This window comes from Leptosomus discolor, chromosome 17, assembly GCF_034619465.1.
Source record: "Leptosomus discolor isolate bLepDis1 chromosome 17, bLepDis1.hap2, whole genome shotgun sequence".
Classification (NCBI taxonomy): Eukaryota; Metazoa; Chordata; class Aves; order Leptosomiformes; family Leptosomidae; genus Leptosomus; species Leptosomus discolor.
In genome coordinates, this window is record NC_141407.1 from 2,312,693 (window position 1) to 2,367,706 (window position 55,014).

Here is a 55,014-nt window from a genome sequence, read left to right on the forward strand (position 1 = left end):
GACATTCAATTTCAACATCTGAGCTAGGGATAAAATGAATATTTTTACAACCTGACTGAATTCAAACCAAAATGCTTAGAAATGATGAAACTGTCATCCGTGGAGCAAAGCAGAGGTGGGCAGGCATCTACAGCCGCGTTTATGGCTGTGGAGTTGTACTTGCCCAGTTCAAACTGGAGGAACCTTTCCTAACCCAGCTGCTGGCTGCCTGGTAGCCAGCTGCAGCCCACCCCTGCCCAGCCAGGGGCTGCCCAGAGGAGACTGGCTCTGGGCACCAGTCTCAGCGCACACCCTGGGGCAGGGGCCTTTGCTATTTTGGGGATGTTTTACCACAGCGAATAGGCCTTGGTACCAGGCTAATCTTTTCCATCATGTTGCCTGCCTCCCTTCATGCTAGATTCAGCTGATCTCACTAGACATTTGATTGGCAGGTCATACCTAACACATTTTCTTTTAACTTTCCCTGTTACTTTGTGAAAGACATTCTTACAAAAAGGACTTTGAAACCTTATTTTCCTCCAATGGACTATGCAGCCCAGAGATGGGGGGCAGTGTGAGATGTTTCTTTGCACAGATACACCCAGAATACACTTCTTTTGTTTTCCTGAGAGGATGAAGGGTCTTGCATCACGTATACCATAAAATCATCCTCTAACTAGTGAGGCAAACTTGTTCAGTGATTAAGTGGGACCCTTCTTTCTTTCATGTGCATAATGGTCAAACCGAATTAGTTACTACAGAATAATTAAAACGCCTTTTCCTGGTTCACACACACGACTGCGTTATAAATAATGATGCATATCAGCAGAAATCTCCTTCATTGGCTCCATTTCCTCAGCAAGTGGTGGCCCAAGAGGTGAGGGTATGGCAGGTGGTGACCAGGACATGTGTGCTTCCATCCAAGCTGGGCTGCTGACGTGAACGCCCGCCGCCGGCCGTGCCGCCGCTGCGCAGCCCCGAGGCCAGCCAGACGTGCTGTCACCGCTGCGTCGCGCTGTGCTGGCCGGGCAGGGCCGTGACTGGTGGGCAGAGCTCAGAACCTGGCAGGTGTAGCTGCTTCGTGCCTCCAAGGATATTCATGTAGCCACGTCCTGGGTTTGCTCCACTCTCATCCTTCAGCACCTTGTCACCTTTCTAAAATCTCCAGATCCCACCAGGTACTGTGTCCAGATCCCATCTCCAGCCACCTTTCCTGGCCAAAGCAAAGACAAAAAAAATCAGGTTTTGCTTCCTTTTTTGCAGGGTACTTCTTCAGGAAAAGGCAGCTGGGGAACGCATCAGCTTTTAGCTGGAGACAAGAGAAATGAAGCTTCCAGGTCAGCATCAGGTTTGATTTCCCTCAAGAAAAGTAGGATTTCCAGGGTCTGAGAAGCAGCAAACACAACATGTGGGATCACTGAGCTATCGCAGAGCAATTAGCTTAATACTAGTGTGGAGGAAAATCTAGAAACATTATAAGGTATTTTGTTAAATGGATGGAGGTGTGTCCCCTGACTAGAGGTGCTTGGTGAGGGGTGGGAGAGTATGGCTGCTTTGAAGGTGCATCATCAGCATCCCATAGGCTAGGGCCTACAGTTAATTAAAAAAGCCAACTATAAGCTTCATAAAAGCCTATAAAAGCTTTATAAAAGACTAATATAAATAGAAATAGCTGTGCTTTGGTTTTAAAATCAGTTACAACACAGATCACTATTAGTCTTATTTATCTCCCCGCAGTGTGGAGATACCACGTTCTTATTTTGTTTTGTTTTTCAGACACCAAAAGCACCCAAGGCACATTTTAGAGATGAAAGAGAAAGGCCATTGTAAAATGCAGGGAAGGCAGTGACGTCTCAGGAGCTGAAGGCCTCCCAGCTCCTTCAGATGACACGTGGCCTGGGTGCATAGCTCACTGCTGCCTTTCTGACTTCAGCATCCTGGGCACTGAAGCAGCTTTGGGTGTTCATGCTCTGGAGCTAGGTTGAGCTGTAACTGCTCCCAACGGCTGTGGTGCAGCTCGGTCTCACCCCCAGTGGAGCGTGAAGCCCGAGCTGGCCATGCAGCTGGGGAAGCTGTGCCCTTTCCAGCATCACAACTGAGCCCCTGCAATACAAGCAGAAGAAAGGAGATGGCGGAGCTACCATGCAAGTTGAAAACCACCTCTTGAACACTGACTGCAGTTCTGGTCCCATTGGATTTAGGAATTAGACCTGGGAAAAGCTCTTTGTGTCTTGCTCCAAATGAAGCTGACAGCAATGAGGTTCAAACCAAAGCAAAGTGCTGTGATGGCGTGAAGGCAGAGCTGTGGTACTCCTTGCCACAGGGCGCTATAGATGCCAAGGGTGTACGGGAATAGATGGAGACCACAAAACTGCTTGAAATTCGTGAGGGTTCAATAATAACAAGTGTGAAAAATAAATAGGAATGGAATGGAAATGGAAATAAAGGGTAATGGAAAGGAATTAAATGTACCAGTGTGGATAGGGGTTGACCTGCTGGAGAGCAGCTCTGCAGAGAAGGACCTGGGAGCTGTGGTAGACAACAAGTTGACCCTGAGCCAGCAATGTGCCCTTGTGGCTAAGAAGGCCAGTGGTATCCTGGGGTGCATTAAGAAGAGTGTGGCCACATCGGGGGAGGTTATTCTTCCCCTCTACTCTGCCCTGGTGAGCCCACACCTGGAGTACTGTGTCCAGTTCTGGGCCCCTCAGTTCAAGAGGGACAGGGAGCTACTGGAGAGAGTCCAGAGGAGGGCTATGAAGATGATGAGGGGACTGGAGCATCTCTCCTACGAGGAAAGGCTGAGAGACCTGGGGCTCTTTAGCCTGGAGAAGAGAAGGCTGAGAGGGGACCTTATCAACACTTACAAACATCTAAAGGGTGGGTGTCAAGAGGCTGAGGCCAGGCTCTTCTCAGTGGTGCCCAGCGACAGGACAAGGGGCAACAGGCGCAAACTGGAGCACAGGAAGTTCCACCTGAACACGAGGAAAAACTTCTTTACTCTGAGGGTGACAGAGCCCTGGAACAGGCTGCCCAGGGAGGCTGTGGAGTCTCCTTCTCTGGAGACATTCAAAACCTGCCTGGACGTGTTCCTGTGTGACCTGCTCTGGGTGAAACTGCTTTAGCAGGGGGGTGGACCAAATGATCTCCAGAGGGCCCTTCCAGCCCCTGCCATTCTGTGATTCTGTGAAATCCACAGGCAGGTTATTAAATATCCAGAGACCAGAAGTGAAATCCCTGAGCTGAAAATGCTGATCCAGGAACCATGAGTCTGATGACTGACTCTCTGGAGCAGCTTGGGGAGGAGAAGTTAGTGAGTCTCCAGCATGCCTGGTGGGTACCTGAGGCAAGTGGGAACCTACATGGTCAGCAGTGAGCAGTTGCATGGGAGCAGCTCAGGCGGCTCCCAATCCTGCCTGGGCCACCACCAGAGTAGCCCAGGGACATTGCCTTGTTCTGAAATGCAGGTGGACAGCCCTGCCTGTGGCAAGGGACATGTGGGATAGACCAGTTCAGGCATACACTATGAGACTTGTGCTCCCCTTTATACCAAATCCATTATTTTGAATCTTCAAATCACACAGAAACCCGTAAATCCAGTCTGCGTTCAAGGCATTGACACCAATGACAAACTAAAGCCAAAGGAAGAAAAGCAGGTTTTTCTAAATTGTCTTGCCATTTTTAGTGACATATACTTTTTTTTCACTGACAGACATTTTTTCTCCTTTACTGACAATCTGCACATTTCTTGATGGCTGCTGCTACCTGTGCAGGATTGGGTGCACTAAAGGCAGCAGCTCCAGCAGAGCCCAGCATCCCTCCTGAGCCTCTTGTGGACAAACAGCACCTGGTCCAAAGCCCATGCAAGATTGTAGAGGTGCCATTGGGGTGGGAGGAGGTCCCTAGTGAGCAGCAAGGCAGGAGTGACTTGGAGACCAGCTGAGACAAATAGTACTTTGCACTGAGGCACCCAAGCAGGCACCATCCTGGTGCTTCAAGCACAGCCTGCAGTCTTGTCGATCCTCCAAGGACACCAAGGTGACTATGCAGGACTTCCCTGGAGCTGAGGCCACCGAGCTGGGATGCAGTCCCTCTGGCTGGACAGTGTAGCTGGAGCTTGTCTGCTGCAGTCCTTCTGTGCTGCTGCAGGTGGAGTCAGGAATGATCCTGCAGGCGGTCTTTCATGGGCACAGAAATCGTCCCTGCCTTTCACGGGGGCAAGGACCTGCACGTCGTGACAGTGGATCCCGCAGAAGCTCTCACCAGGATGGAAAACGGTCCCTTCGTTATTTTAGCACCATTTCGGATGCAGCGAGTAGAAGTGGCTGTGCAGAGCGCCCCCGCTGCCCAGCAGCCCTGTCAGCCCTGCTGAGGCTTCGCACTGCTGTGCTCAGCTGCCTCTTTGGGAGCTCCCCCACTCGTGCCTGGTGGAGGTGGGTTGTGGAGGCTGGGTGCTCTGCTCTGACACCTCTGCGGGGTCTGTCTGCTGGGTGCAACTGCCTGGCTGGTGTCCGTGGGAGAAAGGAGGAGGCAGAGGTAGTGCACTCAGCCTGTCTGTCCACCCTGCTGAGGCCAGAGTGCCTGAGAGGTAAAAGGGGCTGGCTGGGCACGTGTCCCAGAAATGCAGCGCTGCCTACCCGTGTGGATAATCGGGACATGGGTGCTGTCCCCCTTTTGTAGCATCTCGGCACTTTCCCAACTCCAGGTACCACCAGCAAGTTGTGGCACAACCCTGCAAAACAGGAGAAAGAAAGGGATGGATCCCCAGCCACATTAAGATGAATGGGTTATGTCTCTCGGCCAGGATTACCTGCTTAGCACATATATGAAAAACCCAGTGGAACAGAAAATGCCAGCCTTGCCCCCTAGCCAGAGAAGCTGGGCAGCAGGACACCCTTGCTGCCACAAGGAGCTCACTGAGGACAGCTCGGTGCAAAGCCCACCAGCCATTCTGTCTTGATGGTGCTGCAGGAGATTAGATGGGAGCCAGTGGCCACAGCATTGCTCAGGATGGGAAGAGCAATGGAGCTGCTGCTTCGAGTGGGGAGGAAACAAGTGGGCAGTGATGCTGTGATGTCGCAGTGTGGCAAGGAGGGTCTCTGGATCTTCATGAGCCACCAGAGCAGCCAGAACTGAATTAGTTCACCCCTGGTGCCTGCTGCTCCTCCACAGTGCATGGAGTGGGAAACGGGTCCTCTAACCAACAGCGTGAGGAGTGATGGACCGCACAGTTCAGTTCTGCTCCGGGTGCGCTCGGGATAACACTGCAGCCTCCCCGTGGAGCTGGGCCTGGTGTCTGTGAACAAGGAACAGAATTAGGGCCCAAAGGGAAAAACAGAGGTTGATTGTGACTCCCTTAGGTGCTGTTTTCTGTAATGATGCCATCGGTCCGTGGAGAATCCCAGCACTCCCAACAGACTCCAGCTGCAGGAACCTGCTCCCGCACTGGGACAGGAGCCTGGGGAGGGATGCCAGCAGCACCTGCTCCAGCCCCGTGTGCCTGCCACCCTTGCAAAGAGCATCAGCCTCAAGGGGGAGGAGGAAGCCCCGATTTTCAGCCCCTCTGGAATGGTTGAGGGTGAGGTGGTGGCAGCCCAGGCACAATCCCTGGGCTTTGGGAGCACAAAGGGGAAGCGCTGCGCTGGGAGCCCAGAGCCCGGTGTGCATGGTGCAGGCAGGAAGGTCTCTGCCTGCCTCCTCCAGCCATGGGCTGGCGAGGGACGGCAAGACAGGTGGCAACGAGCCGAACCTACCAGTGGCTGAAACTCGGAAACTGCCTTTAATAAGAAACTGTCACATCTTGAAACCCGCATTAATTCTAGTTCAGGGAAAAAACTGTCCTATAAAATGAGCAATTCTGGAACAAATATAGTTTGGAAAACAAAAGTGCAAATTGTGTTTTAAAATAAAATACACAAATAAAATTTAAAATAAAATATTCATTTCATCATTTTCACAGGGATACAAATTTCATTTCTTTACATTTCTATCACTCAAGATGTGTCAGCAGCATTACCGTGAAACATGCATCAGGCACACACTGGGGCAGAGAATTCCAGCTCTTCCATTATTTTATTCACATTATGGTATTTGTTTTAGATCATTCTGAACAGCTTTTGCTTAGCATTGATGGAAACATCTTATTTTCTAGATCAAAGTGTTTCTTTGTGTTTTGATGAAATACTTTGACACAATAACTTTGTGTTAGTTTAAAATCATTATTTAATATATTGAAAACTGCTGATCCTCTGATTAGTACGCTGTGTGCTTTTCTCCCTGTCTTGTTCAAAGTGTCAAAACATTTCACTACGAAACAATTCTATTAGGATATATCCACAGTGGTTGTACACACCGTGATGGGACTTTTGACATGATGTGTACACTGGACTCCTATGTCAAAATAATAACAACATGGATGCAAACCTGAAAATTAGAGTCTTGAAATTAAAATTAGTTTTGAGTGTAATTGTTGTTTTCCCAAGTGAAATGTTGAAAAAAGAAAACAATGTCAGAACTGCCCAGGACTGGGTGGTGGGCGGGTTTGAGCACTGCCTGCCTCCTGCCCACCTCTGAACTTAGATTAAGAGCATTTTAGGCAAAGTGTTTGTGCAGCCCCAGTGCACTGGGGCAAGAGGCTGAGCGCTCTTGCACGCTGCAAGACCTTCAGACGAATGACACGGTGGCCTCAAGTCCTTCAGCCCCGCACCGATTCCAAGACTGTTGCATCAGCTCTAGACCAGCTGCTGCCCTGTTTGGTGACCTTGGTCAGCTCTGCTGGGACAGCTGGTGCCCCGTGCAGGACAGTGTGGCTCCTTGCCCGCTTTGGGGTAAATCCTGCAACATATAACCCACTGCTTCTCTTAGAGGTGTCTGATGTCGGGGTAGTTGGGCGCTGCAGGAGGACTGTGATCTCCTGTGGAAGGAACAAGATGACGTCCTCAGGTGCAAGGAAGATGGTCATCGAATAGGACTTCGTCCTGTGCTCAATTTGCCACCCTCCATGTATTTTTCTATCCAGGTTCACCACTGTTTTTACACACACTTTGCCCAAATTCCACCCTATTTCTCCCCTTCCTGTCCTTCGCCTGTCCATTCAAAGTGCTGCTTTCCTATAGATTTATTTCTCTGCTTGCCTTTACATCTGTATATATCTCTTTTTCCCACTCAAAGAGTGAGTAATACATGCAATGAAACAGGGAAACAGTCTCCTCACTCTTCATTATAAATGCAAGAATCATCCTGTTTTCACAACAGATTTGCAAAATGTTGCAAATATTTTAATTAAAAATGGCCTGTTTATCTAATTACTGGGGAAAGTATAAAAAAAAAAAAAATTTAAGTGTGATTTGGATTGTTCTCAGCATGGAAATATCCATTTTGTGAATCTCAGAGAAAAGGCTCAATTTTAAGAACAAAAATCTCAGAAGCGGAAAAACAGTGTACCAGAAATTTTGGCTCTGCAGAGCTGAGATCCTCCCTTTTTCTGCACATCTCAGCTCACAGTTTAGTATGACCTGCTTTTGAAGCGTAGGAGACAAAAGTCTTTGGCTTTATTAATCAGGGACCATATCGTCCCTCCATATAGATTGTGCCAAAAGAACATCACTCACACTCCTGCAGACCGCAGAGGGATGTGCTCCTCGCTCTTGGTGAGAGTCTTATTTATTGCACTACAGATGAACCATGAAAGGATCTTTAATGGTTTTCCACCTACTGATCAGCTCCTGTACCTCTGTTTATCCAGCCATGTGCTCGCCTGGCAGTTGTCTGCCTGAATCTGTCTAGCTAGTGATTCACCTTCTTGTCAACACACCCGGAGATTTGCTGGTGTTGCAGCCTCTTGCCTATCAAGTAACACGCGATTGTTGTGCTCTGCATACGAGCATGTGCCTGAGCGACAAAGTTAATGGATACAAACAATGCTATTATTCATCACTTTTTGAGCTACTACCCCATTGCAGGACAGGAAGACATCTGTAAATGGCTTTGGCTATCTAGAAATTAGCTGCTGGGGAGGACAGAGCCATTTCGCGCTCAGTCCAGGCTCCTTGTCTCACATACAGCTTACTTAATTTCAGCTGATTCAGGAAGGTTTGTCTAGCCAGCTGCCGTACAGTCCAGGAGCCGAAGTGAGAGCAGACCAGGAGAGAAGGGGTTGGCCAGCACAGGGATGTGGGCAGGGAAGGGCAGGGAACCTCCCAGCATCTGCTCTGGCACAGCCCTTGGCACCTTCTCTGGAAAGCTGTTGTGCTGCTTGCCTGGTGTGAGCGTTAACCAGACCTAAGACTGTCCTGCGCTCTTGTTTATCTTCACAGATTCAGCAACACAAAAGGTTTTGTTCTGGGAAAAAAAATAACTGAAGGGAACGATCCGATCAGAGAAGTCAAACACTGTCCAGTGGCTGGGACCTGCTCCTGCAGGGTCCTTGGGGCACAGATGTGGAGATGAGGAGGACAGGAACACGAGTCAGCAATAGTTATTCACTCTTGCACAATGCAGGAGCTAAGCCAGCAAAGAAGCTGTCACACAGAAGATTTAAAGCATGCAAAAGAATGGATCTGTCTACAAATGTGTGTGGAAATTGCGGACCTCCTTGCCACAGGGCATCGTGTTGGCAAAGCGAATAAAGGGATTCAAGATGGAATAAGTCCAACATCTGAGATGACGGTCTGCGCACACTCTCAGAAGTCTCTGAGCAAGCAGCGACACCTCAGTGAGGCATCTGGAGAAGGTGTTTGGGGCTTGTCATGTTTCTTATGCTTCTCCGCAAGCATCCTGCACTGGCCACAGACTCTTCTGGCAGCAAGGCCTTGAGCTTTTAAGTTCCTTTCCTCCATACCTCTAACAGAGGGATTTCTACCTCCACTCTGCAGGGTGGTACCTGCTCTTTTCATAGCAAACGTACAGCGCCTGGTACCCAGCCTACAGCGTCTGAAGGTATCGGGTGCTGTGCAGTGCATGCAAGAGGTCACTGTGTGACTCTGTCCCCAGCTGCAAGGGAAAGCCATGTTTGCCCAAGCGAGCCTTCCCCCGGCTGCAAAAACCAGCCAGAAGCTGCACAGGAATTCCTAGCCGGATGCACAAAGACATATTTTATTCACCTGGTGTATTTTGTAAAGCAAAGTTTTGACTCATTTGTATATTCGTTTTGCATCACAAGTCAAAGGAAGATAATCCTCTCAGTGTTGCACTATAGGGCAATGCCTGCCAGGGCACAGCAAGGGCAGGGTAACATGGCTGGTGGGGCAGGGGTTTCAGCAGCAGGGGTCTGTCCCACGGTACCCAGCAAGGCAGCAGGGCAGGCATGGCAGCCAGGTTCAGCCAAGAGCCACGATCATCAGGCAAGTTGCTGGTGATGAGACAGGTCCAACGCCAAGCCAGCGAGTCAGCGAGCCAGGGTCAGGATCAGGTGTGGCGACAGTAACTGGGGTCAGACCCAGCCCAGTGACCCCCCAGCAAACCCACGGCAGTGAAGCAGGTCAGGGTCCAGGGGACTGGGGTCCTGCTGGGTGCAGGCATGGCCCCGATGGGGCAGGGGGTCAGTCCTCGTCAAGCCTCCCTGCAGCACTCTCTGGGATCAAGAGTCCCAAAAGACAGGGGCCACCCTCAGCTGGCCTTGAGTCTTACCAGCCAAGCCTCCTTGCGGGGGAACGCTCTCAGGACCCACCAGGGTGGATGCTGGGATGGCAAAACACAGCTCACAAGCCTGGCAGTCGGTGGCGCTGGCACTTTCAGCTGTGCGTGACAAGCACCCAGGCAGCAATGACCCTCTGCTTAGGGGCCAGACCACTGCTTTTGGCAGCCTTGGTGTGACAGGGCGAAGCTGCCCACCCCCAACGTGTCAACACAGGTACACATATCAAGAAATACTCCTCCAAAGAGCCTGGCTGCCCTTGTGTGAGAGACCAAGAAATGTCAGTCTGGCCCACACAGGTAACCTCCAGTGGCTGACATAGAACAAGGATCCTTCAGGGGGACCGAGGAATTGCTAACGGCAGGGAGGACACCTCCTTCTCACCTCTAGCCTGTCAGTTCAAGGCTGGTTTGGACTTTTACCAGGCAGGAATGGGACTCTGCAGCCCACTCAGGCTTAACAGCCAGCAGCAACCTTCCTAAGGAAGAGAAATATTGCCCCAATGTTTGTTAGCTAATAGTCATTTTGCTTCCAAATATCTGTTGCCCGGGAAGCGTGCTGGTGATAAAAGCAATACTGGAGGAACACACGTGGAAGGAGCACTGGCAGCAGAGGGGGAGGCAGCTGGGCCAGGTTGGCCGTGGTGCAAGTTGCAGCTCGTCCCCCAAACACCAGAAGGGGGTTGAACTTGGGGTAGGCACCAGCGTCCTCAAAGTCCATCCAACACTGTCCATTGGGGTAGGGTGCCCTTGCTGTTACACCCCTGCCCCGCAACAGACTGATTCTCACACCTCCTTGTTACAAGTACGCCATGCATGAGTCTGAGGAATCTCTGACTCTTCCAGGACAGGACTTGTCCTGGTCTTCCTCAGAGCATGAGAAGAAGTGAAATTGGGGGGTTTGTCTTCCTTTGGAGTTTTCAGGAAACTTAACGTCAATCTGTGCTGGTAGCGTTTGTGCCCCTGGGAGACTAAAGTTTGGATATAAAGGACAGAAAGACCCAAATGAAATGAGCAAGGGATCACAAACCTCATCTGAGACATCTGAGGGTGCCAGCACTGAAGCGGTGGAGCAATAGGATCCTGCACAAGGCCGTAGGGAGCAGTGCTGCGTCCAGGCCTGCGCCAGGCAGCGGGCGATGAGCTGGAGGGGGCGAGCAGAAACCCTTCCCAGCCTGGGAGGGGAGGACGGGAGCTGCTCCAGCACTGAGCCCCAGCAGCAGCCGTGCAGAGGAGGGAGATGGGCATTGCAAAGACAACGACAGAAATGTGCCACTGCCCACGCAGACCCAAGCCTTGCCTCCCCCCCTCTCTTGCCCACTGTGTTTTTGAGGCAGTTACATTTCCCATTCTCCCCTTTCTGATAGCAGCAGCTTCTGGCAGAGCACATGGCCACCCTGCTGCCAGGTGGCCTTGGAAGCTGACAGATACTTCATCTGAAACTGCCTCAGCAAACTGACAGCCCCTTGGTAACAGCAGGGACTAATCTCAGCTCTGGTACCTGGAAAGGGTGCTTGTAAGGATGCCTCGTGGTGCAGACCAGCACCTCAGGCAGTGGGTGACACGTTGGCCACGCACAGACCCCAGGACTGGTGGCCCTGGCTCCACCCTGGCCTCTCCAACTCCTTCGCTGCAGCTTGATTCATCCCTTAGTCGAGCACCAGCCAGGAGAGGTGCAGGAAATGCAGCTTCTTCTGCCAGGTCCCCCAGCCTCGCAGCCCCAAGGTGAGCCTGCCCTGCTCTGATCCCAGGAAACCCTTTGTCCTAGGTTACAGTGTAAAATGTGCCCAAAAGAAAAAAAGTATTCTATTACCATCTTCAGGAGCTGTTGAGACCAGGTGGGGCGGTGCTCCCTGCCTCCCCCCTCTGGACTATCTTCTGTTACTGGGCACAACAATGCCTTATCGCCTGATCCATCGATAACTCCCTCCTGGACTATCTCCTGTTAATGGCCCATCAAGGAACTGCCTCACGACTCCCCATCCCATGGTGAGATGCTCCGCCTGGGGGGGGGGGGTGGGGGGGGGGGGGGGGGTGGGGGGGAAGGAGCCAAGCAGTCCATGCCAAATAAAAATTGAGATCTCCAGCACCCTAGCAGCCTTCTTCCACTGGATTCCCAGAGGAGTTTTTTCCCCCCACTGGAGTTCCAGAGGACAAGAGCTACCTGCCGACCACTGGACCTTCGGAGGAAGACCAGACCCTTTTACCTGATCGCTGCTTCCACAGAACGACACCCATCGCTTCAGGAGGGCTGCAGCCAGCATCTTATCAGACTGCTACTGCCACCCTAACAGGGGGTCAGGTTGTATTTCTGACTCTGTCCGTGTAAACCAGGGGGTTGTTTGTTTTTTTTCCCTGCCTTGTGTTATATATATACATATATATATTAGTAAAGAACTGTTATTCCTATTCCCCATATCTTCGCCTGAAGGCCCGTTAATTTCAAAATTATAATAATTTGGAGGGAAGGGGGTTGCACTTTCCATTGCAAGGGAGGCTCCTGCCTTCCTCAGCAGACACCTGTCTTTCAAACCAAGACACCCTTCAGCAGCAGCAGCAGAGAGCACAGCCCCCACTGCTCAGCACAATTTGGGGCTTCTGATGGTCTGGGTGATGTTAGGCCACTTCCCACAGCTGCTAATTGGGCTGGATCTCCCTCATGCTGGTATAGTTGGTGTTTTCCAGTGATTGCTCAGAGCCAAGGCTGGCACCTCACTGTGTCCATCACCATCCCAGACATGTTATTTACCGGATAACCTTTTCATTACTTTAGCTCATCAGTCCTGACTCTTCCCAAGACTTCTTACAGGCTGGTCATGGTCTTTGGCGGTTTCTCTTAGATCAAAAGGTCATCAACAGAGAACCTGGGCCCTGCCATACTCTCCTGAATGGACCATTTTCTGTGAAGCACCTCAGAGCTGAATACAATGTCAGTGGACTCCAAAGAAACCACCTCTTGGAGATACTGAATGCTCAAAAACACGTGCTCACTTTCCCTAAGGGCCTCACAGACACTGCAGATACAACCAGGGCAGGAATTTATTTGCAGGGGGTGGGCAGAGCTGGCAGAGACAGAAGAACATGTTTTCTTGCAGACAGAGTTATGGTATTCCTTCAGCTCTCCTTGACCTCAACAGTGACCAGGGAAGGGAGATTGGCTTTACCTCATCCCTTGGTTTGCAAAAATGTTGCTCACACTTCCCTGCTGCTGCCACGGTGCACGTTGCCCCTCCAGAGTACTCCTCCTGCAAGCGAAGGCTGAGCCAGCATCTTCCTCCCCAGCCTGGGCACCTCCTCGCAGAGGGACATCACCTGTCACCCTTCACAGCCATTTCCCATCCATCGCTCTGACTCAAGAGTCTGCAGTCTTGTGCACTGCTGTTTGTAAACTCTGAGCTCTATCAGGTCAAGAATGTCAGGGCAACTCAGGCTCCACGAGCCAGCTTGCATGTCTTCCTTTGGTGAGTGAATCCTAACTGGTTTGGGGTTAATTCTGTGTCCTTCTGGTGTTTTTCTTCTGAGCTTTTTTCCCCATCTCTTAATTGCTAAAAGATCTCATCTCATATCAGGGATCCATTAGCCCTGGCAATATTGCCTCTTTAGATTTGCAAGAGCCACAAACTCTTCTGTGCTTGCCGTTGATTTCTGCACTTCATTCAAAGGCACCACTCAGCTGCTCAGGTTTTGTGCAGAGTGCGGAACTCCTTAATTTTCCATAATACCCCGTGATAGTCAGCTTCCTCTGCCTGACTTAATTGAAAGTATTAAAAAACATCATGTGCTTCAGAGTAGGCTATTGCAAGAAATGAAGCTGCCTTCTCAGTCTTCCCTCTCCAGTTCATCTACTACTTGCAGAGAAATGGGAAAGCACCATTTAAGCCACCTTTCCCACCCTGTCACCTTCCCAAGAAGCTGTGCCTTGCATAGGGCTTTGAGCAGCTCCTTGCTTGCCTTCAGGGTCTCTCTCCAGTCTGCAAATCAGCTGTGGTTGCATGAGATCAACCTCCTAACCCATCCTTGGTCACAACACCACAACCTGTCTTCTGTGAGGACCCCTGAAGTCTTCATCTTGCTCAGCAGAGGGGAAGAGATGCTTCCTCCTTTGCCTAGAGACGGTGTCATCCCACTCTGTTTTGGTCATATGGGACAGCCCCATGGCGAGGGGCTCTGTGCTCTGGATGCCCTGGAGGGCTGCCTGCTGCAGGAGTGGCAGTGCCATACAGCCAGCAGGTACCACCTGCAGGAGGGTTTAGGATGGGTTGAGACAAGGCAACCTGGGGCATGGTGCACCAGAAGGACGCCTTTCCAGAGCCTCTGAAGACCTGAATCCCTTCTTGCCAGCCAGATTCTGGCCTCACTGGATGGGGGTCACAGACCAGAAAAGCCTTTGCCACCAGACGTAAACGGCAGCACAGGTGGGACCATCACCTGCAGCCTTAGTCAGGGGCTCCTCTGAGCACTACATCTAACACCCTCCATCACCCATCTTGCTCAAAACAGCCAATCACCTCATCTTGTGTGGCCATGGGGGGCTCTGAGGACCAGGCTACCCACACTGTGGACAGAATAAGGACACAAATGCCCCGTAACACAGGACTCAAATGACTGAGGTGATGAGGTGACTGCCTTCTCTTGGGATTGATGGAGCCTGTCCCAAAGCCTTCATATCCTCCACCAGCCTGGGGCTGCAAGACTTAGGGATGCTTGTCCTCTCAGAGCCAGCTGAGGCAGAGAGCGGTACAGAACCATGGCACAACGCGTGACTGGAGGTGGTGATCAGAGACCTGCTCTGTCACCATCTCACGTCCTCCCCTGGTGCCCTGGTGAGAGGGGCTCAAAGCAGGCTGATGCCAGGGTGGGCTGGGCACACAGCAGCCATTGCGCTGTGACAAATTATGGACGGGTGAAGCACTCAGAGCTACCACCGCTGCAGCCATTGCAGACCTCCAGCCTTGCCTAGCACTGGCTCCCCCAGTCCTACCCGTGGTGAGGGCATCACGGCACGAGAGCTGACACCAACTCCAAGCTGCCACAGGTGAGGCTGAACTTGTCAACCCTCCTCTGCCCATGGGTTGGTAGTGGAGGATCCCAGACCCTCCCAGTTTGTAGCAAGAGGCATGCCCCACCTTTTGCTTATGTAAGGTCATAAAAATCATTAAAATTCACTAACCGTTGAGAATTGTTGTAACTGGCTGCCCCACGCTGCATCAAACACCCAAGTGTTACCACCAGCATGCCACAATCTCCCTTCCACTCTTCCTCGCCCCCAGAAGAGCAAGGGATGATGCACAGCCATGTGCACAGCCATCTCCTCCTCCTCTTTCTTCTCCTCTTACTCTGCCTCCTCCTCCTTGTCCTCTCAGCACTGCTGGGAGAGGAAGATGAGGTCCTGCAAGGCACGGCACTTGCCTCATTCTGCCATTAAAAATCAAGTCACCCCAGCGATTAGCTGGTATTAGCGCTGAATGGTGGCATGCTGGGACGGTGTGCGAGAGGAGAGCTTGCTGCACAGGGCACTGCATGTGCGTCCACACGGAGGAAGCATGAGATAAGGGAAAGTACAGTGCCCTGTAAGAGGTGTAAAGGTCCCAGGTGACCTGAGGTTTTGGAGCTGTGCTGCTTTCCCATACCTTGTTCGCTAAAGAAGAGAATCGCGGGTCCCAGTTCTGTCAGCCGTGTTTTCAGGCTTCACTGGAGAGAGACGGGAGCACCACTGGCAGGAGGATCATCACCATTTCGCAGGTGGAGTAGAGGGGAGTGGTGGTCTCCAGAGGGGCAGCAGTGTTAGACTTGATCGCCCAGCTCAAAGCATAAACCCTCAGAGCAGCCTCTTTCTCAACGTGTTTTAGTGACTTTAGTTTAAGCCTGGAAATAAAAGTAAGTCTAACGCTCACCTCTGCTGCATCCCTTTCTGCAACTGATGCTGAGGAGCAGCTAAGCATGAGGTGCTACACTTGTGGCTGGGCCTGGATATGAGCAGTGTCAGACATATATTGGGAGGAGGAGAGTTCTCAGGACATGGCCAGAAATTATTGCCCTTCTGACTTTTGCCTTCACAGTAAGAAAAAGCTGATCATGATCTAAATTGGAGCCTTGAGGAGTTGAGCAACCTTTAACCTGTTGCTGAAATCTTTGGGGGTTTTCTTTTCTTTAAAAAACACCCAAGAAAGTGGCTGTCCTGGTAGAACACATATCCAATCTCACTTGATTCCAGCAAGCAATTTGCTCTTGCCTAGCAAGCAGCTTGGGAAATCAAAAAGCCAGCACCAGCTGCAGACAAGAATTGATAGGAAGAAGCCCAGTAATCAGAAAGGCTGGGGAGCTGTAAAGCTGGTTGCAGGAGGTCAAGTGTGTCTCTGGTGTCCCTCCAGCAGGGACTGCACGCCTTGCAGTGCTGCTGGTCACAGACACAGCCTGTCCTTGGCAAGCAACAGGCAGAAAATTAATCTGCTCATTTCTGCTGAGGCACCCTCTTGCTCCCTGACCAAACGCTGCTGGGGTGAGATGGGACTTCAGAGCTAGACTGCCCTCCATCCCCATTTTTCTTGGGAGGGAGAATGCTTTGATTTGCATTTACTTTTTTACATAAGTAGGGAGTTCTGTCCAGGGTAATTTGTCTCAGTCTTGGCTTTGGAACAGTGTTGCTTCTGCCCTGTACCTGGAGCCAGGATGGTAGGGTTGCTCTGTGGTCACACCACCATGCTTCGCCAGGGCCCTGCGAGCTAATGGCTTGCAGGGACGTTGCACCACGCTATGCTCCGTTGATGCCTCTGGAGGGGTCTCAGCCTGAGATCTCCGGCCCAAACCGAGCCCTTGCCCACCTGCCCTTCATCACATCTTTCTTTACCTGGGAGAGGCAGGTGAGCCATGTGAAGTCCTGGCAGGGCTGGATGTTTGTGCTCCGGGGGTGGGAGCTGCTGTCTCTGGTGCAAGCAGGCAGAGCCTTGCACACGGGCTGGGAGCATTAGTGGTTGTGCTACACTGCCAGCCCAGTGGCATGAAGGATTTGAGAGGCAGAGGCAGCCCCACTCAGAACAAACGAAGGACAGACACACGAGCCGCATTACATACCAGTGTCTCCAGCCACCTTCCAGTGGCCATGACCCTGCTCATCCCTTCCTCCTCCCCTGTCCTACTGCACCTGCAGTAATAGTTGCCCCTGCAGCACTCCCAGCTCCTGCCTTTTAAGTCTTGTCAGTCTGGACAAGGCTGCAGGGAAGGGAATGAATCAGTCTGGGGACTCATCCTGCTGCTCCCCTTGCGGGAACACCCAAAGGGAGATGGGAGGTGATGTGGGTCTGCAAGGGAGATGGGATAAGGTGCGTTTTACCGTGCCCAGCAGCCCAGGACTGGTGGGGTTGTGGCACACCATGGTTTGCTCCCAATAGCTTGGCAGTGGATGGCATCAAGTGGCTGGAGCCAGCCAGATCAGGGATGGCACTGAGCCCCCGAGGCAGCCCGTCTGGACAGATTTCCTGAATGATTCGGCGACAGACTTGTACACAGTGAAAAAAACAGCCAGATCTAATTCGCAGATTGGGTTAGTGGAGGAGAGATAAGCCAATCCACTTAGTGGTTTTGTTGAGCTGTATGCAGCTAAACCAGATTAGGGGCAGATGCTGAGGCGGTGTAAGGTGGCCCAGTGCTGTGGGAGCCCATGACAAAGCACCAGTGTGCTTCCTTCCTAGTAATCTCTCTAGTCTCTAGGGGCAGTGCAACCCTAGTGCAAGAGCTGTAAAGTGACATTAATACAGAGGGATGGATTAAACGGGAGATTTGAAGGTAGCATTATGCATGAGTTTCTGCTTTGTCTCACTCTGGGCATCTCACACCAGCCCTTCTGCAGAGCCAAGTGAGGCACAAAGTGCTCAATCCCTTTTACAAGAGCTGCGGTGACGTTTGCTTGGGGCTGTTCACATCCCCAACACCCACACCCGGCTGTAGCTCTGTAGCTGAAGGGTCCTTGCTCTGCACAACAAGGGGATAAGGGGAGTCAGTGAGACCCCTGAGGTAGATTCCTGAGACCTTGCAGACATATCATCTCTCCCTCTTCCCAAGCCTATAAAGAAAATTCAGCCCAAATTTTCTGTCACACTGAAAAGCTGCCTTAACCGCTATGTCCCTCACCCAGCTGGCTCTTCAGCCACAAGACTCCCACAGCTTCCAGTCCCTCTCATGAAGCACTTCTCAAACTTCATTTATCTACGAATTAATTAATTTAATTTCTCCCAGGAGGAGAACAGGACGTAGCAAGCACTGCACTGTCTGACTGAAGGCACTGAGCACTGCCTCAGAGAAGCCCACTGCCCAGCTCTCAGACTGATCCCTCATGGGCACCTCAGGTAACCCCATCTTCCAGATGAATATATCAAGAGGACCAGTTTGATCCATTATCCAAATCCTGTTAGACTTTGACTCTTATGGATGAAGAAATGGAGACTGAAGGCATATTTTATCCAGGACACGTCATGGTCTGGTGGAACAGCATCATCTAACAGGCGTCAGACCCTGAATCTAACACTGCTTTGCTGTAGGGCTGTGGGTGCATCACTTCCCCACACACTTTCATGCCTTGATCTGCAAACCAGCAATAGGGTCATTGCACTGGGGACAGGGCAGTGCTCACTTGGTGCAGCTACAGGAATTGGCTTTGTAAGGTGCAGGCAGTGCTGCCTTGCTCGCTGCTCCTCAGCCCTTGGGACCTGCGAGGCTGTGCTGGGCAAGAGGCACGCACTCATCAAAACAATCCACCTCTCAAATTTCTTTTTATTTATTTGGGTTTTCGTAAGTATTTAGTGATCAGTGCTGTTTCATCCCAGTTTTCAAACGAACTCTTTCTCTTAAAGACACTGCTGATTCATAGAGACAAAGGTAAAGCAGGGAATGGGGCAATCCCACACCTTTTCAATTCAATCTGTACCAAAACTCCTTTGAAAACCTCAACATCAGCACCAAAGCCAAGTCATTTTCTTTCCACTTTGTCATATTTACTTGTGGCCTGAAAATAAAGGTGAAAGCAAAATCCTTCCCACAGAGCAGCAACTTGGATAGCGGAGCCGGCGGGACTCCTGTCCTCCCTCCTGCACATTGGGTCCGTGCAGAGCAGCATGGGCCTTGAGCCCCCGAGCCTCAGAAAGGGTCACTCAGCCCTGCACTGCCTCTCCCAGCCGTGCTCGCTGCACGGGACTTGCTGGAATGGGTGCAACATCTCCCTAAAAAGAAAAACTCACCGTGTTTTTGGGAAAGAGGATGCGTAGCTTCTCACACCGCCACCGATCACTTTCACTACTGTTAATACGTGTCTGAGGTCAAGGACCCTTGTTCTGCACTTTGTGCAGACATCAAGTCACAGGCAAGGCAGGCCTGGAATAAGGGGGAATGGTAACAGCACCTTCCCAGTTTGTGCTCCAGTGCCAGCTGGGGTCTATTGGGAAACACAGACTACACCCCACGCTGGCCGTGTTTCCCCAAAGGTCTCGTGAATTTTCCTCTGGGCTCTGGCTTGTGGGTGTTTCACCTCCTGTTCCCCTCATTGCATTCATATACTCCCAGGAGGATGGAGGCTGAAAAGAGCCAGTTCTGGATAAGGAAAGGGCCAACCAGGTCACAGGGAAAGATCAGAAAGGTCTTGTCTGCGCACGAGTCCCAAACAGGTATGGAGGGCAGGGAGGTGGAGATGTCCTCAACCACCTGCAGATCCCCAAGGTGAACCTGGCAAAGTCATCCATGTCTCCTCCTCTTCATCCCTTGTGTTTCTCCCTGGACAGGGCAGCCCCCTTCCCTCTCTCTCCAGACAGGTCCAAAGAAAGACAACGGTGCTGTGAAGCCCATACCCACTGGCTGTGGCTGGTGAGCCAGCTGGTGCGGCGCGAGGCTGGTGGCACTGCCAGCCGGCTGAGCACACGGCGCTCCCTCGCAGCGGGCGCAGGCTGCGGGTGGCACCTCTGCAGCAGGTAAGGGCATGCAGAAAGGCAGCACCCCAAGCAAGAGACCCGGTTGGCAGCACCCTGCGAAGGATGCTGCAGCCACAGCCACCCGCTCTGAGCACGGTTTGCTCCAGTGAATGAATGAGGCAGCTGATGAATATTCAGAATTGGCAAAGCAGATCGCTTTCAGCTAAATTTGATCACAATACGGGATAAATTAAGCCATGGGATGAATGCATTTGAAATGAAGATTAAAAGAACGCACTGTACAAAGTCAGGAAAGTAGGTTTAGCCAAAATCTGACAATGTACACAAACAGACGAAAATAAAGTTCCTTTCACTGAGCAAATAATGAGGTTGGGATCAGCCTCTCACCAAGTTCCTATGGAAACATCTCTTTTTTTCTTTTTAATTTAAAAATAAAAGGGAGGGGGGAGAATGCCTGGGAAACGAATGATGCTCAAAAGGTCCATGAATAGAGGGAGGTGTGCAACGCGAGTAATATCTAGTAGAGAAAAATAGCCTCACGTCAGGGGAGGCCCAGGGAGGGCAGGCAGGCAGGGAGGGGAGGCAGCCGAGCCCTCAGCCCTGCCACCAACCCGGGGAGCTGCGGGGCTGGCACAGCACCAGCCCTAGTACTGAGGGTTGCAGATGCCCAGCACGTCTCCATCTTGCTGCAGGTCCTAGGTCAGGGCACTGGGCTCTTTTGGCAGCTGGGAGAAGGGTGAGGAGGGGAAAGCATTTGGGTTTGCCATGAGAGCACAGAACCAGAGAGCTTGCAGGAGACTGAGCTGAGGAACGGAGGTTCATGCCACGTCTGCTCCCGGTTTTGGAAAGCTCCAGATTATTGTGGGCCCCTAAAGCAAAGCCAGGGACAGCACAATGGCTTTGGCTTAGAGAGAAGTGGAAACAAAGGCACTGGGGCAAAACAGGGTTGTGGCCCTGCCCTGGGGAAACTGAGGTAGGGAGCTGGCAGAGCAACCTGCCCCATGGCTGCCAGAGAGCAGACACCGGCAGTCCAGCTGTGCACCCAGCTCTCAGGCATGGGCAGGGTTCCCACCACCTTTCACTGGTGGTAAGTCAGGCACTGCTGTCACCTCCGAGGGTCCCTGCAGCATCCCTGTCCTAAGGGACCTATTCCCTCTGTCCTCACGTCTTGCCATGTGTGTGCTCGGCCGGCAGCTCTCTGCTCCCAGGCGAGCAGCATCCCTTTGGGGATGGGTTCAGCCCCTCTGCCAGGCTGGGAACAGGAGGGGAGAAGGCCCTGCAGGGAGCAGAGTGCCAGGGAGGTGAAGGACCTTGCCAAGCTTGCTGTGCTCTGTACCTGGCTTTCCCTGACACCAGCTGGTGAGAGGCTCCAGCCTCTCCCCAAACCACCCAGAGCTTGAATCCAGACACCCACCTCCCAGGGACCCCAGTGGTCCAGAAACCTGCCTGACCACCATGCCTCCCCTGACTGGTGGCCTCCTTCTCCTGCAGCCACACAGTTTGCAGGAGAAGAAAATTAAAGGGCTGTCTATCAGGCTGACACAAACAAGTCTATTAGCAGCCCCTGGCAGGTGAGAGGAAAGCATTAGCATGTGGAAAACGGGGGAGGAAAGGCAGCGTGTCTGGGACTGTTATGACTGAGCAGACAGGTGAAACCAGGGAGGTTATAAATACATCCCTTGCACACACCCCCAGCCGTACTTCTGCAGAGTCTCTAACAGGCTCGGAAACCCGGTGCTTGTCCCTGGGGCTGGGAGGTCGGTGGGCTTCCGCAAGGGGCAGCAGGCAGACAGGGAGCGGAGTGCTGGCTCGCTGAGGAGCAACCTGTGTCCACCAGCAGCAGAGGAGGAGGCGACCCTGGTTGCAGAGGGGAACAAGAGCCCTACCCACGGCGCTGGGGCTTGGACCAGGACTAGCCATGGCAGGACTGAGGCAATGGCTTTCCTCTCCCACCCTTTCTATCCTCAGCTGAGAAGCCTGATGACTAGGGCAGATGCAAATCCCTGTCTGTCCTCCTCCTGCATCCACCCGAGAGGGTGTTTATTGCAACATCTCTGCCCTATGATACGAAAAATCCACCAGTGCTGGAGCCACGTGAGCTGCACCAAAAGGGACCCCAGGGGAGAGGCAGGCAGCAGTGGGTGCAGGCAAAGGCCCATGAATTCAAGCCAGGATTTTGAGAAAGGGGCTTACAACAAGAGATGGCCACTTGCATGCCAACTGAAGTAAGGGCTGTGGGGTGCAGCCCCTCAGAAAGGCATGTGGACAGGCAGGTGGTGCCCCAACACGGGCAGCTTCTCCTGTCAACCTGACACCCACAGCAAGTGGTGCCACCACAGAGAGGTGGGGGATCACAGCCCTCTCACCTCCTCCTCGCTTTGCTTGGAGCACCCCTGCTTTCCCTCTCACCCAATGAACCAAATTGCCAGTCAGAGCTACCGTACCCAACACCAGGTTACCCCAGGGGACCTCCACCAGCCTCCCTGAGACAATGCTGCCCATCACATCAGTGCCAGTGAGAGAGGAACAGGTTTGCTGAAGGGGCGCTGCAGGATGGGTCATATAAAGCAGAACAAGGTCTTGGTTGGGCAGACAGTTTACAGCAAAGCCCAGTTTTAGCCCTAGAAGAAACAGTGATTTGAACTCCCAGGACTGCAGTCAGCTCGGGCAAGCAAGCCTGCCTTGTTCTGCCATGAGAGGCTGGGTTCCATCCCCAAGAGCAAGAGACAGCAGTAGGGTCTGGTAGGAGCGCAGAGATGTATCACATTCACTGCACTAGCATTCCATCCAAGCCCATGAACCTCAGCAAGTATTTGTTGGTTTTACACAAAGCAACAGCCAAAAATCACCAACAAACAGAAGCCTTGTTCCCCTCCCCAGCAACACCAGAGATGACCAGGTTTCCAAACACACAGGGACCCACAGCTCTGTGCACACAAGCTGATGCCCTAAGCATACCTGGGTTTGCATGCCCGGTTCGGGTGGCAAGGCTGGCAGCCTGGGCTGATCAGGCATGAATCCTGGACACAAACATCCTGGAAGGCTCCAAGACGGCTTCTGGCCCTTCACACATCCCCATCCCATCCCACGGCAACGGCTAGAGTGCCGTGTTGCTGCCTTTGCTGAAAACCACTGCTGCATCAGAAGTGTTTATTTAGCTATTTTTTACTTAAAGCTCAGGCTGGGAAAACAAAAAAATGGGGAGCTTTCCATGGGCAAGGAGAGAGACAGAAGTCAGAGGGAATGAAAGGAAGGACCAGCTGCAAGAGACCCTCCTTACCTCTTCCCAGGCTCTTCCCTGTTCCTGTAGGTTCAAGGCTCCTGTCTCAGACCTCACTGATCATACTGTGCTCAGCAGGTCTCACCCCTTGTTTCGTACGCCCTAAAGGAGAGCTTGTCTCTGCACTTGAAACGCTGAATCTGTCCCAGAGTCCCCCCACGTGACAGCGTTTGTTTCACAGCCCGGGATTTTGCCCCGTGCCCCAAGCTGGGGAGCAGCCCAGTGAGGTGGGAGACTTAAAATGGTGTCAGGGCCAGAGACTGGTTATGGGGACGGTGCGAGTTCAGAGGGCCCAGAGGTCAGGTTGACACTGGGCTGCCTTCCACAAGCGCAACTGCCCTATGATGTGGAATGACCTTCCTGTGGCATCCAAAGAGCTACAGAGAAGTCCTGCTGCCCCTCTGTTGCAGGGGGAGTGCAGTCTGGAGGCGGAATGCTTTGTATAACCCCTCACTGTTACAGGGGAGCATGACCAGTGTCACCCTGGGAGTGGGAAAAAACAGGCATCCTGCTCCCACTCCTCACTTCTTGAAATGAGGAGTCGTGGATCACCTGCAGGGTAGCAGTGACACACAGGTGCTGAGTTGTCTGCTTTTGCAATTAGCAGAGTCATTAAAATAAGTGCTACATTAATTATTGCTGGGTTGCAGCTCAACCTCCAGGTCTGTCACTTGGCAAAACTCACACTTGAGTTGGCTCCCACTTCTGGGAGCTTCCCAAAGCCTTCGCTTTCAGTTGGGCATGTGTGGGCGGTGTGGGCACTGTCCCCAGCTGTGCTCGCTCCTCCTTGCTGGGGTCTGGCAGAGCAAGTGCAAAGCAGCCTCCGAAGAAGGACTACCTGCCACTTGGGCCATTTGCCACAGGCCACTGGGGACCAGACAGCTTCTCTTCTCCAGATGACTCCGTCCCACTCCATCTCACCCCCGAGTCCTGGGAGAGAGCCCAGCACATCCCAGCTCTGATAGGAATCAAGGCCAAAAAGCATGGTGCAAATGGTGTGGGGGAACTAACCCCGCAGACCTACCAGGGGGCTGAGGACCAGCACAACCATGGCAAATGCCAAACCGGCACACCCTCCCAAAACCGGGGAGGCCTTGGAGAGCAGAAAGTGGTATCAAGATGGAGCGGCTGCAGAACTGCCTTCATCCAGGCTGCCAGGACCGAGGTGGACCTGGACACAGCCTGTGCCAGGTTTCCCTACCTGTGTCCACACCGTGCCGCTCCGCCCCCCTCCCAGGCTGTAGTTAAGCCCATCCATCTCCCCCACGACTACATTTGGGTTTAGTTCACTGCATTCCCACGTGTGCCACAGTGGTCCTGTTGCCGTAGAGCATTGCATCACCGACTACGAGCCAGGCTTTCTGGATGGAAACCCTTCCTACCCAAGGAGCACTGTGAGAACGTCCCTGTATTCAGGTATTTTTTCACAAGGCTAATGGTTTTGAGGAATGGCAGCTTTTGGCTCTTTCTCCAAGAGTGTAGGGCTGGCAGTGCCAGTGGGAGCTGTGAAACCAGAAGTGGAGTTTGGACAAATCCTGCACTTTCTCAGCTCTTGACCTCTTACAGAAGCAAGTCTTTCAGACCATGGCTGCCCTGAGTAACAAAAACCTTTTTCTGCTGCAAGTTTTGGTCTTTCCAGTTTCACTGAATTGATGGTTATTGACAGACTGATGGAGAGGGACCCGTTTCTTCAATGCTGCCTGTAGTAACCAAAATGCAGCAGGCTGCAGCCAATATCTGCCGTGGGCTTGTTCCTATTTCCAACAGTTGCTGTGAGCAGCAGTGGGACCAGGACAACAAGTCTCCTTTAAACTCTTGACATTAGTTCCCTCCCTTCACAGGTACAGGAATAAAAGGGTTATGTTGGGTCAGAGTTTCTAAGATCCTCTGTAACAAGCAGCTACTTCCTATAATCCCTGCCCCAAAATCAGGGAGATGCTTAAAAAACAGGTGTAATTTTGACAGAGTTGTCAGAGGTCCACTACAGGTCACCTCCCATCCTGAAATCATACTGATGTAGTTTCAATGCACTTCTTCCTGATTGCCTAGGCTGGCACAGATTTCTTCCTGCATCTTTCTCGAGATGTAGATGCTTAAAAAGCTCTGCCCAGCCTTCCTAAAAGCCACATGAAATTTTCATGTTGCCAGTCTGCTGGGACAAGTTTAATGATGTTTAATAAAGGCTGATCATGCCTGAACTTCACAGTGGAGTGCTTTCGCAGACTCCCTGGTGGAGGGAGTGTGGAAGAGCTCGTCCCCACTGTGTCTTCTTCATTTGACTTGTCAGCATGAAGAACAAGCTATTGTGAGGCATGTGGCATTTCTGCTTATGAGACAGCAGAGAAAACATCATGCAGTTGTGGATATTTTGTGTAAATGAGTCAGCAGGGTCAAAATATACTTTCTAGGTATTAAAACCGAATACCATTGGGTTTTATTCTGAACAAAGACAGTCTGGGTTAGGGAGTTCAGCCAGCAAAATGCTCTTACTATCATTCAGAGGTGTCTGGAGGCAGCTGGTACAAGCAGGTGGGGGTAAGGCCGATGTAACTGGACAGGACACGACCCAGTGTGATCTCACAACAGCCTCTGTCAGTGCATGCCTGAAAGGCCAAACAACTCCGTCTCCGTTACAGATTTGTTCAGCGCCCTCGGGCCTGCCTGAGTAGAGCTTCCAGCACAGCGACAGCAAAACCCCAGCCTGACCCTTGCCTGCAGTTTTGTGCTGTAAGCCCACCTAGCCCAGCCTGGAGCCAAACGCATCAGCAAGCTGCTCAAGTCTTTAAGAGGGGCTTAAGCTGTTAGGGGAGCCGGTTCACACCAACTCTGTGTCAAGTACCAGACTGTCCATATGAAACACTCGGTAAGCATCTGAAGCATTGTTCCTAGCATAACAATAATGCTTTTGAAGACTACCCCAAAACATTCTTCTGAAGGGCTGGACTGTTCTTTTGGACTAATGCATGGAAGACTCCCAGTTTGATAGGCTCTAAGGAGACAAGCCTTTCTGGGCAGCATAAGTTTGAGATCTGAGAGCCACCATCTGAGATCTGAGAGCCAAATGGGATCTCAGATCTTGTGTATTCAGGAGATTGGAAGCCGCTGGGATAAGAAATAACACCCAGGGCTCTGGTGTGACACCAGGCTTGTTATTTACAAATTCACATGGCTCAAGCCAGATAGCAGGAGGGTGCGAAAGAGTCAAGGCAATCATTTCCCCTCCACGGCTGGAATCACAGCCCAGGCTGCGGGACAAACCCAGGACCGCCGCTTCGCTTGTCAGTACCCATCAGGATGTGAACAGGAGTCAGCTTTGTGCACTATCAAGGGAGCAAACAGACTAGCGGTTAATCATGGGCACATTTTCTAGTGGGCTTATCTCCTTATAGGAAAGGTGGAAGGATGCCTGTCACACCTCAGTTATAATATAGTAAATGAATAAACAAAATGTCCTAATGGAGTGATAAATCTTGAATCCAGAGTCCTTGGCTTTTAAAGATATAAATAGTGAATGCCTCTGGGCCACAGGACCAAATGGCATCCTTGAGAAATGCATCAGGCAAAGAACCAGCTAGACACCTCTTTGTCAAGGGCAGTCACCCCGAGGACTTTTCCATTATCTCCGAGCTAGACTCTTCTCAAAGGGTGTATTTCCCAGTCTCAGCCAGAGATGGACATAGGGGGTCCCTGCTGAAGAATGATCAACCAACACTTCACCCGGTACCACTCGGAGGCCCAGGTCCATGACAGGGACTTACACACTGGATGTGCAGAGCCTGTGCTTTTGTTACAGCCAGTGCTTTTGTTACACAAACCTGACTTGCCTGTGCAGGAAGGGCCCTGCCCAGGGGTGTGCACTGCCATCAGCACGTGCAGGCTGCTCCTCCAGCAGCAGCAGGGCTGGAGCCCACCTCCCCCTTCTCCCCGAGCCCTGGGATGTGCAGGCACTGCACGAGGGTCTGCTGAGCTGCCAACTCCATCTCTCAGAAATCAGACTGGAAATAATCTCAGCCCAGACAGCAAAACCCTCATCTCCTGTGCCGCTGTAGCAGGACTCCAGGGGCCCAAGTTCACCCTTGCGGTGGCACCAGCATGCCTCCATCATGGCAGCCACCGGCATGACTGCGGACCTGTGTGGCTCTTGTGGTCCTTTGGATTCTCTCCTGGGGCAGGAGCCGGCAGCATCAGTCTGAGCCTTGCACTTCTATTCAGAGATCTGAAAGGAGGCCTTCAGACACTATTTGAGACCACTGGGAGCTACAGGTCCACCCTGTCCTACATTCAGAGGCACAGCACCATCTGGTTATTTTGGGTTGACCACCTGCCTCCTCTCTTCAGTAACAGCATCTCTTTGCCAAGAGATTGCAGTGGAAGGGCTGCAGGTAGAAGGCACCCAGCCAACACCTCGGTGGAGAAGTGTGCTCCGTGCCCACACCAGTGCTGCCCTTGGCCTCCTGTCCCTCCACCTCTGGCTCAGCCCCACCTGCATGCTGCGGCACCCCCAAGAACAGGATGGTTCCCAGGCCTGGGGCAGCAGCTTGTCCTCTCCTGGGGGCACCAAGGATTCCAGCCAGAGAGCTAGATCCTGGCAGCACACAGCAGCACAAAGAAACAGAACAGTCATCAGCAGCTTGGACAGCCCTGGGCACAGCACAGACACAGTGCTGGCCAGGACATCAGGATTATCTTTCTCCATTAACTAAAAGCACTATGGGATGCTGGCATCCACCTGGAAAGCCATCAGGGACAGGCAAGAGGAAACTTCTCATCAAGAAGGGCTGCCACTGCTCAGCATTTGCTTCTGGGAGGCTTTGCCTTAGACCTCTTTGTCAAGGGCAGTCTAAGCCTCTTTATATTCCACATCTTTATGTTTGGAAGAGGGCAGAGGACTTTCAGCCTTGGACTGCTCCCAGGAAAGTTCATTTGCACACTTCGCCTTGGCTTGGTCAGGCTGGAGTGGAGACAATCTGGTCCGCAGAGGGCTTAGGTGCTCAGAGGACAATGTCTAGGGGCAACGAAAGGAGTAGAAAGGTGCAATAAAATGGACTCAAGTCACCCTGATGTGGATGTCCCCTTCCAGACAGCACCCTTGGGTCCCACTCTAGCACCTTGCGAGAACACTCGAGCATCCCCACCTGATGCTGGTCTGCAAGGCACCAATTCTACAAACACTTGCTGGGTTGCTGGCAAGTTGTTGGTTGCTCCAACAACTCACACTGCAGAGGAATAAAGCTGTCAGCAGCACTGGCAGTGCCAGGAGGAGCAAGCAAGCCCAGTGATGAGCAAGGGGAACATTTACTGTTCATGTGGAAACAAACTTCCACCCGCAGCGGCTCGCACTGGGCCAGGAGTGACTGCAAACCCAACCACCCGAGTCCCATTGCTCTGAAGACACCCGGGCAGGACTAGGCATCTCTCTTGCAAGGTGAGCAGCAAGGCTTTAGCAGGGCATGAAGGGACATCTGACAGCATGGCCAAAGGAGGGGGTGCAGGAGATGCAAAGAAGCCTGCTACAGAGCAGCAGTGGCTCCAGCCCTCTGGCCACCAGCCCAGTGCTGCCCTGCCTGGGCACTGCGGTGGCACTAGAGCAGGGCACCAGCTTGCACCCTTGCCCATCCAAGGGGCACACGTGCCATCGCTGGCGCTGTGTCCCCGTGGGGCAGCCCTCAGCACCTGCAGGCGGTGCCTCTGCAAAGCTGCTGCCACCAAGCGCCACAGCACAGCCGCACGGGGCTGTGATTGCTGCGTGGGGAGGGAAGGGTGACCTTGTCCTATATTTTAAAGGCCACTTTTCATCTACAAAAAGCAGCCAAATGAGGGCAGCAGCAGGGAGGAGGAGAGATGAGCAATGCAACACGGACGCGAGGCAGAGGCAATGCCTCCACGCTCAGCAGCGCTCTCTCTCCCCTCCCTGGCCAGAGAGGGGCTGGAAAGGGGGTGTCCTGCTGACCCCATCTCTCTGCTCCCCCTCCCGTCCTGCCCTGCTCTGTGACAGCGAGGTATGTGGAGGGAACAGGAGCTGTGGAGCGCAGGGAGAAGAGAAGTGGGGCAGAGCAGGGGGGTTTGAGCACAAACCTGCGGCTCTGAGTCAGTGTCCACGAGTCACTTCAGCCAGGGATCGGTGCGGCCCCCCCAGCACACCCTGCCAAGCTGCCAACAGCCACAGCCCCCCTAGGTCCTGTGCCACGCTGCCAGCCCTGTGCTGTGTCTCTGACACTGGGACTTTCAACCACCACTAGAAATGTGAACCACAACCCCTGCACATCCCAGACCCGTCCTTCATGTGTCAGTCCTTATTTTCTCAATGAAAGGTTAAGAATTCTCTACAGGATCATCAAGTTGGACAATCAGAGCCCAACTGTGTCTCCCACCCTGGTTCAAAATGCCAGGAGATAAACGGAGAAACCCAAGCGCACGGTCAGCTTTGCCAGGGAAACACAAACCTGACTGCACACACAGACACCTCCCCACTCGCTGCCCAAGGGTCCTCCAGGGACATGTCCTGTCCCTGTGCGCAGCGTGAGCCCCAGGGAAGGGGCTGGACTTTGGCCGTGGCTGTCCAGGGCTTGGAGGGGAGGCATCCTGGCTGTGCTGTCTGCTGACACAGAGCTGGGGAAGAAGAGGTCCTCCAAGCACCTGGTGGGGCTCAGCCTTGTGCTGCAGCTGTGAGATTTCACTCCAGGCTCTGGAAAGCACTTCGAAAATATTCTTAAGCATTTCGCTGCTTCAGAGCTTTAATGATAGTACATCACTTGGTTGGCAGGAGCTGAGAGCTTCCCTCCTCACTAGTGAGTAGCAGAAGAAAGGAAGGCTGCATTATGGGTTGATGATCTCCATTCAAGCCTCCCATTTTCTGGGAGGAAAGGTTGCTCAAGTGCAGCCATTAAAGAAGGTGGCAGTTCCTGCATTCCAACCCCAAAACTGGAAGGCTTACTCAGATTTAAATTCAAGAGTTTCTAGGAAAAAAAAGGCCAAGGCATCTGCAGAGAGGAAAGGACAGGGAAGGTCAGAGCAGGAGGGCCAAGGGGATGTGGCTGCTTCCCCTTCAATCCCTCTGACAGAGGCAAAATGTTGCTCTGTGCACAGGGCTAATGTGCCAGCTAATGCCCAACCTCAGGCACCGCAGAGCCCTCTCTGTGCCTTCCTACCAGCTTATGTGCAGTTACGTAAATAAGCTGGAAGAGGCATCTGAGCATCAGTCTGGGCTCCTGCCTTCTTGGTGTGAGGGCAGGCTGGAAAGAAGCTGGTGCCTTACCCTTCCCGTAATCCCTCCCTCCCATCCATCTCTTTCCACACTGCCAACCTCTCCTAAACTTTGACAGTGCCACAACTTGAGATATCTTCTCCCAGGCTGCTGGGAGACCACGTCACTGGGGATGAGGGAGCCAGAACTGGGGGAATGTTTCCAAAACACCAGGGTGTTGCTCAACAGGCACAGGCAGGGAGGTCAGCCCGCGAAGCTGTGGCTATTCAGCGGAACAGGCTCCATGGAGATGCTTTCAGGGAAGGACTCAGACGCTTTTGCCTCCAGAAGTGGCCACAATTTGAAATAATTTCCAAAGGGGTATTGTCTCCTTGGTGGCACAGCCACTGGCTCTGGGCTCAGACCTGGCCTCTCCTTCCTTGGAGCCAGCTTCTTTGGGATGGACTCAAGGCAGCAACCCATGAAGGTCTGAATGGAGCTCAACATCGGGATGGAGTTTCATTAAAGGAGACATCAACCTACTCCTAGTGCCACAGCATTGACTTGTACACTGTATTGTGCCAGCTGAGAATATTGAACAGTGAATATAAAGCAATATACAGCTGCTAAATAGCAGCAGGGTGGAAAAGAGGCATCAGGATAAGCTGGGCCCAAGATGGATGAAAAAAAACCCAACAAAACAACTTAGTCACAAAGCCACTTCTGTAAAAATCTACCCCGTGTCTGGAAGGAAAGGCAGGGCAAGGAGTCCTGAGGCTGTGCTGAGCTTCAGAGGTTCAGGACAAGCTCCTGTATGGCCCCAGAGAGCAGCAAGGAGCTGTTAAAAGCTGCTTTTCATCGCCTCACCCGGTGCTGAGGGAGGAGCTGGGAACCCGAGCGAGAGCGAGACGGAAGCAGGAAGAAAGCCCCGCTGCTGCCGGTGGAAAAATGAGACCTCACACAGCTGCAGGAGCAGTTTTGTTGCTGACTGTTTTTACAAGGGGTTAGGCTAGGTTGTTCATTAATATTAATGCCTCAGTAAATTATGCATATTATGCATTTGCATGAAGCATCCCCCAGTGATGCTTTCTGCATTGTTAGCCAGCCTCCCCCTGAGTACGAGCAGCCTGCTCACAGAATCGGTGGCTGCATGTCGAAATGTTTTATTCTATTAAGAAAACAAAACTCAAAGCAAAAATGAAAACAGCCTGGCATGGAGAACCGACCCCTTCCTGCCAACAGAGGGGGGCAAACCAACACTGTCACCTTCCTGCACATGTGACAGAGTAGCCAAAGGTAGGATGCCCCCACCAGGCGGAGGGTAAAGGAAAGGGCCACCTTCTGACCACCCATCCTCTGTCCAGGATGGATAGATCCATAGCCCTAAGCTAGAGGTAACAATCGTATTGCAGCCTAAATCTAGTCTTCCCCATCTCCTTCCCATATCTCTAGTTCTTTCCTCACGAGATGCTCTTGTTACTGCTTGTATGAGTCCAAGTTGTATCATCATATTATTATCGAGACTTTCACCTGATTTTCTGGTGCACTGTGTCCTCATCAGGAGGCAGCTCCTTGCTGCTCAGTGCTTCGTTCAGTACAAGCCAGACAAATTGTGTTGCAATGAGCAAACCAACACTAACTCTTACCATCTGCCACGTGCTTTCCAACACCCTGCACAGCACACATGGACGGGTGTCTGGACTGGCCACTTCGAGCCTTCACTCTCAAGCCACAGACACAGATTTACTGCAGCGAGCAGCTCCAGGAGAGCTGCTAGGTGCTGCTCCTCTGCTGAACCTCCCACACACCACTGCGAAGCCTCATCCCGAGCTACCAGGGTTGTGCTGCTGAGCTTGCTGAGCAGCTGGGAGCAGCAAAGGCAACTCTGCTCCTTCCCTTCCCATCATTGCTGTGACTGTGTCCTTGAGGGACCAGAACCAGGACATGCTCTATGGAGAGTAAAACACCACTGGGGCACTCCATTGACCCCCTGACCACATGGGGCCCTGGAGCTCCTTCCTTCCTTGACCTGCAATGAGGATGGAGGCACAGACAGAAAGAACTTCGTGGCTGAGGAGGAGCAGCCTCTCATGGGCTATCTCAGCGCTGAGCGGGGAGGGACGGCGCCAAGAGCCACAGCTTGATCTCCATCACTCACCCCAGATCCCTGAGTCAGTGCTAAGTGCCACACTTGGAGCACAAGCCAAGAGTCAGTCTCCAACCTCAGCGCCACGTTTCCCGATGCTTCACACAGGTGTCTGTGGAGAAGGATATCAAGAGATGATAAAGAAGCAGAAAATGCAAAAAGGAAAGACAAAATGCTTGTGCAAGACAGGCACCTAGGAGAACCCGCTTAGTCCATAGTGGACAAGCCACCTTTTAGAAACAGCCCTCCTGTTCCACCAGCTCCCATGAGCACACCTAGTAGGGAGGGACAAGGACGCATCACTGTCACCTGCAAACCCCACAGACTGCTCTCCACCAGGGCCCATAGCATGGAAATGAGACAGATGTTACACTCTCCCTGGCCAGTCACTTTTGGGGTGTCTCCTCAGCCAGAAGCTGCAGATATTTGCCCAATTCTCTTTCAAATATCTTTTCATAGTTCTGGTCTTCACAACACTCTATGAGAAACCGCTTCACAAGCAAATCGCGTGCTGGGTGGAAGGACGCTTTCAAAGTCATCAGGCACTTCCCAGCAGCTCTGTGGAAGCTGTCCCAGGTCCCCCGTCTCCTCCACACCTCACTGGCTTCTCAGAAAGCGTGTTCAGCAGCCGCTATTGCACCTGAGACACAGGCACACCCCCACCATCCCCAAACATCGTCCTGTCACCACCCACAGCCCCACCGCAGCCCTGTCACCACAGAGCAGGTACATGGACACTGACGCCCATTGGGTCCCCCAGGATCACAAGGAGGTGCTGGCCGAGCAGGAGACAGACAGAAAGTACAGAGTGAGCGGGATACATTGGCAGGGCCATGTGGGTTGCATGGCCAAGTGGGGTCACGAGAGCTCCTGGAGGACCACAGTCATCCAGAGCTGAAATCCTCCAAGCATTGATGTCCCTCCCTTGAAGGCCCCACGGAGAATAGCTGTCCCAGCTGCCCAGCCCTGGCAGCCCAGCACAAGGGTAAGAGGGGCAGAGCCCTGGCCCTGCCCCACAGTGGAAATGCCATCAGAGCACCCCCAGCAGCAGGCTCCGACAGCCCTGCCCCTGGTCACTGGAAAGGAAGGGATGAGTCAGTGCACGAAGGCCACTCACGCATGGTGTGGGTGGAGAGGAGCAGCAATTTCTTCCCCAGGAGACTATATTCTTCACAGAAGTCCTTTTTTATTTATTTCTTCTTATGGAGCACGGCAATTAGCTGCTCCTCAACTCCTCCGCACCTGGGGCTGCCAGACGTGGGAAGGGGATACTCGCCGTTCCTCCCACTGTGCCAGGCAGGCAGGCAGGCAGGCATGGACAACAGCACAACACACAGCCAGGGCTGGGAGCTCCTCCCAGGACTGATGGGACACTGAGGGGCCAGAGCTCAACCACCCAGCCTCACCCCTTGGCCACAAGCCACCTCTATCTGCACCTTCAACGCCACCACGATCCTGAGCGCACGTGGGTGCTGTCACCATGCCTGTGCTGCATATCTTGGCACTATCAACCACCACACCAGCTGCGGCAGACAGCCATATACCAGTGTTGCCCCAACAGTCAGATGCAGCCTTGGCTGGGGTATATGGTGGCAGAGAAGCAGGAGAAGCTGAGAAGAAGTTTGAAGAAGCTTTGGGTCTCCTTCTGGCACTGTCGTGCTTTCTCTGTGCAAGCTGAGATCACGCCACCCAGTTTCCCCAGATGAAATGCAAGTATAACCCTTTGCCAGCTACAAACATCACTTTTACTGCTCAGGCCACTTCAAAACACTTTCCAGGGACAGTTATAAACTCCATCCACCTAAGAGAGCCCACCACAGCTGGTGTCAGCTCATCGGATCTACCTGTGGCCTGTAAAGGGGAGCGGCCCCCACCAGGTTCTGCAGGACCTCAGTCCCACCCGTGCAGAGGTGGCCACCATCTCCTTCCATCTCTGACAGGCTGGATGTTCCATCAGTGTGCTGGATGCTGCCTTGCCTGGTACCAGGGTTCAGTGACAGATAAATAAATAAACATGTTGTGAAGGCACTTGCTGAAAAGGCTGCCAGAAGCAGTGCTCTTCACAAGCTGTGTGGTCCTTTGGGAAGGGGACCAGGCTGAGGACAGCACCCAACTCACACTGTGCCCTGCATCGCACTAAAATATTAGAGCTGGCTTCGATCATCATCATGACAAGAGAGTGCAGCTCTCCTCCAGTAAGCATCTTCAGGCCCTGTCCCTGCTGGAAGAGAGCAGAAAATCTGACAGATGTTGCCCTGGCAGGATCAGAAGGAAAGCAGAACCGTTCCAGGAAAGGTGGCCTCAAGGAAAACCTCCTCCTGTTGTCCTCCACATGAGCTCTCCTTGCTTGGAAGTACACAGGGAGAAGGATTATTTCCTGAAGCCTTCATAGCATGTCAGCTGCATGGGCAGAGCGCTGGCCAGGGCAACTTTGCTACCCAGCAAAAGCGCAATTCAACCAACAGAAGGGCATAGGGAAGCATCAATGCCCGCCATATGCTAACAGGAGGTGCTCACCCCCTGGAAGACTGCACTCCTCAGACCCAGCAGAGCCGTCAGCCTGCAGGACAGATGGGGTGTTCTTGCTTTTGCATCCACCTCCTCCGCAGTATATAGTGGAGTTCAGGACAATACCAAGGTGCCTGGTGCTGCCCCTCAGGTAGGTTGCTCCCTACACACGTGTTACTCTCCAGTCAGGCAGCTCAGGAGCACATCAAGCTGCTGGAAGAGGGATGCCCCTGCAGCTCTACCCAGCCCTGGGCAGGGCTGCACACACAGCAGCACAGGTTCCCAGCCACCCATCATCTTGCTGTCCTTCAGGTGGAAGTCCTGCTACTTGAAGGCATCTTCCCACCAGTGCATTTCCAATCCATCAAGCAGTGATTGCCAGACGCTGATTGGGTCACTCACTGCAGAACTGGGACCTCCCATGGGCACCCATGCATCTCTGTTCCTGCTGGCAGCTGTGAAGACCTTTCCCTGGGTCTGGCCCCCGCTGAGGTCCCCCCCGGGAAGTCCTGCTGCCGGGGATGGTGCCCATCGGAGGGGTGTGCTCCCATCTGCCAGCACTTCTCCATGGTGAGCGGGCCGGCACGCCATCCAAGCAGCTGAGGAGCACTCACGGCCTGAGTTTGAGCTCTTCCCTGCTTGGGGGATGGCCCAGTCCATCACAGGAAAAGCTGTGGGGTGGGGGTGGAGTAGAGGTCTTCTTCCTCCATCCCATCTCCCCAACACTCCAGCTCTGTCCGATTTTGCTGTCCTTCCTCATCATACCAGACATAATCTGTCTCGCTTCCCCCAGATGACATGGTCACCTATCCATCCTACCTGCAGCACCCCTCATTTTATTCAAACATCTCCGAAAACTGTGTTCCTAGTGTCTTCCTGCCAAATCCAAGCATTCATTCAGATTTCCATCTCCTAAAACACACTACTGGCTCATCTCCTGATGACACAGGCCACCATCCACACGAGGGAAGGTCTTCAGAACAGACCACTGCTCTCCTCCCTAAATCTGCAGGGGTTCAACCAACACAGTGCTTCCATGGAAATCCCACCATGCGTTTTTTTGGACCAAGCAGGACTGGTGGTGCCACACCGGGACTCCAAAGCTGGGAGGGGGCAGGGTATTTCCAGCACCTTCTCAGCCCAGCTCTTGGCCCCTCCAGTCCTCAGCCCCACACAGCCTGACCAGCAGCCTGCTCAGCATCTCCAAACCTTCTTCCCACCTTCAACGAGCCATGTCTTGCCTGATCTAATTGGTGCCCTCATCACTAGCAAAACAGCTCAGGCACAGCCTTTGACTCTGCTGATTCCTCAGGGCGAAGAGCTCTTCCACCGTACGCTGGGCCATTGTAGGACCAGCCCCACCATCCTGGGCATTTCACTCACACATCTGACGTCCCATCACACAGGACAGGTTCCTCTTTACTCTCGTGCAACAGGTCTGGACAGCCACCACAGCAGTGGCCAGCTGGCAGCCAGAGGAAGGGCTGCCCTGCTGCTGGTGCAGGCAGCCAGTGGTCTAGGGCAGGTGCCTCGGGCACTCACCCACCCACCCGCTTGCCCCATTCCCTTTGGGAAGCAACCAGGTCAGGGAGGCAGGAAAGTCATGCAGAGCTCTCCTCCACTGCATTTTCCCATCGATTCGTAGTAGAATCAGGAGAGGTCAAGGCAAGTATCAAAGGGGAAAACCAGTGGGGTGGGGAGGAGGAGCAACAGCTTTGAAACCCAGGACTATTGGTGAGTAGCAGTCGTGAGGCAGCAGCTGAGCAGGGGATCCTGTTCCTCAGCTCTTCCTTCACCTCCACGAACTGCAGAGCAAGCACAGATGCTGCTGCCTTAATTTCGTGGACACAAGCCTTTGGCGTGGGCACCACAGTCGAGGCTGTACGGGTCCTGTCCCAGCAGCCAGGCTGGATGCAGCAGCCCTCTGCTCACATGCCAAACTGATTTCATTGCCTTGCAAACGCGCCTTGATTACCAAGACATCCTCAGGACATCCTGGGCCTCACTCCCAATTGCTCCTTGCTCCGTGGAGCACTGTACACCCTCTCTGCACCGGTGCACCCTCAGCATGTTTGGTGTGCACTCAGAGGCCCCGGGGCTCGCTGCGGACCCAGAGCCCTTTCCCAGGCACACCTCTGTTCAGCACCTCCTGCCTGCACTGCCCTGCACTGCAGGAGCAGAAACAGCACAGGCTTGAGTCCTCCCATCACCCACCATGTGACAAGAGGGAGACGGAATGTCTTGAGGGGCACTGGCAGTAACCAGGGCAAGAAGCAGAGCTGACACTCGAGGGCCCAAACCCACCCAGCTGCTCGGTAACTTCAGCTGCGTGATGCACACGCTGGCAGCTCAGCTCCGCCTGCACCTATGACTTTGTGTACACAACTGGTCAGCCAGCTCCGAGGGACCCTACCTGGTGGCACCAGTAAAGCCAACCAAAAGATGCTTTCACTGAGTAGTGATCCAAGAGGAACATGGGAAAAAATTGGTTTACTGCTAGCACAAGATAAAACCTGTTGTTTCCTTTCAGTACCGAAGCATGGCAAGACCAATGGAGTTAAGGGCATGTAGCGATAGGATGAGGGGCAATGGTTTTAAACTAGAAATGGGTAGATTTAGACTGGATATTAGGAAGAAGTTCTTTACCATCAGGGTGGTAAAGCACTGGAACAGGTTGCCCAGAGAGGTGGTGGAGGCCCCATCCCCAGAGACATTCAAGATCAGGCTTGATGGGGCTCTGGGCAACCTGATCCGGCTAAAGATGTCCCTGCTTACTGCAGGGGGGGTGGACTAGATGATCTTTGGGGGTCCCTTCCAGACCAATGCATTCCATGATTCTATTAGAATTGGACTAGGACCCCTCACGCAATCAGAGAAGCTGTCTGGTCTGCTGAAGTAGCAATAAATGTTTTGTCACTGAAGAAGCAAAGGAAGAGGGAGAAAAAAATGCCAATCAAAGGTAACATTTTCTTTGGGAGTTTAAAAGAATCTTTGCAGGGAACAGTGGATAATAAGGAAGGTGGAACATCTTCTTGCTAATGCAGGAGAGCTCTTGACCTGCCTGCTTCTGTTGAGAAAAAAAGTGAATGAAAGCCCCAGAAGGAACATTAGATCACACTGGTTGTTGGTCTTGGTAAGAAAATAAGTCCATTAAATGAACACACTTGGGCAGTGTGAACTTCCAGCAACGATGAACACGCACAGCCCTCCCCAGTGAACTCTTGCTAATGAAATAAAGCCATTAGAGGCCCCAAGTGGCCACACACCACAGCTGGGTGATGTGTTTAACAGGTCCCTGCTGGACTGCACGTGGAAGGTCTCTCAGAAGTCTGTAAAGCTCACAGCAACGATCAGCAGACTCTCAAGTGATGCTTTTTAAATCCTGAAGTGGCTGTTTGAAAAACAAAACAAAAATACCGCCAGACAAGAGGCTGTGCTTAGCACAAATGGAAGAATTGAGCCCAAGGGGCCACCCAGCACTTCTCCTGCCTGAATCACCTCCTCTCCCTAGTCACTGCGAGGTCTGCCAGCTCATCCCTGCTCCTTGACCTCCTTCCCAGACACCAGGAATTCACTTCAGCAAGATTTGTGAACCTCACAGATGAGCTCAGTGCAAACAGGCAGTCCTGCGGCAGGAGCTGGGCTGAACCCTGCATCACTGCCTGGCTCTGGACCCTCTAACCACAGGTCTCCCCGGAGAGAGCCACCCCCACTGGCAGAGCAGCTGACAGTGGCCTGGTTCAGTGTCCCCTTGGCACACACGTGGGTTTGGGCCACCCACCATTTAACCCCTTTGAGCAGCTCACAGCAGTCTGAAGGGCACAAGAAGTTACACAGAGAAGGAACAAGCAGCATTGCGCGAACACTTATTAATGTAGCTACATAAATCCTCCAGTAAACTTCATGAAAAGAACAATTCGCCTTCCTGTTACTGGGAACAGTTGACCTCTGCTTGGAGGGAACAATCTTCCCTGCAATGCAGGTTGTTGCAGAGCTACGTGGCGCGAGGCCTGTTCTGTTGCTCCAGGGAGTAGGCAATCCTGGGTGCCGGAGCAGCAGCTCCTTCCCAGACCAACGCGTGACCCCAGCAGGGACAGCCAGTACGGACTCGGGATACGTCACCAGCGTTCAGTGGTGAGGCAGCACTCCCAGGGATAATCGCCTGCTATAAACCACTCCTTGGACTGACTGGAGTAAGACTGTCTCCAGGTAGCTGCATTAGCCGGGCATGGATATTCACTGCTGCCGAGTACTTCCAACATAAGGACGGATCGGGAAAATAAAGCTGTTCCTGTAGTACGCACGCAGAAGTTACAATATCCAATGCCAAACCTGTGAAGATGGAGCCACCCAGAGGTCCTTCTCCTTCACTGTGCAAAGGAGTGGCTTTCTCGATCCAAACAAATTTTAACAGTGAAGTTTGTTTTGAAACACGCGAGGAAGCCTGTGCTCCTGCCAGTGATGCTCTCCTCACAGGAACCTTCACAGAAAAGGCAGAGCCAGTGGCCCCTCCCTCCCAGAACGCAAAGATATTTCTTTGGGGAAGCTGTAAACACTCTTATCGTTCACAGGGCTTCTCCTGGAACGTTAACTCACAAGCTTCTTACCAGTTCAGCAAAGTTATGAGCAACTTTTGCAGTAAGGGAAGTCCCACAGGTAATTTGTGCCACTGCTAAGCTTCCAGCTACAGAATGAGCTTGGGCTACTCAGCATAGGCTCCTGAAAAACAATTAAAAGGAACTCCCAGTGTTTAAACAAAGATAGCTTCACTGAAACGAACAAAAAAACCCCACCAAACCCCCCAAAACAAAACAAAAACCAGTCAGATTCTCAAGGAAATTCACATTCCTTGAGATCTTTTCCCACCTCTTTGCTTGCTCAAGTACCACAAGAATTCAGAATTACGTCCAGTCAAAAGAAACAGCTCTTGTTTCTTGCAACATATGATACCTCCAGAGCAAGGACAAAACCGTGCCTACTCCAACACCGAGACAGAATGCCTTTTCCAAACCTAGCTTTTCCAGTAACAACACCCTTGATGTCCCTCATTTCCAACCCCCAGCAGCCTCCTGTGAGACCACAGCTACCCCTGGGTTAAGCCATCCTGGAGGCCACCTCCTCTTCCTCACACTTCTAGCTGCTCCCCAGCTGGGGGAGAAATCAGGGATTTTCTTAATACAAAATAATGACCATTTCCTTTTAATTTTTATTTTTTTTTTAATAGAAATACTTTTAAACTTGAAACTTGCCATCTGTATTAGGGTTTAAATTTACTTTAGTGTATAAAAATCATAGTAATTACCTTTATGCTGCTCTCTCATCCCAATGAAAGCAGGCGCAGTGATCAGAGAAGGCGAGAAGAAGCAACTTTTGCTTTTAAAAATCAGCTTCTTCCAAAATAAATCAACTGTGGTTAAACTTACCTGGGGAGGGGGGAAAATAAAACAAGTGCTGAACCCTGCAGCGCAGGATAAAACTAACCCCCCTTCTGCTGAGTCCTGCATGTGCCCCAGGCAACCACTGGCCCCCCGACCTGCAGCCCAAGCCAGGGGCTTTGAGCGGCTCCAGCGGCCAGCACAGCTGGGAGCTGCTCTCCCTCCTGCTCCCTGCCCGCCATCTCCCCGCTCACCGCCAGCAAATACCAGTTGATTTCCTGAATTATTTAATGGCTATGGTGGGAAGAGATGTAATTTTTACAGGCAGAGAGACAATAAGTAAATTGCAAAGGGACACTGCAGGAGCCCTCCTGGTTGCTGGCGCCCTTCCCTTACCAGGTCAGCCTTGCGTGGCATCCGTAGGACAGCGGCTGAGCTGCAAACCCCCTCACAACGGGTGCAAACATTCAAGTGTTACGGCTTCGGGGATCTGAAGTCTGGAAAACTTTGCTGCACTTCAGCTAAGCATCCCATTTGATCTCAGGCAGGAGTTACCACCTGCCAGCCAGGCCACCGGCACAGCCCTCGCGATGGCTGCATGAGGTGAGAATTCAACCCTCTCATCATGTGCCCTCTCACTCCTGCCTGCCCAAAGTTGAGACCTGGCAGGGGCTTGCGACCACACCACGGCGAGCGCGGGCACAGCCCTTTTGTTTCCGATCCGTGGAGCCCCTCGAGCCGAGGTGGACAAGCGCCGCTGGAGCACAAGCTCAGCTCTGCTGGGAGCGGACAAGGTGCAGAGCTGGCACCTCACTGGCCAGGCTGCAGCTCCGCCACCATCCCCGCCGCTCCCTGCCAGCAGCTCCTTCGTCACGAAAACACAAAGCCCCCCGTCCCGAGCGAGCTGAGCCAGACCCGCGGGGGCAGGCGGAGCAGCGAGTGGGACCAACACACCCAAAGCAGCGGCTCTGACAGCCTCTATATATGGATTTTTCCTCCTATTGATTAACCCATTTGGAGTTTGTTTATTTGTGTTAAGGCTGCCTTGCAGCTCATTTACTCTCTCTTAATGAGGCCCCCGCAGAGTGATGCCGCCTGTGCGTTAATTACAGGCTCCGGCACAGCCCATGCTTCGCAGAGCATCCTCCCACCCGTGCTCCAGCCCCACTCTGTGGTTTGTACAGCACTTGCCTCAGCGGGATGGGCTGCTGCGCTGCCAAACCCCAGCCCTGGGCTGCCCAGCGGCCTGAGGTGCCGCAGCGGGACAGGGGGTGCACGTTCTCGCGGGGGAGCAGAAATAGCTGTGAAATAGCTGACTCCATCGGGAAGGAATGACCATTCACAGCACATCCCTTTTATAGTAACTGGGCTGCAGACTAAGCCACTGTCGTAGCTTCATTTGACAATGAACAGCAATATCAGGGGAAGATTATTTCCTTTTTCAGTGAAAGGAATCAAGATGTTCCACTCCATCTTTTTCCATACTCCAGGAGCTCAGAGCCAGCCGCTCCACCTGCAGCAGCTGGCACAGTCTATGGCCAGCTGTCAAAGCAGTAGCAGAAATAAACATTGCTCCAGACAAAGGTGGTGTATGTCTAAGAGACCCTGAAAAACCTCTCACTCCTGTTAGTTGTTTGAGGCACGAATGCCAAAAGGACACCTATGACTTGTTATTTCTGGACTGGAAAAATAAGGGCACAATACTCAGGCAGCGCATTCCACATCTTTGAATTTGCAGGGTCGATGAGACAAGAAGCAATTCTCTTCAGCGTAGTGCAGGACAACACAGAGGCCTCCCACAGGAGAAGTATCACCGAGTCTCAAAACTCTGGTTTGGCTAATGTTACCCAGCCTATGGGGAAAGCAGGAAAAAAAAGGAACAGCAGCTCTCAGGGGTGAATACACTCGCACTGGGCTCTGCGCTGTAAATGCGGCGTGCAGTGCACCTTCAGGGGTATCCAGTGGTCAGCTCACGCCACCGCTGATTCACGAGCAATCAGCCTCACCTAGGGCGAAGCAGGGCCCAGGCTCCAACACAGTTTGCAGCGAAAGCACATGTCACGGGACAGCAATGATGCCAATTTGCCTCACTTGCACAACTCTTGGCAGCTGGACAACTCCCCGCATAAGCAGGAGGCCAATGTACCTCATGCTTCAGTGCCACTTCACAATGCACCGAAAGCTGCTTGTCCTGACCCTAATTCACTGCTGAATCAGTGTTGCAAACACATCACATCTTACACTTCGTTAGCTCGCAGTAATGCGTATTTACACATACACACACCATCCCTCTTTTGCTTTCAGATCATTATATTCATCTTAGCTGGAAGAAGGGGCAGTGTTATCATAGCCACAGCTGGCCTAAGGCTGTATTAGGGCAAGAAAATATTCCTTCTATTACATTACCACTTTCCTTATATACCCTCCTTCCTGCTGACTTCAACAGCAGCACTCTTTTCCCCCCCAAATTTATAAAGCCCCCCCCCCCCCCGCAAACATCAAACACACGTTGCTTCATACGTGCCAGCTTCCCGTTTCCCTCAAAGCGTGCGATTGAGTCATATAACGGAATTGAATTCTGAACACTTCAACCTGCATTTAGCTGAAAGTTATTACATGCTTTGGAAGTTAATTTTCAGTTATCATTTTTGAGATCTAACAGACACACTCAGATAAAGCTATCTATCAAACAAGGGGGAGCACTGCCAGGACAGCCTGCAAAGCCCCGACACTGCCTGGCCAGCCTGGTCTGCAGCCATGGAGCACGGTTCCTCTCTCTCCTCCAGACAGGCAGGTCCCCAGGCTCCGTGCTACCTTCGCAGCTTACTGCTTACACCAGTGACTGGTGTTCTGCTCCAAAGCAGCAGAACCAGTCGCCGGGTTGGTGCGAAGAGCCAGCGAACCGAAAAGGCATCTTTCGTCAAAGCTGGGACCATTCATTACAAATGATTTGTCCGATGGGCAACTGGAAAGAGAGCACTGTCTGCGGATACAAACCAAGGGCCAGACAAGAGCAGGGCACAGTCAAACTCCCGTACGAAAGCTCTCGAGGGTGTTAAGGACAAGAAAGCACAGAAAGGAAGATTTAAGAACAAAACACTGGCCGAATCGGAGCAACCTCCCTGTGGTCAGTACGGAGTCCATTGAAAATGGACAAACCAAGGGACCAGAGCGATGGCGTGCAGGGCGCTGGAGGAACGGGAGGAAACAGCACTAAGCAGCAGCCAAGGGCTTCTGCCAGCTGATCCCTGCGGTAAGTTCCTGATTATCTGGGAACACCTCGTCACACACCTTCTTCCCAGAGCACGTGCGTTCCGCCATGCCACGTCCCATTTCACTACGAGTTGTCCTTGGGTGCTGCAGATACCATTGTGATGGCACCTGGGGGGACGCTGGACATCCCGACGAGAAAGAGAGGGCAGCGTCACTGTATGATAAGCTTTGGCTAAATAGCTAAAACCACATTTGTACAGATGTTTTCTGCAGGTGAGACTCTCTTGAGATTTATTTTTAACTACAAAAGGCTAACAAAGTGTTATCCTGCTAGACATGCATACAAACAAGTTCCTTGAAGGAGTCTAACAGCAGAGAAAATAACAAGTGTGTGGTTGTGTGGTAGGACTCAGTCCCTGGGCAGCTCTGAAAGAGCACCACATGTTTTCTTACAGCCTACCTGTGGGAAACGGGGAGAAAGAAGAGATTGTCACCAGCAAAAATATGCAGGATTTCCAATTATAACAAAACAGAGGATCCAGTTCATGTGGAAGTCTGACCTTTTATCTCATGCAGGCTCTCTTCTTCAAGGCCTGAGTCCAATAACTGTCCAATAGCTCTCTTTCTTGTTACCAAACTCTTAACCTTCTTTTACATCAGGCTAAACAGAGGGTCAGCAGTGAATACAAAAGGCTTTAACAGAACAGGAGCAATACGATACCTCAGTATTAGGCATATGAAATGGGAGGAATTTTGCTGTGGCTCTGAGTCCTCCTTCACAACAGATCATTGCAATAAATCACAGCAACCAGCATAAGCAGGCAGCCCAGTTTGGTGGTTATCCCTGTAACACAAGCCTAGGAAGAGCAGAACTTCTCAGTTCACAGCCTGGGTTTGGGCTGTCAAAAGCCGCAATGACCAGTCATGTGGGCTTACACTCCTCACTCGGGAGGCATCAAATCGGAGCAGCAAAGGCTTCAAGTGTAAACCACAGACGCTCTCCAAACAGGCTGTCACCTCCAGCCCAGGAGGACGGAAGTGACCCGGGATCTAGAGGTCAGCTGAGTGGAGAATGAGGAGATGCTGCAGAAGAGCTAGGGGAAAACCCAAGGTGTCATAAGCAGCTACGTGGTGATACTCAAACTCCTCCAACAATTCTGGTCTCCTTGCAAAGTCAGGAATCCTCCTGGGTTTTCCACATCTGCTTCTACAGTAGAAAGAGGAGTCAGCTTCAGAGACAGCCTTTAGGAAGCTGGCAAGGTTGGAGAAGATGCAGAGAACCATTTTTCAAAGCTGTTTGTTTCTAAGCAAGCATTTTGCTTAGTCCACCTGCACACCCTCAGGAAGTTCTACCACTACAGGAGCACAGTCATCAGGCTCTGCCTCAAAGTCCCACTTAAATTTCTTCGTTAGGTGAGCCTTGAATCTTTCAGCCTTCTTCCTTAGGGTCCCATCAACAGCAGCACTGCACGTGCAGGAAAAAAACACCTGAAAGAACAGAGCAGAGGTCAGTAAGCACTCGGCCACGGCACGAGCTGTGCATCTCTCTCCTATGCAGAAATCACAAACAGGGTGCACCAGGAAAAGCTGCAGGTTAGGCCACTGGTAAGGGATCTACCACCCTGGACACCCCTCCACCTTTGTGCTGCCATTCAGCAAGACCCGGACAGGCTGGAGAGCTGGGCAGGGAGACATTTGATGAGATACCACAAGGGTAAGTGCAGAGTCTGGCATCTGGGAAAGAACAACCCCCTGTCCCAGTCTAGGCTGGGACTCAGCTGTTAGAGAGCAGCGTAGGGGAAAGGGACCTGGGGGTCCTGGTGGGCAGCAGGGTGACCGTGAGCCAGCAATGTGCCCTCGTGGCCAAGAAGGCCAATGGCACCCTGGGGTGTATGAGAAGGGCTGTGGTCAGTAGGTCGAGAGAGGTTCTCCTCCCCCTCTGCTCTGCCCCGGTGAGACCCCATCTGGAATAGTGTGTCCAGTTCTGGGCCCCTCAGTTCCAGAAGGACAGGGAACTGCTGGGAAGAGTCCAGCACAGAGCCACAAAGGTGATGAAGGGGGTGGAACATCTCCCTCATGATGAAAGGCTGAGGGAGCTGGGTCTCTTGAGCTTGGAGAAGAGGAGGCTGAGGGGTGACCTCATCAATGGTTATAAATACGTAAAGGGCGAGTGTCAGGAGGATGGAGCCAGGCTCTTCTCGGTGATGGCCGGTGACAGGACAAGGGGCAACGGGTGCAAGCTGGAGCACAGGAGGTTCCACATGAACATAAGGAAACACTTTTTCGCTGTGAGGGTGACAGAGCCCTGGAACAGGCTGCCCAGGGAGGCTGTGGAGTCTCCTTCTCTGGAGACATTCAAAACCCGCCTGGACGTGTTCCTGTGTGACCTGCTCTGGGTGGTCCTGCTCTGGCAGGGGGGTTGGACTGGATGATCTCCAGAGGTCCCTTCCAACCCCTGACGTTCTGTGATGCTGTGTAAACAAAGCGTACATTTCTCCTCTCATCCCACAGCCAAGACAGACCCCCTGGTTAGAAACATTGGCGTTAAGGTCATAACTTTGTTTCGAGCAGGAGCATGTATGTCATTAAATAAGCACTATGGAATTCTGAAATACACTTAAGTTTCAGCAAAGTAAAATGCCTGAGCAGAAGGAAAAAAGAAAAAAAAAAAAAAAAAAAAGAGGACTATCAGTTTCCATTTGCCACACACATTTTTACAGCGCCTCAAAAAGTCCCACAGGAAATCATATTTTTCATGGATGGATGGACCAGGAGATCCCCCAAAGTATTTTTGTAATATAGTATCACCAACACCTTAGGATACAGAAAAAACTTACTAAAATGACCTTGAAGGTAAGAGAGGAATGGGAGATCTCTGGAAAAAGTCCAGTTATCCCCAGCACAGCCACCCCCTTGAGAACAGGGCACTGAAATGAGGACTAACCTCTACAGATGGCTCCCCTCCATCACCCCCCCACCCTCCCAAATCTATTAACTTTTCACAAATTCACAGCTTCTGTTAGCACTTTGAGAGTTAAAGCACCCATGTAGGATTAACCAGGGCATTTAGCCTCTGACGCCATCTCCCATCAGCCTGCTTCTGCTCCTCTTCCAAACTCGTGGTCCAGAATTCATTTCCATAGGAAGAAAGTTATATTTCAAAGCCAAAAAAAAAAAATCACTGCATGATGGAAGTGAACGGAAAGCCCTCTGGGGAAAAAGCAGGCTCTTATTTGGGAGGGAGCTACTGACAGCCGGATAAAACACTGACAATGAGCAGCAAAATTCATGGCTTTGTTTATGATCATTTGTCTTTTCCTTGTTCATTCTACCGTGAAACTGCCTCTTCATAACAGAATTCTGTTACACAGCAAGGCTGCTATTAAAAATAAAATAAAAAAATTATTCTTCCCACTTCTCCTCAATGAACTGCACATTAAATTAGTTATTCCATCAATATTTTTTTTTTCTTTAGACATTGTTAGGACTGCATACTCAGTGGAGGTTATACTGTATTCTCCTCGCCTCAGATCAAACTCCAAAAATAAAGTTGCTGTATTCAAAGTTGAGCAAATGCTAACACAGATAATACGCTCCCCCCACACACACCATTTTGCACCTGCCCACACCCAGTTAAGACTGTTAACTCTGATGGCTGTGTACATAAAGTGACTGGGTAAGGCAAGTCCCAGAGGTTCCCTGGCACCGTTTCAGCACATCAGGGAAATCCCACAGGAGCGGAGAGACAGAGAACTTCTAGCAAGGAGAGGCTCAGCTCAATCGGCAGGCAAATTTCTTCTGTGTCACTGGGAATGTGGTGACTCCTGCTAGGGCTTAATGGTGATTGCTGAAGCCAGCACAGAGACCTGAAGGGATCAGCTGCTACTGCTTTAGTAAAAAGCACAGAAATCCAAGGACATGCAAGACTCGGGTATCCAAAAATGAAAGGTAACCAGCAAGACTGGGTGCTTCCAAAACCCCCATCAGACAGACAGAATGGCTGGCTGATGCATTCCTTGTGCTGCTGTAAACTGACAGTGCAAAGTGTTGCCCTGCAAGCGTGCTGCAAATAGAGCTGGGTTTTCCAGTCCTGGAACGGGATGGGAAAAAACCACCAACAAAAATAAAATAATAATTTTAAAAATCGACGCTTCTATGAATCCAAATTCCAAAAAAGTGAAGAAAGTCACTTGAGTAAAGCCATGCTTCCTGTAACATTTTACTCAGCAAACTAAAACCAAACCTCCACTCTCCCCAAACCTACAGCAAGAACGTGAAGTTACAAGTAGAGAAATGCAAACGCTCCCTGGGAAAGGAGAAGACACCACCGATTTGCATCAAGCACCTGCAACAAAACTTACTACTCTTTCTGCTGGGATTAAGTTTCCACTGCTGAGCTTCACCAGTGTATCTGGTTGTGGCCTTTTGGTCTTCTCCTTTTTTTAAAGCTAAATTCTGCTTAGTCTGTTTGCTGGACTGTTAGCATGGTTACAATCAGTGGGAGTAACTGGCTTTACTAGCGCTGAATTACAGATTTGCCCATGCCTGCCTCAGTAGAAGCAGTGTTTTCTATATTTTGGACTAACTATAAATTCCCTCTGGATAAGAACTAGATTACAGGAAATCTTCAGCTTTCCTTACAGCTAACAGGAATGGAAAAGCTTAAATACTGTCAATGTCCTAAGCTCAATAAGGTTTCACTGCAGCTTTTCTGCATATTAAGCATACCATTCAAGCTGATGAAAAATCAGCATCAGTCTTTTAAGCCAAAGTTCTGGGTTTTTTTGAAAAAGAATGAATGGCATTTGGGGAAAAAAACCAAAAACAACCAAACAACAACCAAACAGACATCTTCTTGCACTTGCTCAGCCTCTCTCAGAGCTGTTCAGCTCAATGTAGTTCAAGGCCTTACAAATTTTTAGGAAAAATATGCTGGTACAGCCCAGTCGCATTTGATGCGCCACTCCAGAACTCTAAAAGCATGCCAAGGTAGCACGCTACTTTCAGCACTATTTGCAAGGAAAATATAGTAAAAAAGACACAGTCCCCATCCTCTGTTGCCAATAGCCTTTCCTCTCACTGCCTCACTTCCCTGGCCTCTCTGTGTGCGGGCCAATTCAATTTTATACTGCACTAGACTCTCCCAGGCACAGCTTGAGCAGGTCACCCTCTGAGATGACAAGCAAACAGCATTTCTTTGTAAACAACCCGGGGAAAAAAGAACATAAGCGTGTGCTTAGGCAGGCCCACTCTCTCCCATGCAGCTCAAGAGCAGCTTATTTCCCTTTGCGGCCTCTCCCTGAATTGGCGCTGATGTCCTGTACGCCCTCCCCGCCCACTCCCGTTCTTCAAGGGATAACCGCAAACGTACCTGTAAGGTGCTGGTTAAAAAGTTGTCCTGGGAGACAATGTCCACAAAAAAATCGGCTGGAATTTCACTGAGCTGGTGATATAGCACAGAAATCAGATTGATGTAAAGGTCTTGATACTTCCCTATGGCATCTTCAGATCGGCACAGGATGTTTAAGAGTCTTTTCCAGTGCTCAAATGCGTCGTATACATTCCCGATCAGGAAGCAGATGAAAGCAAACTGCAACTCAGCTGTGCATGTTCAGCAAAGGGAAACAAAACAAACCACATGTAAGACTAAAAACCTATCCAAGGTACGTGTCCTCTCAAGAACTCCGCAAACGATTGCATAAAGCTCTGGGTCTGCCTTTTGCCCACGCATTCTGCCCTGCCAGTGCTTCTGCTAACGGCAATCAATACTCCAAACATGGGCTATTTACTAATGCTCTGCTCTTCAGCTGGAGAAAGAGCAGAGCACAATCAGGCAGGTCCACCTGTAACTATAATTATCATCTTCTTCGGAGAGTGACTTTACGAGCAGAGTAAACAGCCACTTTCAGCCACCTAAGGACTTCCACTGTCATCCATGCTCTCAAAAAGCCACCCAAAGAAGAAGTCAGACATTGCTGCTGTTCCACAAGCATTCAGTCTGCCTGTGCTGGGGTTTCCAGAGCCCCGCAGGAGTGCAAATGCTATAGCCCTTGAGTGGGAACATTGGGAGAAGTGAGCAGTACATTAACAGACGTTTTTCCCTGGTTGAATTGCGAGGGTTTGTCTCACTGGACGCTTAGCATCAGCTCTTTTGCCAGAATGATGGCATCACCATTTCCTAGTAATTTGTTCTCTGGGTATCCTAGAGTTGTCTCTAATAACTTTGATAAAGAATAAATTGTGTAACGTTACTGTAGAAAAAAATGGAAAAAGGGAAAACCAAAGGCTTGTTCCAAACCTCAGTAGCCTGGAGGCTCCAGCTCAGCTAGGTTGCCAAGCCCTACCTCCATCCTGCCACAACACGAAACCACACTCCGGGACCTCCACAGATTTGATATTTACTCATATAACAAGTTGTCAAAAAACGCTGGCAAGTAATTGAGACCCTGCGACCTGGAGCCGCAGCCCTCGCTGTGGATGTCTGCAGCACCGGGGCTGGCGAACCCCAAACCCTGCCACGGAGGGTCGCCAGCAGCACACGGCAGAGCTGCCACCGCTCCAGACCAGCTGCTGGGAGACCCGGTACCGCTTCTACCGCTGAAACCGGAACAAGACTCTGAAAATGATGATGTTCAGCCCCATTCAATGCTCCCAAGGACTCCATAAGCTCTGTCCTCAAAAGGTTCACCCAAGAGGCAGGTTGTCAGGCTGGTGCCAGCCGACAGGCCGCCTCTGCACAAGACACAGCTCGCAGCCACCTGCGACTGCTGCTTTTGTCTTAATTGGAGGCAACCCGGACTCCAAGCCCAGCACCCAGGAGCGAGAGGCAAAGGGGCAGGCTGGCAGCTCCGGGCACCGTGTCCTCACTCCAGCGCAACCGGAGCAGGCCCTATAGCTGCTAAACTCCACAAGATTCCGTCCTGCAGTGAAAAGCGATGCCTCAGGGGGGCAGGGAAGGAGGCCCACCGAACAGGCGCAGGTTTCACTCCTCGTTTTACAGCGAAATGCCTTTATTCTCCCAAAGCACCCGGGGACTCTACGGGGCGACACACGGCACTCACCAAGCAGCTCCAGAGGCTGGCTGGCGTATCGCTGGTTCATCACCTGCTCCAGGGCGTAGCTGAGGTCCATGCTGTGCCGGGTTATCTCTTCCGGGGTAGCACCGTCGGGGTACATCTGCTTCGGCAGCTCCGTGAACCGGATCTCGGTGCCGGCTTTGGGCTCCATCCGAGGCAGCCGCGCCAGGCCCTCGGCGTAGCTCCGGCACTCGGCGCCGAAGGGCGGCAGGCGCTGCTCCGCCCGGTCCCTGGTGTGCCGCCCGGCCGCCACCGGCAGCACCTCCGAGAAGGCGCAGATCTGCCCGCTCTCGGGCTGCAGCTTCTTCATCGCCGCTTCGCCGATGAAGCTGGTGAGGGAGACCCACTTCTTGAGGGTCTCGTAAGGGTAGGGCCCGAGGAAGGGGTCCATCTCCCGCAGGTTCTCTCGGAAGGCCTCGGCCTCCCCCGCGTCCGGCGGCGCCAGGCCCATGGCCTCGCCGGCAGCGTCCCACCGCAGCACCCGCACCTCCCGCCGCCGCAGGCTGAGGAAGAAGCCGGTGCGAGGGCCCGTCTCCCGCCCGCCGCCCGCCCGCCCCGCGCTGCAGTGCACGAAGTGGACGCCCGGCGGGATCATCTTGACGCCGCGGAACCTGGGGCCCACGGCCCAGCTGCTGTAGTCGATGCCGAACTCGGTGCCCTCGGGCACATCCAGCACCACGACCGCGGCGCCCTCGAAGAAGAGCTGCCTGGCCAGCTCGGGCTCCAGCCGCGGGGCCGCCATGGCCCGGCCGCGGGCAGGGCAGGGCAGGGCAGGGCAGGGCAGGCCGGGCCGCTCCCGGAACAGCCGGCTCCCACCGCCCGGAACCGCCGCGCCGTCCGCCCGCCCGCCCGGTCCTCCCCGAAAAGCGGCCCGGCGGCCCGGCCGTTCCAGGCGCGGCCGTTCCGAGCGCGGCCGGCGGGGGGAGCAACCGGCGCTGCCCGGCCCCGCCCAGGGCCCCAGGGGGGTTCCCCGGGCCCGAGCACTCGCTGCGGGCGGTCGTGCCCGCGGTCCCCAGCGGACAGGGGTCCCCTGCTACCCCCCCCCCCCCCGGCTCCCAAGACCCCAAACCCGGCAGTTGTTCTGCTTTGCCCTGCCGGGGCCCTCCATGGCTGGCGGCTGCTCCGCTCCATCCCGCTGCGGGGTTCTCATTGCCCGGCTGGGCGCCCTGCAGTGGGGCAGGCGGACAGGAGCCCTGCAGCGGGACAGACGGACCCAGGACCCCACAGCAGGACAGACACGCCGAGGCCCTCACAGCGAGACAGATACACGAGACCCCGCCGCGCCACAGCCGCCCTCACGGCACCACGTCCTCCCTCCCGGGGGACAGCCAGAGCTGGGGACAGCTGCCGCCTCCTCTCTCTGCCTTCTGAGCAGCCCCACCACCACCTTCGCTCGTACGAGGGCCGGCAGCCGCAACACAAAGCTGCTCCCAGTTCCACCAGCCTCAATACGCCTGGCGGCATCTTCGCTTTGGGCAGAGTGGAGTCCAGTATTTCCATGGGCAGAGACCCCGGTTGCAAGGTCCCCCCTTCACTTCTCCATCTTCTCGTCAGGAAAGAGTCCACTGAGGCCCCAAGGTGATTTAGCATCAAACACATTTATTTCACTTTTATTGAATACAAGAACAGTGAGCACACACGCATACACCACCGAGCACTGAAAAGGATTATGACTGAAGGGGGGAGAGGGAGAACAAGGCAAGAGAAAAGGAAAGTTAGTGAGGGAACAACAGAGCGTTGCAGTTGGTTGGTAAGGTGCTTCTTAAATAAAAATAAATATTATTGTTATTGTTACTGTTATTATTACTCATGCAATCGCAGGCCAGGTTTGGAATGAATTTCTGGGATCAGGTAAAAACAGGCACTCGTGTCTCCCACCCCTTTCGACAGAAAGGCCCCTGGAAGAAAACAAGCAGTGATCAGCGATCTGAAACGGAGCAAGGTGATGGGCAGGCTGGGGGAGATGAGCCCGCAGGGGCCTCAGTTGTTGCTGCTGAGCAGCAGAAACCCACACCTCACCAGGCGAAGAAGCAGTGAGGTTTTTTCTGTCCTTTTTTCTTTTTTTTTTTCTTTTTTTTTTTTTTTTAAATAAGTTTTTAAACACTGCCACCCATTAAACACACTGCGGAAGCCAGGGACTGGATCTGCTCACTCCAAACGTAATTCATTTCAGTCCAAGCGCACATCAAGCCTAACTCTGTAAGGCCACTAATTTTAACAGTAACCTTGGATTTTGTAACTACACAACGCCAAAAGCAAGTATCTAGTTTCACAGTAGCCTCTGGTGGGTTGTAAAAGTGTCAAAGCCAGGTGGGCTCCTCTGAATATGAAACACGCAGCGTGCTGATGGACACCAGCACCACGTGCAGACCACAAGTCCTCCGCCACCTCGCCTCTCTCTCTGAAAGTGCCGCTGCTGATTACGGCTGGTTTGGGTGTATTGAAAAAAGAAAAGAGAGAAAAGTAGCCTCTTTGCAACTGCCTTAACTCTTTTTTGGTTGGGAGTCTGGTCTCTAAAGGTAGCTGAAGGCGCTCGGATGGAAGCTGGGGAGACCCTCAGGACCTGGCTGCACCGGCACCAGCCAGCAGCTCTGCTTCCCAAGCAGCCTGTGTGTGTGCCTTTCATGCTTGCAGGTGAAACTTCCCTGCCAGAGGGAGAACAGACTTCACGGGGACATACTAGCAAGCAACTGGTGAACCGCGGCTCGCAGGGAGCAGGCTCTTTCCTAGGACAGCAAATGTGGTGAGTGGGGTCTGCCCACAACATCCTGGCGGCGCAAGCTCTCCTGCTCGCCGTCATCTTAGGAGCCATTGCAGGACCTGTCAAAATGCACTTATTTCTGGGCACGGTCTGTGTGACGGGTGGGAGACTAAAGGCAAAATGGTGCAGAATTGTGGGCCCTTCTGTTTCTTCAGGAGCTAGAGACAATTCCAAGAAGGAAACCCATTTATTTCCTTTCCGATTTTGGTTCCAAGTCTACCCTAACTGCCTGGTTCACAGTGTACGAGCCCTGGGCTTGGCCCATGATCCCGTTCCAAAGGCAGCTGTAGAGGAAGCCTGTGGCTAAAGGCTGAGCTGGGATGAGTTGGGGGAAGGCAGCTCCACTGACATCTCCTCGACATGTGCCTTCCTACACAGAAGGCCTGGGCTCTCTCGTCCAGGCTGGCCTGCTGGGGATGCTCTGCAGGCCGGGGGAAGGGCTGCCAGCGCCCCGCCATCACTGTCACCAGCTCGCAGTGCCTCGGGCAGCCCTTGCCGTCACACCCGGGCAGCAGGGGAGGCAGGGCTGAAACAAACCCTCTGCCTTTGACCCTACTCCAAAGCTCAGTAACTTCATTACTGGGATCCAGAAACAAAGCAAAACCAGCCCAACCACCAGGACAGCTCAGTAGGCTGGAGAGGAGCGATGAGCGCAGTCCTGCGGCTGCCACCTTGCTCCCAGCTGACTGTCATGGCTCTGGGTGGGGGCCGGGGAGACGGTCCTGCCTAAAGCTGCTGGAGCCGCAGCCTCAACCTCCTTCCCTGCCCCTCCAGGTCAGCATCGACCCTCCAAATCCGACCACCGTACACTGCAGATCAGACGGCGGGACATCACCCGTTACTTGCCCTCTCCCCTTCCCCCCCAAAACAGCAGTGGCTGAAACCTTCCCCGTTCTCTTCTTGCAGGACTGCGAGTCCCACGTGTAATTTAAGAGTCTCAAAATACACCAACCACAGTCAATCAAAGAGTTAATAATTTAAAAATGTCATCATCATATTTACCAGCACTGTTGAATTATTTCAGTATTGTTCCCTCCCTCCCCCCTCGTTATATATAATAATATACATAACTTAAATGCACATCCATATGAAACCCCTACAGGCTGCTTCTTTATAAATGAGAAACCATATACATATCATTTGTTTTGTTTGAAATGAAATCCATTCTTAAATACCTTCAGAAAACACGAGGTTGGACAAGTGCACAGAGAAGAAGATAAGGAAGGGAAGGGGAAGAGTTAACAGAACCCCAAAAGATGCAAAAGAACCAGCACGGAATGAGGAGAAGGGCAAAACGATACTTGCGAATTGGAAAATAACTCTAAGGTAATAAATTCGATGTTTTTCTCTCTTCTTTCCAGAGGTGGGGAATGGTTTTGCTTCTGCTTGTGTTTTTTTATTTCAGTTTGCTTATTTCTTGCTTTGTTGCAAAGCAGTTTTCCTTTCCATTCAGTGTGCAACAAATGAACTCATGATTGTGTTTCCTTTAATGTAACATGCAAGATGGTGGCTTATTGTATTGTTAAGAATATTATTGTTATTACGATTTTTTTTTTAATCTTATTTTATCACCAATCCAGTAAATTCTTCAATTTATCTGCAGAGAGTTGGCTTTGTTTGTTGGTGGTGTTGTTTGCTATTCATTTCCAGCATATAGCAGCAGTGCAAGGATGCATTTTGTTTCCTGTTTATATATATATATATATATATATGTATGTATGTATATATATATATAATATATTTGCTATTCCTTTTTTAAAAATTTTTGTCTCTCGCCATGAACATTGCAGCAAGGATGTCTATGTCTTGCTGACCAATCCAGCATGAAGGCTCCTTCTCCGCTGTTCTCCAGGTTTGAACACAGATGCTGACTGCCATGAACATTGTTGGTCAAGATTCCTGTACAAGGCAGATGGAAAGGACCAGTCACGGGGTGCTGATTTCTTCGG

General features: G+C 52.1%; 1 protein-coding gene across 2 annotated transcripts; it reads right to left on the reverse strand.

Annotated features, from left to right (window-relative positions):
• Nucleotides 1–27,785: 27,785 nt before the first annotated feature.
• Nucleotides 27,786–51,046, reverse strand: AAR2 (AAR2 splicing factor). Of its 2 annotated transcripts, XR_015183943.1 has the most exons (4): nt 50,290–51,046; nt 48,600–48,829; nt 43,689–44,716; nt 27,786–27,808 (listed from the first exon to the last, which is right to left on the reverse strand). XR_015183943.1 is itself a non-coding variant. In XM_086474805.1 (3 exons), the coding sequence occupies exons 1-3, from the start codon at nt 51,044–51,046 to the stop codon at nt 44,549–44,551; spliced, it is 1,155 nt and encodes a 384-aa protein (XP_086330931.1). In that variant the 3' UTR covers nt 43,503–44,548. The 2 variants fall into 2 exon arrangements, 1 of the variants encoding a protein (XP_086330931.1); XM_086474805.1 differs by lacking the exon at nt 27,786–27,808 and having other exon boundaries at nt 43,503–44,716.
• Nucleotides 51,047–55,014: the final 3,968 nt, after the last annotated feature.

Bases quoted from the DNA above. Each gene is read 5' to 3' on its own strand.
- AAR2 (XM_086474805.1), bottom strand. From the start codon at position 51,046: ATGGCGGCCCCGCGGCTGGAGCCCGAGCTGGCCAGGCAGCTCTTCTTC. The intron at 48,830-50,289 runs GTGAGTGCCGTG...GAACATGCACAG, and splicing joins CCAGCCTCTGGAGCTGCTTG to CTGAGTTGCAGTTTGCTTTC. The intron at 44,717-48,599 runs GTACGTTTGCGG...CTGTTCTTTCAG, and splicing joins TTTTAACCAGCACCTTACAG to GTGTTTTTTTCCTGCACGTG.